Source organism: Ranitomeya variabilis, chromosome 8 (assembly GCF_051348905.1).
Source record: "Ranitomeya variabilis isolate aRanVar5 chromosome 8, aRanVar5.hap1, whole genome shotgun sequence".
NCBI classification, from domain to species: domain Eukaryota; kingdom Metazoa; phylum Chordata; class Amphibia; order Anura; family Dendrobatidae; genus Ranitomeya; species Ranitomeya variabilis.
In genome coordinates, this window is record NC_135239.1 from 57,339,206 (window position 1) to 57,411,294 (window position 72,089).

The window sequence follows — 72,089 nt, forward strand, 5'->3', positions numbered from 1 at the left end:
ACACCAGCACACTCCCTGGTCACTGCACTACAGGCTGGTTTCTTATTCTCCCTTCCATAATTCATAGGCGACACGGCTATAGGTGCCCTGAGACACTACGGTCTCTTTTGTCAAGCTTCAGTACAGTACGGTACGTATCGCACACCCCCTCCCCCATCACTTTTATATTGTTGTCAGTGATGTGCCATTCTATTCTGCATGGTTCTCTCCAGCATACATTCAGTTTGTACTTTTGGACCTGTTAGTATACAGATGCCATTGACTTTCTCTGTTCATGCTATGTATATACTTTGTTTATGTTATTTTGTTTATTTTGGTTGTTTTCACATGTAGTTACTGATGAAGGTCCATGTACGGACCGAAACGTTTGTTGGGTACTACAATAAATTCTTCACTTAAGCATCAAGTTGAGTGCTAGGTTTTTTTCGCTATTATATCAAGGTGTGGGAGCCTACCTAAGCACCTTCCTACCAGTAGTGCACACGCTTCTTTTTTCCTATAATTGCTTCCATAAATGTGACCAGTTTTGGCGTTTTCAGTTTTAAATTTCCTTATATTATTGAGGTCTAAGGGGTAAGGTTTTTCCTTGAGGAGAGTGACATACCAGCTCTGGCTTGTCAAGGTAAGGAGGCTTATTCGCCGTGCAATGCTCCACTGGGAAATTTAATAAGCAAATTGCCTCTTCAGAGAAAAAGATGACTTGAGCTCTATAGTGCCACCTGTTGGAATCAACGATCCTACAAGTCACAATCAACTCTTTAACGAATCTTGCAATATGACTTAGGATAAAAGCCAAATCAGTATCTCAATTCGTAGACACGGTGTTTCGGACTGTTGGCCCTCATCAGTGCGAAGCATGAGACTTGTGACTTGTAGGATCACTACTTCCAACAGGTGGCGCTATAGAGTTAAGTCCTCTTTTTCTCTGAAGAGGCAATTTGCATATTAAATTTCCCAGAGGAGCATTGCACGACGAATAAGCCTCCTTACCTTGACAAGCCAGAGCTGGTATGTCACTCTCCACAAGGAGAAACCTTACCCCTTAGACCTCAGTCCGGAGCCTCTCACCTAGCCTAATCAGTTCTCATGCTTCGCACTGACGAGGGCCAACAGCCCGAAACACTGTGTCTGCGAATTGAGTTACTGATTTGGCTTTTATCCTAAGTCATATTGCAAGACTAGTTAAAGGGTTGATTGTGACTTGTAGGATCGCTACTTCCAACAGGTGGCGCTATAGAATTCAAGTGCTCTTTTTCTCTGAAGCTGCAATTTGCATCTTATATTATTGGATACTTTATTCCTGATGAGGCGCCATCTAATGCAACGGGAAAATGACACCATTTCCATCTTTCATTGCCTGCTGTTTTGATATATGCTTCTATCGTTCTTTTTTGCAAGCTATTGCGCTGCACTACGCATGAAGATTTAAGTTAAGCCCTATGTGTATCTGTGTGATTGTAGCACCACGCTTCATCAGCAGAGTGTATAGACACTATGACATGGTTGTATACGATGTGCGCACAGTAACCAACGGCTTCTACATCGCAAATACGTCATGAAATTATCGCTCCAGCGCCGTGTATTGCAACGTGTGACCGCAGTATACGACGCTGGAGCGATAATTATACGACGCTGCAACGTCACGAATCGTGCCGTCGTAGCGATCAAAATTGCACTGTGTGACAGTACTCTAATGAACGTACTAAAAACTACATAATAACCCACCCAATTTAATCACAGCATCCAGATAAACGGAGGAGAATGCTTTACCACTGACACAAACAAGGATCAGGGGACAGCATGTGTAGATGGAGGATTTGTTCCCACCTGACGTTGGGGGACCCTGGGCTGACAGGAACAGCTGATGGATAAAAGAGATAATGAAAAGACTACAGGACAACAATGGCTGCAGAATAGCAGCTGAAGAAGGATCAGCAGATAAGTATGGCTTCACAATAAAAGCCTGTATACAAACATGGTGGGAAGGACTTATCAGCTAGTTACATTGCTATCAGTATCCTAAGAACGGGATTAAGAACCCCGGACAAAGCTTTCAAGTTGATGGGATCTTTCTCTAGATCTCATGACTGTTAAAGAATGAACAGAAATGCCAAATGTGTCAGTGAGAATCACATTTTGTTTTACTCTGGATTAAAATCAAATGGAGGACATTTTAGGACATTTCCGCCACTTTTTTGTCTTCTCAAAATGGTTCTAAAAGCAGAAATAACTTCTGTACATGTGGACGGAGCCTAAGGTCGGGTTCACATAACATTTTAGCCACTTGTCGGGCCTTCAATACGAAGTTCTAAAAAATGGGATTCTGGTGGATCCACCTATGAGATCATTGACTTTAATGAAGCAGTTGACATCACTTTGTGCTCTGTCTGACCTCCTTTTCTCCTTTGTGGCAGTGTCTACCTTTTGGAAATGGGCACAAAGGCGCGACTGACGGAAAACATTGGACACGTCAGCCAGAGCACCATGTGATTCCATCTGCTTCATTAACGTCAATGACCCTATCGGCGAATATGCTTGAATCCCTTTTTTCAGGTCTTCCAATGGAAGCCTCGATGTGATGGAGCCTTTGACGTGTGGCTAAAATGTGATGTGAACCCTGCCTGAGAAGAACTGACTGTAAAATAGAAGCAAGAACGACCGACGCATGATGAAAATGCAATATTCGCTTGTATATTTAATAGTCATATCAAATTAACAAAACACTGATTATTTTTTATAGTCATTAGTAGGGTTGAGCGAAACGGGTCGATCATTTTCAAAAGTCGCCGACTTTTGGCTAAGTCGGCGTCTCATGAAACCCGATCCGACCCCTGTGCTTGTCGGCCATGCGGTACGCGACTTTCGCGCCAAAGTCGCGTTTCAATGACGCGAAAAGCGCCATTTCTCAGCCAATGAAGGTGAACGCAGAGTGTGGGCAGCGTGATGACATAGATCCTGGTCCCCACCATCTTAGAGAAGGGCATTGCAGTGATTGGCTTGCTGTCTGCGGCGTCACAGGGGCTATAAAGGGGCGTTCCCGCCGACCGCCATCTTACTGCTGCTGATCTGAGCTTAGGGACAGGTTGCTGCCGCTTCATCAGAAGCAGGGAGAGCGTTAGGCAGGGTCCACTAACCACCAAACCGCTTGTGCTGCAGCGATTTCCACTGTCCAACACCACCTTCGGTGTGCAGGAACAGTGGAAGCTATTTTTTTTTTTTTTTCCCCTCAGCGCTGTAGCTCATTGGGCTGCCCTAGAAGGCTCCGTGATAGCTGTATTGCTGTGTGTACGCCACTGTGGAAACCAACTGCTTTTTTCAAAGCACATATCCTCTTGTTCCTTCCTTTCTGCACAGCTATCTTTTTTGTTTGTCCACACTTTTTATTTAATTTGTGCATCAGTCCACTCCTATTGCTGCCTGCCATACCTGGCTTACATTACTGCAGGGAGATAGTAATTGTAGGACAGTTTTTTTTTTTTTTTTGTTTTTTTTTTGTGGGAGATTAAGATTGGCATTTCTGCTACAGTGCCATCCCTGTGTGTGCCATCTCTCACTGAGTGGGCCATAGAAAGCCTATTTATTTTTTCCGTGATTTGTGTTCTAAAATCTACCTCAACACAGAAACACTACATCAATCAGTGGGAGAAAAATATTGGCCTCAGTCAGGGCTTGTGTGCCACTGCTGTGTGTGCGCTATCTCTCATTCAGTGGGCTATAGCAAGCCTATATTTTTTTTTTTTTTTTTTTTTTAATATTATTTGGTTTCAAAAGTCTCCCTGAAAAAAAAAAAAAACCTAAAAAAACAGTGGGAGAGTAATATTGCCCTTTCAGCTTGTGTGCCAGTCTTGACTCCTGGGTGTGCCACCTCTCTCCCTCTCATTCAGTGGGCCATAGAAAGCCTATTTATTTTTTTTTTAAAATATTATTGGGTTTCTAAAGTCTCCCTGAAAAAAACAAAAAATACATAAAAAAACAGTGGGAGAGTAATATTGCCCTTTCAGCTTGTGTGCCAGTCTTGACTCCTGGGTGTGCCACCTCTCTCCCTTTCATTCAGTGGGCCATAGAAAGCCTATTTTTTTTTTTTTAATATTATTTGGTTTCTAATTCTCCCTGAAAAAAAAAAAAAAACCTAAAAAAACAGTGGGAGAGTAATATTGCCCTTTCAGCTTGTGTGCCAGTCTTGACTCCTGGGTGTGCCACCTCTCTCCCTCTCATTCAGTGGGCCATAGAAAGCCTATTTATTTTTTTTTTTAAATATTATTGGGTTTCTAAAGTCTCCCTGAAAAAACAAAAAATACATAAAAAAACAGTGGGAGAGTAATATTGCCCTTTCAGCTTGTGTGCCAGTCTTGACTCCTGGGTGTGCCACCTCTCTCCCTTTCATTCAGTGGGCCATAGAAAGCCTATTTATTTTTTCCGTGATTTGTGTTCTAAATTCTACCTCAACACAAAAACACTACATCAATCAGTGGGAGAAAAATATTGGCCTCAGTAAGGGCTTGTGTGCCACTGCTGTGTGTGCTATCTCTCATTCAGTGGGCTATAGCAAGCCTATTTTTTTTTTTTTTTTTTTTTTTTTAATATTATTTGGTTTCTAAAGTCTCCCTGAAAAAAAAAAAAAACCTAAAAAAACAGTGGGAGAGTAATATTGCCCTTTCAGCTTGTGTGCCAGTCTTGACTCCTGGGTGTGCCACCTCTCTCCCTCTCATTCAGTGGGCCATAGAAAGCCTATTTATTTTTTTTTTTAAATATTATTGGGTTTCTAAAGTCTCCCTGAAAAAACAAAAAATACATAAAAAAACAGTGGGAGAGTAATATTGCCCTTTCAGCTTGTGTGCCAGTCTTGACTCCTGGGTGTGCCACCTCTCTCCCTTTCATTCAGTGGGCCATAGAAAGCCTATTTTTTTTTTTTTTAATATTATTTGGTTTCTAATTCTCCCTGAAAAAAAAAAAAAAACCTAAAAAAACAGTGGGAGAGTAATATTGCCCTTTCAGCTTGTGTGCCAGTCTTGACTCCTGGGTGTGCCACCTCTCTCCCTCTCATTCAGTGGGCCATAGAAAGCCTATTTATTTTTTTTTTTAAATATTATTGGGTTTCTAAAGTCTCCCTGAAAAAACAAAAAATACATAAAAAAACAGTGGGAGAGTAATATTGCCCTTTCAGCTTGTGTGCCAGTCTTGACTCCTGGGTGTGCCACCTCTCTCCCTTTCATTCAGTGGGCCATAGAAAGCCTATTTTTTTTTTTTTTAATATTATTTGGTTTCTAATTCTCCCTGAAAAAAAAAAAAAAACCTAAAAAAACAGTGGGAGAGTAATATTGCCCTTTCAGCTTGTGTGCCAGTCTTGACTCCTGGGTGTGCCACCTCTCTCCCTCTCATTCAGTGGGCCATAGAAAGCCTATTTATTTTTTTTTTTAAATATTATTGGGTTTCTAAAGTCTCCCTGAAAAAACAAAAAATACATAAAAAAACAGTGGGAGAGTAATATTGCCCTTTCAGCTTGTGTGCCAGTCTTGACTCCTGGGTGTGCCACCTCTCTCCCTTTCATTCAGTGGGCCATAGAAAGCCTATTTTTTTTTTTTTTTTAATATTATTTGGTTTCTAATTCTCCCTGAAAAAAAAAAAAAACCTAAAAAAACAGTGGGAGAGTAATATTGCCCTTTCAGCTTGTGTGCCAGTCTTGACTCCTGGGTGTGTCACCTCTCTCCCTCTCATTCAGTGGGCCATAGAAAGCCTATTTATTTTTTTTTTAAAATATTATTGGGTTTCTAAAGTCTCCCTGAAAAAACAAAAAATACATAAAAAAACAGTGGGAGAGTAATATTGCCCTTTCAGCTTGTGTGCCAGTCTTGACTCCTGGGTGTGCCACCTCTCTCCCTCTCATTCAGTGGGCCATAGAAAGCCTTTTTTTTTTTTGGTTTTTTTAATATTATTTGGTTTCTAAAGTCTCCCTGAAAAAAACAAAAAAAACATAAAAAACAGTGGGAGAGTAATATTGCCCTTTCAGCTTGTGCGCCAGTCTTGACTCCTGGTTGTGCCACCTCTCTCTCTCTAATTGTGGGCCATAGAAAGCCTTTTTTTTTTTTTTTTTTAATATTATTTGGTTTCTAAAGTCTCCCTGAGAAAAAAAAATAAATAAATTAGGTGGGAGATTAATATTGACATTAGTGCTTGAGTGACAGTCCTGCGTGTGTGTCATCTCTGTGATTTTGTGCCACAGAAAACAGAGTGTGTAACATTGTGCCTGATTTTCCTTGTGGTCTCACCAACCTGTTAAGGGATATTGAAATCATACTGAAGTTATAGCTCACCGTGTAAGTTGTTTGATAGCAACAAATAAAGTTACTTTGGTTAAGATTTTAAAACAATGAGGAAGTCTGGTGCAAGAGGTCGTCGTGGGCGTTCATTGTCAGCTGGTAATGATGGTAGTGGTAGTGGAGCATCAGGTGGTCGTGGGGATAAAAATATTCCACCTAAGTCTGGAGCTGTGGAGCCAGTTTCGTCGTCAGGCTACACAAGGCCTCGAACGCTCTCTTTTCTGGGAGTAGGAAAACCGCTTTTAAAGGCGGAGCAGCAACAGCAAGTTTTGGCTTACATTGCAGACTCAGCCTCTAGCTCTTTTGCCTCCTCTTCCGAAACTGGTAAATGTAAAAGCAGCGCGTCGCTTGTGGATGTTCACGGTCAGGGACAAGTCGCTTCCTTGTCCTCCTCAGCAAAAACTACAACAAGAGAGAAGGATGCAGCAGGCGACACAACGGGTCACTCCATGGAGCTCTTTACACATACCGTCCCTGGCTTAGAAAGTGAAACATTTAACAGGCCATGCCCATTACAAGTATATTCTGACATGGAGTGCACTGATGCACAGCCACAGCCAGAGTACTATGCTGCTCCTTTGACTCAGACCACCACATTGCCCTCTCAGGGTACAGATCCACAATCAGACCCTGATGAGACTATGTTGCCCCGCCACGAACGCTATACCACCGACCGACACAGTGACACAGACGAAGTTGCACACGAGCTCGAAGAGGAGGTAATAGATGACCCAGTTATTGACCCCGATTGGCAGCCATTGGGGGAACAGGGTGCAGGCGGCAGTAGTTCAGAAGCGGAGGTGGAGGAGGGGCCGCAGCAGGCATCAACATCGCAACAGGTTCCATCTGCCGGGCCCGTATCTGGACCAAAACGCGTGTCAAAGCCAAAACCTGTTGGAGCACAGCGTTGCCATCCGGTTAAAGCTCAGTCTGCAATCCCTGAAAAGGGATCAGAGTCTAGGAAGAGTGCAGTCTGGCATTTTTTTAAACAACATCCAACTGATCAGCGCAAAGTCATCTGTCAAAAATGTTCAACTAGCTTAAGCAGAGGTCAGAATCTGAAAAGTCTAAATACTAGTTGCATGCATAGACACTTAACCACCATGCATTCTCAAGCCTGGACTAACTACCAAACGTCCCTCAAGGTTGTAGCACCCTCGGCCAATGAAGCTAGTCAGCAACGCAACATCCCTTCCGTCACTGTAAGGCCACCATTTTCCGCACCACCGGCAGTATCTGTGCAGGTTTCTTTGCCAGCCAAAAGCAGTCAGGGTCAGGGAATCACCAGTTTTGTAGGAGGAAATATTGCATGTAGGGCACCGGCGGAAACAATACCGTCTCCAACCGTCTCTCAGTCTGCCATGTCCACCGGCACACCCGAAAGTTCCACGATCTACAGCTCTCCAGTCCAGCTCACCCTACATGAGACTCTGGTTAGAAAAAGGAAGTACTTATCCTCGCATCCGCGTACACAGGGTTTTAACGCCCACATAGCTAGACTAATCTCGTTAGAGATGATGCCCTACCGGTTAGTTGAAAGCGAAGCTTTCAAAGCCCTGATGGAGTACGCTGAACCACGATACGAGCTACCCAGTCGACACTTTTTTTCCAGAAAAGCCATCCCAGCCCTGCACCAGCATGTTAAACAGCGCATCGTCCATGCACTCAGGCAATCTGTGAGTACAAAGGTGCACCTGACTACAGATGCATGGACCAGTAGGCATGGCCAGGGACGTTATGTGTCCATCACGGCACACTGGGTGAATGTGGTGGATGCAGGGTCCACAGGCGACATCAATTTAGGGACAGTTGTGCCTAGCCCACGGTCTAGGAAACAGTTGGCTGTAGGCGTTCGCACCCCCTCCTCCTCCTCCTCGTCCTCCTGCAGAAGCTACAGCTCTTCCACAGAACGCAGTCGGCCAACCACTCCATCGGCAGATGACACTGTTGCACACCAGTTGTCCCATTATGGGCCAGCTACTGCCAAGCGTCAGCAGGCTGTATTGGCTATGAAGTGTTTGGGCGACAACAGACACACCGCGGAAGTTCTGTCCGAGTTCTTGCAACAAGAAACGCAGTCGTGGCTGGGCACAGTAGATCTTGAGGCAGGCAAGGTAGTGAGTGATAACGGAAGGAATTTCATGGCTGCCATCTCCCTTTCCCAACTGAAACACATTCCTTGCCTGGCTCACACCTTAAACCTGGTGGTGCAGTGCTTATTGAAAACTTATCCTGGGTTCTCCGACCTGCTCCTCAAAGTGCGTGCACTTTGCTCACATATCCGACGTTCGCCTGTACACGCCAGCCGTATGCAGACCTATCAGCGGTCTTTGAACCTTCCCCAGCATCGCCTAATCATAGACGTTGCAACAAGGTGGAACTCAACACTGCACATGCTTCAGAGACTGTGCGAACAGAGGCGTGCTGTTATTTATTTGTGGGAGGATACACGGGCAGGCAGTAGGATGGCAGACATGGAGTTGTCAGGTGTGCAGTGGTCGAAGATACAAGACATGTGTCAAGTCCTTCAGTGTTTTGAGGAATGCACACGGCTGGTTAGTGCAGACAACGCCGTAATAAGCATGAGCATCCCCCTAATGCGTCTGCTGATGCAAAGTTTGACGCACATAAAGGAGCAGGCGTCTGCACCAGAGGAAGAGGGAAGCCTTGATGACAGTCAGCCATTGTCTGGTCAGGGCAGTGTACAGGACGAGGTAGCGGGCGAAGAGGAGGTGGAGGACGAGGAGGATGATGGGGATGAGTATATTTTTAATGCGGAAACTTTCACGGGGGCACAGGAAATTGGTTGCGTGTCACGGCCGGGTTCTGGTTTTTTGAGGGACACAAGTGACGTAGATTTGCCTGCAACTGCCCCTCAACCAATCACAACCGGAGATTTGACAAGTGGAACTTTGGCCCACATGGCGGATTATGCCTTACGTATCCTACAAAGGGACACACGCATTACGAAAATGATGAACGATGACGATTACTGGTTGGCCTGCCTCCTTGATCCACGCTATAAAGGCAAATTGCAAAATATTATGCCACATGAGAACTTGGAACTAATATTAGCAACCAAACAATCAACTCTTGTTGACCGTTTGCTTCAGGCATTCCCAGCACACAGCGCACGTGATCGTTCTCACACGAGCTCCAGGGGGCAGCAGACTAGGAGTGTTAGGGGTGCACACATCAGAAGTGGCGTTGGACAGAGGGGTTTTCTGACCAGGTTGTGGAGTGATTTTGCTATGACCGCAGACAGGACAGGTACTGCTGCATCAATTGAAAGTGACAGGAGACAACATTTGTCCAGTATGGTTACTAACTATTTTTCATCCCTTATCGATGTTCTCCCTCAACCGTCATTCCCATTTGATTACTGGGCCTCCAAATTAGACACCTGGCCAGAATTGGCAGAATATGCATTGCAGGAGCTTGCTTGCCCGGCAGCAAGTGTCCTATCAGAAAGAGTATTCAGTGCTGCAGGGTCAATATTAACCGAAAAAAGGACTCGTCTGGCTACCCAAAATGTTGACGATCTAACATTCATTAAAATGAACCACAACTGGATTTCAAAATCTTTTGCCCCACCTTGCCCGGCCGACACCTAGCTTTCCTATGAAAAGCTCTTGCCTGTGAATTACTTTTCTAATGTCTAATTTGCTGCTGCAGATTGTACAGCATACGACATGTTTACACCTCCCTAAATGGCCAAACTCCCCACACGGGGCCGTGGTATCGCGACTTGGCGCAAGCACCCGTGAGACTGCTGTTTGTCTGAAGAGGTGGGTGTGCTCGCTTTTGGTTGACGGCATTGCTACTGGGTCCCTCATAGTACAATGTAGTGTCTCTGGCGGTGGTGGTGCGCACCCAACGTCAGACACACCGTTGTAACATGAGTGGCCCTGGGGCGGTCCCGCCGGCCTCAAGAGAGTTCCCCCCTACCCCAGCTCAAACTGGGCTCTACTACGTGCAAAATTATGTCGCACAGCTCCACCAATCTTTAGTCTATTCGCTGACATCATTCAATGTCTGGCACTGACAATACAAATTTGTAGACATCTATGATGCAACTTAAAGTAGTCTGTGTCTGTGTCCTATATTGGCACCATTAAATAGTTACTGCCAAATTACTATGTCAGAAACACAGCAGATGAGCCCACCCCTGTACCTAAGTATGCCATCTTTTTTTTTGTTTTGGTTGTTTTGCGAGACATTAACATCTATTTATATTTTGGGAGTACTGGGACAGACACTCCTTGCACTACTCCTCCACTCAGCACCAAGCTGCCTGCCCGTGTATCCATGTAACCGCTGTAAAACTGCCATGAGCCTATTGTTTGTTATTTTAGGCCTTTGATAGCCTGTCTGCGGTCCCTACTCCTCCACTGACCACCAAGCTGCCTGCCCGTGTATCCATGTAACCGCTGTAAAACTGCCATGAGCCTATTGTTTGTTATTTTAGGCCTTTGAAGCCTTTCTGCGCTCCCTCCTTCCACTAGTCCTCCACTGACCAGACCACTGCTGCCCGTGTACCCCTGGAACCAATTTTAAAGTGCCTACAGCCAGCCCATTTTATTGTGTTAGGCCTTCGAAGCCTGTCTGCGGTCCCTCCTTCCACTAGGCCTCCACTGACCAGACCACTGCTGCCCGTGTACCCCTGGAACCAATTTTAAAGTGCCTACAGCCAGCCCATTTTATTGTGTTAGGCCTTCGAAGCCTGTCTGCGGTCCATACTTCCACTAGTCCTCCACTGACCAGACCACTGCTGCCCGTGTACCCCTGGAACCAATTTTAAAGTGCCTACAGCCAGCCCATTTTATTGTGTTAGGCCTTCGAAGCCTGTCTGCGGTCCCTCCTTCCACTAGGCCTCCACTGACCAGACCACTGCTGCCCGTGTACCCCTGGAACCAATTTTAAAGTGCCTACAGCCAGCCCATTTTATTGTGTTAGGCCTTCGAAGCCTGTCTGCGGTCCATACTTCCACTAGGCCTCCACTGACCAGACCACTGCTGCCCGTGTACCCCTGGAACCAATTTTAAAGTGCCTACAGCCAGCCCATTTTATTGTGTTAGGCCTTCGAAGCCTGTCTGCGGTCCATACTTCCACTAGTCCTCCACTGACCAGACCACTGCTGCCCGTGTACCCCTGGAACCAATTTTAAAGTGCCTACAGCCAGCCCATTTTATTGTGTTAGGCCTTCGAAGCCTGTCTGCGGTCCATACTTTAAATACTCCTCCACTCACCACCAAGCTGCCTGCCCGTGTATCCATGTAACCGCTGTAAAACTGCCATGAGCCTATTGTTTGTTATTTTAGGCCTTTGAAGCCTTTCTGCGCTCCCTCCTTCCACTAGTCCTCCACTGACCAGACCACTGCTGCCCGTGTACCCCTGGAACCAATTTTAAAGTGCCTACAGCCAGCCCATTTTATTGTGTTAGGCCTTCGAAGCCTGTCTGCGGTCCATACTTCCACTAGTCCTCCACTGACCAGACCACTGCTGCCCGTGTACCCCTGGAACCAATTTTAAAGTGCCTACAGTCAGCCCATTTTATTGTGTTAGGCCTTCGAAGCCTGTCTGCGGTCCATACTTCCACTAGGCCTCCACTGACCAGACCACTGCTGCCCGTGTACCCCTGGAACCAATTTTAAAGTGCCTACAGCCAGCCCATTTTATTGTGTTAGGCCTTCGAAGCCTGTCTGCGGTCCATACTTCCACTAGGCCTCCACTGACCAGACCACTGCTGCCCGTGTACCCCTGGAACCAATTTTAAAGTGCCTACAGCCAGCCCATTTTATTGTGTTAGGCCTTCGAAGCCTGTCTGCGGTCCATACTTTAAATACTCCTCCACTCACCACCAAGCTGCCTGCCCGTGTATCCATGTAACCGCTGTAAAACTGCCATGAGCCTATTGTTTGTTATGTTAGGCCTTTGATAGCCTGTCTGCGGTCCTTACTTTAAATACTCCTCCACTCACCACCTAGCTGCCTGTGTATCCATGTAACCGATGTAAAACTGCCATGACTGCCTACTGTTTGTTATTTTAGGCCTTTGATAGCCTGTCTGCGGCCCCTACTTGCAATACTCCTCCACTGACCACAATGCTGCCTGGAGTGCCTGCCTGTGTATCCATGTAACCGATGTAAAACTGCCATGACTGCCTACTGTTTGTTATTTTAGGCCTTTGATAGCCTGTCTGCGGCCCCTACTTGCAATACTCCTCCACTGAGCACAATGCTGCCTGGAGTGCCTGCCTGTGTATCCATGTAACCGATGTAAAACTGCCATGACTGCCTACTGTTTGTTATTTTAGGCCTTTGATAGCCTGTCTGCAGCCCCTACTTGCAATACTCCTCCACTGACCACACCAATGCTGCCCGTGTACCCCTGGAACCTATTTAAAAGTTCATAGAGCCTAGTTATATATTTTATTTACTATTAATAAGGCCATGATGGACTACGCTGTACCACGCTACAAGCTAACCAGTCGACACTTCTTTTGCGAGAAAAGCCATCCCAACCCTCCACCAGCATGTAGAAGACCGCATTGTCCATGCACTCTGGCAATCTGTGAGTACAAAGGTGCACCTGACAACAGACGCATGGACCTGTAGGCATGGCCACGGAAGATTACGTGTCCATTACGGCGCAATGGGTTAATGTGGTGGATGCATGGTCCACAGGGGACAGCCTACTAAGTCTGTCTGCAGTCCCTAATTCAAATTGTCCTCCACTGTCTAAATCGGAACTTCCACCTTCTGGCTTTCGGCCTATAGTATCAGAAATTAAACTGCATTTGGCCTTCAACTTTGGTTAGGGCCTACTAACGGCTTCTGCCCCTCCCTGGTGTTGCCCTCAACTAAATAAAGCTGAGCTTCAACCTTCCGGCTCTCATTATGTGGTTTTAAAAAAAAAAATGGTGGTTAGGGCCTACTAACGGCTTCTGCCCCTCCCTGGTGTTGTCCTCAACTAAATAAAGCTGAGCTTCAACCTTCCGGCTCTCATTATGTGGTTTTAAAAAAAAAAATGGTGGTTAGGGCCTACTAACGGCTTCTGCCCCTCCCTGGTGTTGTCCTCAACTAAATAAAGCTGAGCTTCAACCTTCCGGCTCTCATTATGTGGTTTAAAAAAAAAAAATGGTGGTTAGGGCCTACTAACGGCTTCTGCCCCTCCCTGGTGTTGTCCTCAACTAAATAAAGCTGAGCTTCAACCTTCCGGCTCTCATTAAGTGGTTTTAAAAAAAAAAAAATTGGTGGTTAGGGCCTACTAACGGCTTCTGCCCCTCCCTGGTGTTGTCCTCAACTAAATAAAGCTGAGCTTCAACCTTCCGGCTCTCATTATGTGGTTTAAAAAAAAAAAATGGTGGTTAGGGCCTACTAACGGCTTCTGCCCCTCCCTGGTGTTGTCCTCAACTAAATAAAGCTGAGCTTCAACCTTCCGGCTCTCATTAAGTGGTTTTAAAAAAAAAATGGTGGTTAGGGCCTACTAACGGCTTCTGCCCCTCCCTGGTGTTGTCCTCAACTAAATAAAGCTGAGCTTCAACCTTCCGGCTCTCATTAAGTGGTTTTAAAAAAAAAAAAAATGGTGGTTAGGGCCTACTAACGGCTTCTGCCCCTCCCTGGTGTTGTCCTCAACTAAATAAAGCTGAGCTTCAACCTTCCGGCTCTCATTAAGTGGTTTTAAAAAAAAAAAAAATGGTGGTTAGGGCCTACTAACGGCTTCTGCCCCTCCCTGGTGTTGTCCTCAACTAAATAAAGCTGAGCTTCAACCTTCCGGCTCTCATTATGTGGTTTTAAAAAAAAAATGGTGGTTAGGGCCTACTAACGGCTTCTGCCCCTCCCTGGTGTTGTCCTCAACTAAATAAAGCTGAGCTTCAACCTTCCGGCTCTCATTATGTGGTTTTAAAAAAAAAAATGGTGGTTAGGGCCTACTAACGGCTTCTGCCCCTCCCTGGTGTTGTCCTCAACTAAATAAAGCTGAGCTTCAACCTTCCGGCTCTCATTAAGTGGTTTTTAAAAAAAAATGGTGGTTAGGGCCTACTAACGGCTTCTGCCCCTCCCTGGTGTTGTCCTCAACTAAATAAAGCTGAGCTTCAACCTTCCGGCTCTCATTAAGTGGTTTTAAAAAAAAAAAAATTGGTGGTTAGGGCCTACTAACGGCTTCTGCCCCTCCCTGGTGTTGTCCTCAACTAAATAAAGCTGAGCTTCAACCTTCCGGCTCTCATTATGTGGTTTTAAAAAAAAAATGGTGGTTAGGGCCTACTAACGGCTTCTGCCCCTCCCTGGTGTTGTCCTCAACTAAATAAAGCTGAGCTTCAACCTTCCGGCTCTCATTATGTGGTTTTAAAAAAAAAAATGGTGGTTAGGGCCTACTAACGGCTTCTGCCCCTCCCTGGTGTTGTCCTCAACTAAATAAAGCTGAGCTTCAACCTTCCGGCTCTCATTAAGTGGTTTTTAAAAAAAAATGGTGGTTAGGGCCTACTAACGGCTTCTGCCCCTCCCTGGTGTTGTCCTCAACTAAATAAAGCTGAGCTTCAACCTTCCGGCTCTCATTAAGTGGTTTTAAAAAAAAAAAAATTGGTGGTTAGGGCCTACTAACGGCTTCTGCCCCTCCCTGGTGTTGTCCTCAACTAAATAAAGCTGAGCTTCAACCTTCCGGCTCTCATTATGTGGTTTAAAAAAAAAAAATGGTGGTTAGGGCCTACTAACGGCTTCTGCCCCTCCCTGGTGTTGTCCTCAACTAAATAAAGCTGAGCTTCAACCTTCCGGCTCTCATTAAGTGGTTTTTAAAAAAAAATGGTGGTTAGGGCCTACTAACGGCTTCTGCCCCTCCCTGGTGTTGTCCTCAACTAAATAAAGCTGAGCTTCAACCTTCCGGCTCTCATTATGTGGTTTTAAAAAAAAAATGGTGGTTAGGGCCTACTAACGGCTTCTGCCCCTCCCTGGTGTTGTCCTCAACTAAATAAAGCTGAGCTTCAACCTTCCGGCTCTCATTATGTGGTTTTAAAAAAAAAAATGGTGGTTAGGGCCTACTAACGGCTTCTGCCCCTCCCTGGTGTTGTCCTCAACTAAATAAAGCTGAGCTTCAACCTTCCGGCTCTCATTAAGTGGTTTTTAAAAAAAAATGGTGGTTAGGGCCTACTAACGGCTTCTGCCCCTCCCTGGTGTTGTCCTCAACTAAATAAAGCTGAGCTTCAACCTTCCGGCTCTCATTAAGTGGTTTTAAAAAAAAAAAAAATGGTGGTTAGGGCCTACTAACGGCTTCTGCCCCTCCCTGGTGTTGCCCTCAACTAAATAAAGCTGAGCTTCAACCTTCTGCTCCAAATTACCATTTTAAAAAATGCAATAGGCTTTTCCGGCCTACTAAAGGTGTCTGCCCCTCCCTGGTGTTGTCCTCAACTGAACAAAGCTGAGCTTCCACATTCTGGCTTTCGCCCTATACTATCAGATATTAAACTGCATTTGGCCTACTAGTGTGGTTAGGCCCTTGAAACAGTGTCTGCTGCTCTTGGGTTTGCTACTCCACTGAACAAAGCAATGCCGCCTGTTTAGTCCTGTTACCAATTTTGAACTGCATGTAGCCTACTTTATTCTTTGGCCCTATATCTGTTTCCTCCTCATCCTGCCCATTGCCCAGCCACTGCTAAATGAGTCTGCTGGTACATTGACCTAGACCACTACATTCCCCTTGTACTCTACACAGCCAGAATCTGTCCCTGCTGAAAGTAAGGTTCCCCTTCCCGCATGTTATACCACCTTACACAGGGACAAAGAGGAAGGTGCAGATGAAAGTGCAGGTTCCTTCATCAGGTGGGGGGGCATACTCGTTGGCGACGTCACTGGCACAGGGCCCCTCAGAGTACGCAAAAGTGTCGCTGCTGGTGGGAGGCGCCCCCGCCATGCAAACACACCGCCGTACTTTGAGGGGCCCTGTGCCAGTGGCAATGCGAACGAGTGGGCCCCCCCTGCTTGCTCAGGATCACAGCACTTGCAACTTTTAAATACTTACCTTTCCCTGCAACACCGCCGTGACGTAGTCCGCATTTCCTGGGCCCACGAAAAACTTGAGCCAGCCCTACTCCCCCCACAACTTTCCCCCAATTCCCTATGCCCAACTATTATTATACAGTTAATTAAGATTGGCAAGCTTCAGAAACAAGAATGGATGTTTTTGGCATTAAAATGGGCACTGTAGGTGTTTTCCTGGCCTCCACTCACTGCCGACTATGCTTCCCCATTGACTTGCATTGGGTTTCGTGTTTCGGTCGATCCCCGACTTTTAGCGATAATCGGCCGACTGCACTCGACTCGACTCTGGACAAAATCGGGTTTCCCAAAACCCTACTCGATCTTAAAAAAATGAAAGTCGCTCAACCCTAGTCATTAGGGGGAAAGAAAACACTAATTTTCTTATCAAAAATCCCAATCCTAAAATGGTATTTATGGCAAGGTTCGCATAACAAAGAAAACTATTGTATAAGATCTGCAGAACAAAGGTTAAAAATTATTTTGAGGTAGAAAGTCTTACATGTGGCCAATTTCCAATCTTCTCTACTTGCTTATTTCTTTATTTTCTTCAAAAAATGTATCACCTCATGTCTGTAGTTTCATTACAGGACCCCAACAGAAGCCACCCCGCAGGATCAATCAGACACAGCCAGACAGACAGTTTCCTTGTACTTTATTAAAGTGTAATCAAACATCGGTTAAGTGGAAAATAAATATCTAGATATAATAAGCAGCTCAGTCAGATCGTGTAAATGCAAATTACAAGCTGGTTCCTATCTCCCCGCCAGGGGATTGAACAAGCCACAGCAATTGCCTCATAGGCTGCGATTGTAAATCAGCTAAAATAATGGCTGGGTAATGACCAGTTTGCGGTTTCAAGCAGATAGAATGATAACAAACTGCGTGTGTCTCACCAGCTTTTCATTTAGCATCTCATCATGGAGCGAGAAGCCCAGCTAACAGCTTGCCTGCCTCATTAGCTTGTTGTCTGCAGCTTGTAAATTCACAATGCAGCCAGCAGATTACCTGACAATGTCTCTTGAAAGCAAAAGGAGACAATTCAATCGGAGCCATCAAATCCTGCACCGGGATGCCATACCATTGATATACAGCTATGGTAATCGTCTATGAAATAGAGCAGGGGGGGTGGCGTCGAGTTATGTATGTGCATGTACACATGTCCAGGCAGCTATTGTGTGAAGTCACATGCCTAACATCGGCGATGCATATGTATGCGCCCATACACATAAAATATAGATATAGTGCAAGATATCTCGCGTCCCTCTGTGGCCTACTTGTATATATTTTTCATCTTTTTTTTAAGTTTAATGCTTTATTTTTAATGGATGACAAAATATACAAAAAAAAATACATCTCATAAATATATACAATAAACACATAAAAAAATATGCAAAATCTATTTTATAAATAGAAATAGGATCACCAGCTACCCCTCGTCTATCTACCTCTCCTACGCTACATCGTACACGCTGGTAAACCACAGCCATGTTAAAAGTTTTGTTTTTTGCTGATGTTGATTTAGCCGCTAATTGGTGACAGAAATTGTCAAATATGTGCCAGATTCAGACTGTCGAGGTTCCGTTAAGGAGAGGTGAGAAAATTCTTTCATGGCTTGAACCGCAGCATTAAGACAAAAAAAAAAAAAAGACGATTTAAGTAAATTTTTCCCAGATATTTAATGCCATTCTTTAAAGAACAAGACTAAAAAAAAAAAGAAAAAAGTAAATAAATATAATAATAATAATTATTATTATTATGTTATTATCAATACTGATAATAATAATATTATTAATAATAGTAATAATAATCATAATAATCATAATAATAATAATAATAATGATAATGCATATTATAACAATGGAAATAAGAGTATTAAAAAAATCACCCAGGCGGGGACGCATTGCGTCTCTCTGCTTTATTTAGATTCTGCTTTATTGTGTGTGTTTGTGTAATATGCAGGATAGCAGAGTGTAATTGAACAGTGGCTCTCAACCTATTTAAATAGGAAGACAGATAAAGGCTTATTCCGGATCTCTAGGGGAGGCTCCAGAACCCTGCTTTGACTTCTTCTTTTCTCAAGAGTATAAAATGAGCAGTAATTAGGCTTTGATACTCTGGCAAATGAACAGTAATTAGAATCTGCTACCTCAAGTCCTTAACTCCACTCCTCATAGAATATTCACATCATTATTGAACATTTAGATGAGGCAGCCTCTACTTGCACAAACATGGTCCGTCATATCCCACAGATGGTAGAGGGAAAGAAGAGAGACGATTCATTGGAGCCTCTGGGCCCACAGAGGGGATTTTCTGGTTATTAGAACCCTACTAGATCAGGGCCAATTATAAAGAAAACTGTCAGTCAAGAGAAAATTGCTACATGATTAGTGAAAAGGACAAAATCAGGTGAAAAGTGTGAATCATTCAGGCAGCTTTGATTTGCTAATCAGGGAAAGGGATAGAACAGGAAAGTCCCCAGCTGTATTCCTGGTTTACTCTTTTCATTTTAACCTGACCTTCTTAGCAGTTACTGATATAATCTCTGCAAAGAGACAAAAAAAAAAAGGAAAAGAAATAATATATATCTAGAACAGAAGCTCTTGTAAGCACGAAGCCCCGACGCGCGCCGTGATAAGGAGGTCAGACAGTGTAAATGAGATGGAGGGACCCTGGTTACAATGACTGCTGTATAATCAAAGCCCAAGTCTCGGTAGTTACAAGGGCAGAAGATTTCTAATTATGTTAATAGTTTTTAATAGACTTATTCCCAGAGATAAAAGAAAAAAAAAAAAGAAAAACATCATGTAAAGGCGTCTTCTCCTCTGGAGACAGCCATGTTTGGAATGAGCGAGATGTTTATTTTATTTTTATTCTGTCTTAACTTTTGCCTTTTTTTGTCTTTTCTTTTTTTTTTTATATATGTATTTTTTTTTGCTAAGCTAATTTGAGACTTTCTTTTACAACTTGACAGTGAAGGGTGTGGTGAAACCTTTTGTCAGGACTGACTGCGCCTCTAGTTCTCCCACCGAAAAAAAAAGACAGGTAGAGCAACTTAGACATATAATGAAGAACACAGAGTGGAGATTTTGACAGCTATGGCAGCTGATGCATTGGGCCCATGCTAATTTTTCTACAGAGGCATTGATGGATCCCAAAATCTTGACCACACATCCCATTAGCCTCTGTCTGTGACAGTGGGAGAAGGATATTAAAAATCAGTAAAAGAGCTGAGACAAAACTGACGGAAAGGTGGGAAGCAGTCAAAAGATATGCAATGAAAGAGAAGCTTTTCGGAATATTCCTGATAGATTTCTGGCTTTTGCAAGACTTTATTGAGAGCGAATAATATAATAAGAGTATTTTCTTATTTCGCACAGGATACATTGTCTATAAGGGCTCGTTCAGACAAGCGTATTATACAGGCTTGTGCTGTCTGTGTTAAAATCGGATGGTGCACGTACAGCACTAGGGCCAATGTTATCGAAAAGGGCAATTCAGATTACAGGTTTTTTTTCACGGACCGAATGTCGACGTGAGAAAAATCGCAACCTGCATTACTTTCTTCCGTATGTTGGATGAGACTCATCCATTCAAGTCTATGGGCGCACAAATAAACTCAGATCCCATACTGTACCATACATCATCTGCATTCAATGTTTTGGGATACATTGCCTTTATTAATGTAGGAAACTGTAAGTGTTCTTGTAAATTTTAGTTACCGATGGTGAATGAAAACAGACATACAGGTGACGCACAGGTGGAACACCAAAGGCATAAGGATGAAAATCGTCCCTCTTTTCTGGATGTAAGTCAGACAGTGTTTGGGCTCCTGCACACGACCGTATATTTGGTCCGTGTGGGATCTGATAAAACATCGGATCACACTCGTACCAATGTTATTTTATTGGGCCGTGCACATGTCTGACTTTTTTCCTTATACAGAGCTGGTCCGGGGAAAAATAGCAGCATACCGAATTTGATCCATCATTCGGATCACACTCAGCCATGCAAGACAAAGAGCTTGTGGAAAACATCTGACTGTGCTCGGATGACATCTGAGTACAGTCTGATTTCCACAGACTAAGCATGGAGAAGATGGAGATTTTTTGGTGGCGCAGTGGTTAGCACAGCAGCCTTGCAGCGCTGGAGTCCTGGGTTCTAATCCCACTCAGGACAACATCTGCAAAGAGTTTGTATGTTCTCCCCATGTTTGCGTGGGTTTCCTCTGGGTACTCCGGTTTCCTCCCACATTCTAAAGACATACTGATAGGGAATTTAGATTGTGAGCCCCATCGGGGACAGTGATGATAATGTGTGCAAACTGTAAAGCGCTGCGGAATATGTTAGCGCTATATAAAAATAAAGATTATTATTATTTATTATCTTCTCATCCAGAAGAATTGAATCACACTATGATCAAACTGTAATCAGAGTTTGATCAGCGTGTGATTTGCATAATCGACCAGATTCTCCCAGGTGAGAAACTATGCGGGCCTGTGACCCTAAAGGTACCGTCACACTAAGCGACTTTGCAGCGAGAACGACAGCGATCCATGACGTTGCAGCATCCTGGATAGCGATCTCGTTGTGTTTGACATGCAGCAGCAATCTGGATCCCGCTGTGATATCGCTGGTCGGAGCTAGAAGTCCAGAACTTTATTTCGTCGCTGATCACCCGCTGTCATCGCTGTGTGTGACACCAATCCAGCGATGTGTTCACTTGTAACCAGGGTAAATATCGGGTTACTAAGCGCAGGGCCGCGCTTAGTAACCTGATATTTACCCTGGTTACCATTGTAAAAGTTTTAAAAAAACACTACATACTCACAACTTTCATTGATGAAAAACTTCTAGAGCCTTCTTTTCTTGTTGTATTCTTAGTATTGGGTGTTAAACATGGTCTTAATCTATTAAAAGTTGTATTTTAGGATCTATATACCCTCTGCTGCTACTACTTAATAATTACATAGGCCAAACTACTTACCAAAATGATGCAAATGGCCCCAATTACATTCTTACACTAGTACTATTCTAATAGGAGCTAATACAGAATTCTCAGCAATGGCGACTACACTGGAGTCGTGCTTTTCAGCTTCATTCAATGTATACATCCAACCACTGGTGGAGCTATTAACAGCTGGTCGGTGAGGTGCTGAGTGTAGGACTTCCACCAGCCCGATATTGATGACATATCCCAAGGTGAAGTCATAGAGATGAACAAATTAATTTGCAGGACCCAGTCCAGTGGCCAGGTTAGTATTACGTAGCTACTGAACAAGAGCTTTGCAAACTGCCTCGCACATGCTGGCACCTTCAGCTCTTCTATTGATTAGCCATCCTAGCGTCTCATCATTGCGGCATGGCATTCACAGGACATCGCGCCATCACATAAAAAGGAGTCAACACCACCGGATCACAGGCTTCCTGTTCAACAGTCATGGAATACTGACCTGGCCACTGGACCAGAGTCCCCTGAATCGATTTGCTCATCTATAGGAGGTCATCAACATTTAATGGTCTGACAACCCCTTTAATAAGTATAGGATGGCAATGGAATTGAATATTACTGTATATGAGGCCATACAGCGGTTAAAAGAAGTTACATGTCCATACTGCGGGTGGGTCTGTTGCGAAGCTCCCCATGCTCTACTCTGAGAGTATGGAGCAAAAGATGATGCTGTAAGGCCGAGCGTACAGTTGCTTCAGGAAAACAACCTCCAGCATTTTCCTGAAGCGTCTTCACATAGAAAACCCCTTAAAGCGGTTTTCCTGTTTTTGGAAAACCCCTAGGCCCTGGAGGCAGTTTTTTGAAAAACAAACTGCACTTTACTTATCATTCCCGGGTCTAGCAATGAGTCTCCTCGTTGATTCTGGTTTCTGTTATTGTCTTCAGTAGGGTTGAGCGACCTTTACTTTTATAGGATCGGGTCGGGTTTCACGAGACCCGACTTTTTCAAAAGTCGGGTCGAGTGAAATCGGCCGATCCTATAAAAAAGTCGGGGTCGGGGTCGGCCGAAACTCGAAACCCAATGCAGTGCATTGGGTTTCCAATGGTTCCCAGGGTCTGAAGGAGCGGAAACTCTCCTTCAGGCCCTGGGATCCATATTTAAGTGTAAAATAAAGAATTAAAATAAAAAATATCGCTATACTTACCCTCTGACGGGCCCTGGTACTAACCGGGAACCTTCCTTCCTTAGAATCAGCCTTCCAGGACCTTGCGGTGACGTCGCGGCTTGTGATTGGTCGCGCGGCCGCCCATGTGACCGCTCGCGTGACCAATCACAAGCCGCGACGTCACCGTGACGTCACCGAAGGTCCTGGAAGGGCTGATTCTTAGGAAGGAAGGCTGCCGGAAAGAAGCAGGGCGTGTCCGAGGGTGAGTATATACCTAATAGGAATATACTCACCCTCGGCTTCGTTCCGGCAGCCTTCCTTCCTAAGAATCAGCCCTTCCAGGACCTTCGGTGACGTCACGGTGACGTTGCGGCTTGTGATTGGTCGCGCGAGCGGTCACATGGGCGGCCGCGCAACCAATCACAAGCCGCGACGTCGCCGCGACGTCACCGCGACGTCACCGCAAGGTCCTGGAAGGCTGATTCTAAGGAAGGAAGGTTCCCGGTTAGTACCAGGGCCCGTCAGAGGGTAAGTATAGCGATATTTTTTATTTTAATTCTTTATTTTACACTTAAATCTGAATTCCGATACCAATTCCCGATATCTTAAACATATCGGGAATCGGTATCGGAATTCCGATTCCAGATTCAGAAGATCGCCGACTTCATGGCCGACCCCACACAGGGGTCGGGTCGGGTTTCATGAAACCCGACTTTGCCAAAAGTCGGCGACTTCTGAAAATTGCCGACCCGTTTCGCTCAACCCTAGTCTTCAGCACTGACACCACATTGACAGCTCTACAGTGAATAACTGAACTCGTCAGCTCTGTTTAAGTTGACGGCATGAGCTGATCAGAACTGCTGAGCTCTATTATTGGGTTCTGTAGACAATAACAGACACTGGAAGTAGTGGCTAAGGCTGCTTTCACACTAGCGTTGGTACGGGGCCATCGCGCTGCGTCGGCCTGACGTACCGACGCATACTGTAAAAAAAATGCCCGACGTGGGCAGCGGAAGCAGTCTTAGGACGCTTCCGCTGCCCCATTGCAAGGTCCGGGGAGGAGGGGGCAGAGTTTCGGCCACGCATGCGCGGTCGAAAATGTCGGTCTCGACGCACAAAAAAAGTTACATGTAATGTTTTTTTTTGTGGCGGCGGTCCGCCAAAACACGACGCTACCATCGCACGACGGTTGCGACGTGTCGCAATGCGTCGCTAATAAAAGTCTATGGAGAAAAAACGCAGCCTGCGGGCAACTTTGCAAGATGCGTTTTTTCTCCACAACGACGCATTGCGACGTGCAGTGCCTGAAGCTAGTGTGAAAGTAGCCTTAGTCTTAGCACTAGACCTGGTGAGGGTCCAGACTGCAGGCGAGGAAAACTGGTTTAAAACTATAAAATGCATGGGGCCCATATTAAATAAAACACCAAACTCTCACATGTTCAAAAGATGTCAGCGCTGCATCTCCCGATGCTTGTGTGACGTTGTTATGTTACATGAGCACTGCAGCCCATTAAAGGGGTCCTGTTGCATTTACCAAGGACTTGCCCAAGTAGAGGACATTGCCTTTAAGATGGCGGTCTGTTGCACAGTATAGCTTATGAACATTGAGATATTCGTTGCTGCCAATTTTTTCGAAAACTCAATGACCGTAGAAATTAGAACAGGAAATGTTGCACCCGGATCTCTCGATAAGGCGGCCCCAGGATTTGGGCTTGTAAACCCTAACGAGAGTAAGGGACAAAATGGGAAATCAATCAGAGCAAATTCTACATGTGGCAATCATAGCGAATTATCAAACTAAGCTGATCTGATCAACAAAGCTGTGTCTGTATATTATTTTGCTGGAATACCTGCATTTTTTAGGCATTCTTTTGTCATACAAGTAAGCATTTAATTCAGATAAAATTTTATTACAGATCAAATACATATAATAAAAATTAATTGCGCTATTTTTTGGTTTAGACCGTTATGGTTACAAAACAGGATACCAAATATGTTTGTTTTTTATGAATTTTTGACATTTTTATATAAAAATTGTATTGCAAATGTATATACGGTGTGTAATTGTGTTTCATCTTTATTTTAAAATGCTCCTAAAAAGTCCATGACTGACATTGAGTTGAGATATATGTGCACATACTAATTCAAAATGCTTATACCAAACAGAAAGCGGTAACAATAACCACAAAAAAAGAGTATAATCCTTAAATTAACATTTTATTAAATATTAACAAAAAAATCACCAACAATAAAACAGAACTACTGGACACCACTAGTCATAGGGAGCACTGTAACCAGCACGCAGCCAATGGCATCGTAAACACTACTGCTCAATATCTCTCAAATATTAATGTGCAAAGTACAGACGTACTAGCCTGTTCACATAGCTAGGTTTAAATAGCAGCATTTCCATACCTATAAAGTGCATAGTGCATTATGTCCATAATGGACCATTAGGAATGCATAAACCAAACATGGAAGAGAGATATAAAATACTTACAAAAATATAAAGCAGGCACAATGCTGGTGACAAGTGGTCCCCGCCGCCCCAATGCACGTTTCTTCAAAACTTCTTCAGGAGGCGTGCGTTCGGGAGGGGGTTCCGGTTATTTAAACAGATTTGAACCAAACAGAAAGATAATTAAACAGCTGGATCGCATCCATTGATGAAGGCAAGTGCAGCGGCGTCACACACAGCACACCCACATCCACTGATGTAAAATAATATAGCGACATCCAACACACACCCACATGAGCTCTACATGAATGGCGCATGCGCCGCCTCCATGACACCCAAAAGGACCTTCACCCAAGCGGCCGTGGAACGCAACAAGCGAACACCGTCATGGAGACGGTAGTTGTTATGACCCCAATGGCAGAGGGTCTCAGAATTTATTACCAAGTCTGCAAACACAAAAAAACAGCTCATAGGGCAGTGGTAACTAGGCTGACCGTATACCTGAACCTAACACCACAAATAGCAGCAGCCGGGGAACGTACCTATGTTGGTTCTAGACGTCTCGCGCCAGCCGGAGAACTAACTAACCCTAGAAGGGAAAAGATAGACCTTTCTTGCCTCCAGAGAAAAGACCCCAAAAGTTGGATACAAGCCCCCAACAAATAATAACGGTGAGGTAAGAAGAAAAGACAAACGTAAGGATGAACTAGGTTTTTAGCAAAGAGAGGCCCACTGACTAATAGCAGAATATAGGAAGATGACTTATATGGTCAGCAAAAACCCTATCAAAATTTCCACGCTGGATATTCAAGAACCCCCGAACCGTCTAACGGCACGGGGGGAGAATATCAGCCCCCTAGAGCTTCCAGCTATATCAGGAATCACATTTGGTACAAGCTGGACAGAAATAAGAGCAAATGCAAATAACCAAAAAATGAGGAAGCAGGACTTAGCTTATTTTGCAAGAACCAGGACCAGCAGACAGGAGCAAACAGAAAGGAACTGATTACAACGATGCCAGGCACCAGACTGAAAATCCAGGAAGCTTAAATAGCAACACCCCTGGACTAACGAGCCAGGTGGGTACCAAGCTAGAGAAAGAAGCTCAAAGTGTCATGTCGCTAGTGACCACAAGAGGGAGCCAAAAAGTCCAATTCACAACAGTACCCCCCCTGAAGGAGGGGTCACTGAACCCTCACCAAGACCACCAGGACGATCAGGATGAGCAGCGTGAAAGGCACGAACTAAATCGGCCGCATGAACATCAGAGGCGACCACCCAGGAATTATCCTCCTGACCATAGCCCTTCCACTTGACCAGATACTGAAGCCTCCGTCTGGAGAGACGAGAGTCCAAGATCTTCTCCACCACGTACTCCAACTCACCCTCAACCAACACCGGAGCAGGAGGCTCAACAGAAGGAACCACAGGCACAACGTAGCGCCGCAACAAAGACCTATGGAACACGTTGTGAATGGCAAACGACACCGGAAGATCCAAGCGAAAGGACACTGAATTAAGGATTTCCAAAATCTTATAAGGACCGATGAAGCGAGGCTTAAATTTAGGAGAGGAGACCTTCATAGGAACAAACCGAGAAGACAGCCACACCAAATCCCCAACACGAAGTCGGGGACCCACACCGCGGCGGCGGTTGGCAAAACGCTGAGCCTTCTCCTGTGACAACTTTAGGTTGTCCACCACATGATTCCAGATCCGCTGCAACCTATCCACCACAGAATCTACCCCAGGACAGTCAGAGGGCTCAACATGTCCCGAGGAAAAACGAGGATGAAAACCAGAGTTGCAGAAAAATGGCGAAACCAAAGTAGCGGAACTAGCCCGATTATTAAGGGCAAACTCAGCCAATGGCAAGAAGGTCACCCAATCATCCTGATCTGCAGAAACAAAACACCTCAAATAAGCATCTAGAGTCTGATTTGTTCGCTCTGTTTGGCCATTAGTCTGAGGATGAAAGGCAGACGAAAATGATAAATCAATGCCCATCTTAGCACAAAAGGATCGCCAGAACCTGGAAACAAACTGGGATCCTCTATCAGACACGATATTCTCAGGAATGCCGTGCAAGCGAACCACATTCTGAAAGAATAAAGGAACCAGATCGGAAGAGGAAGGCAGCTTAGGCAAAGACACCAAATGGACCATCTTGGAAAAGCGATCACATACCACCCAGATGACAGACATGCCCTGAGACACCGGAAGATCTGAAATGAAATCCATGGAAATGTGTGTCCAAGGCCTCTTCGGGACAGGTAAAGGCAAGAGCAACCCGCTGGCATGAGAACAGCAAGGCTTAGCTCGAGCACAAGTCCCACAGGACTGCACAAATGACCGCACATCCCGTGACAAGGAAGGCCACCAAAAGGACCTAGCCACCAAATCTCTGGTGCCAAAAATTCCCGGATGCCCTGCCAACACCGAGGAATGAACCTCGGAAATGACTCTGCTGGTCCATTTATCAGGAACAAACAGTCTGTCAGGTGGACAAGAGTCAGGTCTACCAGCCTGAAATCTCTGTAACACACGTCGCAAATCCGGAGAAATGGCTGACAAGATTACTCCCTCTTTAAGAATACCAGCTGGCTCTGAAACTCCAGGAGAGTCAGGCACAAAGCTCCTTGAAAGAGCATCAGCCTTCACATTCTTTGAACCTGGTAGGTACGAGACCACAAAGTCAAAACGGGAGAAAAACAATGACCAACGGGCCTGTCTAGGATTCAGGCGTTTAGCAGACTCGAGATACATCAGATTCTTGTGATCCGTCAAGACCACCACACGATGCTTAGCACCCTCGAGCCAATGACGCCACTCCTCAAATGCCCACTTCATGGCCAACAACTCCCGATTGCCAACATCATAGTTCCGCTCAGCAGGCGAAAACTTCCTAGAAAAAAAAGCACATGGTCTCATTACAGAGCAACCAGGGCCTCTCTGCGACAAAACGGCCCCTGCCCCGATCTCAGAAGCATCCACTTCAACCTGAAAGGGAAGTGAGACATCAGGCTGGCACAAAACAGGCGCCGAAGTAAACCGGCACTTCAGCTCTTGGAAAGCTTCCACGGCTGCAGGAGCCCAGTTAGCAACATCAGAACCTTTCTTGGTCATATCCGTCAAAGGTTTAACAACGCTAGAAAAGTTAGCGATAAAACGACGGTAGAAGTTAGCAAAACCCAAGAACTTCTGAAGACTCTTAACTGACGTGGGTTGAGTCCAATCATGAATAGCTCGGACCTTGACTGGGTCCATCTCCACCGCAGAAGGGGAAAAAATAAAACCCAAAAAGGGAACCTTCTGTACTCCAAAGAGACACTTTGAGCCCTTAACGAACAAAGCATTCTCACGCAAAACCTGAAACACCGTCCTGACCTGCTTAACATGGGAGTCCCGATCATCAGAAAAAAACAGAATATCATCCAGATAAACAATCATAAATTTATCCAGATACTTCCGGAAGATATCATGCATAAAGGACTGAAAAACTGAAGGAGCATTAGAGAGCCCAAAAGGCATCACCAAGTACTCAAAATGACCTTCGGGCGTATTAAATGCAGTTTTCCATTCATCTCCTTGCTTAATGCGCACAAGGTTGTACGCACCATGAAGATCTATCTTGGTGAACCACTTGGCACCCTTAATCCGGGCAAAGAAGTCTGACAACAGAGGCAAAGGATACTGAAATTTAACAGTGATTTTATTCCGAAGCCGATAGTCTATACAAGGTCTCAAAGATCCGTCCTTCTTGGCCACAAAAAAGAATCCCGCACCAAGAGGGGAAGAGGGTGGACGGATATGCCCCTTCTCCAGAGACTCCTTGATATACGAACGCATTGCAGTATGCTCAGGTACAGACAGATTAAATAATCTTCCCTTAGGAAATTTACTACCTGGAATCAAATCTATAGCGCAGTCACAATCCCTATGAGGAGGAAGAGCACTGGACCTGGACTCGCTGAAAACATCCTGATAATCAGACAAATACTCAGGAACTTCCGAAGGAGTAGAGGAAGCAATAGACACCGGCGGGGAATCACCATGAATTCCCTGACAGCCCCAACTTGACACTGACATTGCCTTCCAATCCAAAACTGGATTATGGGTCTGTAACCATGGCAGACCCAAAACGACCAAATCATGCATTTTATGCAGAACAAGAAAACGAATCACCTCCCGATGTTCAGGAGTCATGCACATGGTTACCTGTGTCCAAAACTGCGGCTTATTTTCCGCCAATGGCGTAGCATCAATACCTCTAAGAGGAATAGGATTTACCAATGGCTCAAGTACAAAACCACAGCGCTTGGCAAACGACAGATCCATAAGACTCAGGGCAGCACCTGAATCCACAAATGCCATAGCAGGGTAGGAAGACAATGAGCAAATTAAAGTCACAGACAAAATAAATTTAGGTTGCAGATTACCAATGGCGACAGGACTAACAACCCTTGTTAGGCGTTTAGAGCATGCTGATATAACATGTGTAGAATCACCACAGTAAAAACACAACCCATTCAGACGTCTATGATCTTTCCGTTCATTTCTAGTCTGAATTCTACCACATTGCATTAAATCAGGTGTTTGTTCAGACAACACCACCAGAGGATTAGCGGCTTTGCGCTCCCGCAAACGCCGGTCAATCTGAATAGCCAGCGCCATGGAATCATTTAGACTTGTAGGAATGGAGAAACCCACCATCACATTCTTAATGGCTTCAGAAAGGCCATTTCTGAAATTTGCGGCCAGAGCACACTCATTCCACTGAGTAAGCACGGACCATTTCCGAAATTTTTGGCAATACACTTCAGCTTCATCCTGGCCCTGAGAGATAGCCAGCAAGGCTTTTTCTGCCTGAATTTCAAGATTGGGTTCCTCGTAAAGCAACCCGAGCGCCAGAAAAAACGCATCAATATTTGCCAATGCCGGATCTCCTGGCGCTAACGAGAAAGCCCAATCCTGAGGGTCGCCCCGCAAGAAAGAGATAACAATTTTAACTTGCTGAGCTGAGTCTCCAGACGAACGGGGTCTCAGAGATAGAAACAATTTACAATTATTCCTGAAATTCCTAAACTTAAATTGGTCTCCAGAAAACAGTTCAGGAATAGGTATTTTAGGTTCTGACATAGGACTACTGGTAACAAAATCTTGAATACCCTGCACACGAGCAGCAAGCTGATCCACACTAGTAATCAAGGTCTGGACATTCATGTCTGCAGCAAGCTCAAGCCACTCTGAGGTAAAGGGGAGGAAGAAAGAAGAAAAAAAAAAAACTCAGAATTTCCTTTCTTATTATCCCACTTCTGCAATGCATTAAACATTCACCTTTGGCCTGGCATACTGTTATGACCCCAATGGCAGAGGGTCTCAGAATTTATTACCAAGTCTGCAAACACAAAAAAACTGCTCATAGGGCAGTGGTAACTAGGCTGACCGTATACCTGAACCTAACACCACAAATAGCAGCAGCCGGGGAACGTACCTACGTTGGTTCTAGACGTCTCGTGCCAGCCGGAGAACTAACTAACCCTAGAAGGGAAAAGATAGACCTTTCATGCCTCCAGAGAAAAGACCCCAAAAGTTGGATACAAGTCCCCAACAAATAATAACGGTGAGGTAAGAAGAAAAGACAAACGTAAGGATGAACTAGGTTTTTAGCAAAGAGAGGCCCACTGACTAATAGCAGAATATAGGAAGATGACTTATACGGTCAGCAAAAACCCTATCAAAATTTCCACGCTGGATATTCAAGAACCCCCAAACCGTCTAACGGCACGGGGGGAGAATATCAGCCCCCTAGAGCTTCCAGCTATATCAGGAATCACATTTGGTACAAGCTGGACAGAAATAAGAGCAAATGCAAATAACCAAAAAATAAGGAAGCAGGACGTAGCTTATTTTGCAAGAACCAGGACCAGCAGACAGGAGCAAACAGAAAGGAACTGATTACAACGATGCCAGGCACCAGACTGAAAATCCAGGAAGCTTAAATAGCAACACCCCTGGACTAACGAGCCAGGTGGGTACCAAGCTAGAGAAAGAAGCTCAAAGTGTCATGTCGCTAGTGACCACAAGAGGGAGCCAAAAAGTCCAATTCACAACAGGTAGTCACATGCCGCGCGACGAGCGCCGCCCTTGCAAAGGCCCGGAGCCAGGGAAGCCGCGCATGGGCACTGAGAGCCAGGGGAAAAACAGGCACGTATGAATAATCTATAGAGCTGTGCGTATCATGTGATTGCACATGCACGTACTACAGAATAAGCAAATTTATTTTAACACACAACTGTTTTATGTTTTCTGATCAAATTTACCTCCAGCTTCAGGGGACCGCTATGGGGGCCACCTGTGCTCTGTCCTATGCTAATTTATTTCTGGGAGCCTGGGAGAGGGGGATCTTCCTTAGCGATCCAGTGGAGCACAATGACAAGGTGCACCACTGGATCCGCTACATTGATGATGTTTTTTTATATGGGAAGGAACAACTGAACAAGTTGATGAGTTTATGCGTAAACTCAATATAAACAATCTCAACATTAAGCTTACCTTCTCCCATGGCTGCCAAGTTAACTTTTGGGACTTGGATGTTTGTGTCTCCTCTCAAGGGTTGATTGAGACTAATGTCTATCGAAAGCCGACTGCAACTAACACATTGCTACACGCAAGTTCATCTCATCACCAATCTACTATCAATGGGATCCCTATTGGGCAACATTTGCGGATTAAGCGGTTCTGCTCTAGTCAAGAGAAATTTCAAAGCCAGGCTCAAGATTTGTATCACCGTTTTAGGGAACGGGTTATAGCCATAGACAAATTCGCAGAGGCTACAAAAGAGCCTGTTCGACTCCTCGTAATGAGCTCCTTTATCAAACTACATCCAAGAAGCATGATTATAATGCACAGGTGAGATTGATTACTCCGTTTAATTGCCAATGGAATGCCTTTACCCAAATAATTAATAAGCATTGGAGTATTTTGCGTTTAAATTTTGGTTTAAATGCTGCTATTTAAACCTAGCTATGTGAACAGGCTAGTACGTCTGTACTTTGCACATTAATATTTGAGAGATATTGAGCAGTAGTGTTTACAATGCCATTGGCTGCCTGCTGGTTACAGTGCTCCCTATGACTAGTGGTGTCCAGTAGTTCTATTTTATTGTTGGTGATTTTTTTGTTAATATTTAATAAAATGTTAATGTAAGGATTATACTGTTTTTTTGTGGTTATTGTTACCGCTTTCTGTTTGGTATATGCATTTGAGTTTGTGTCCTATCCTAATTCATTTGGGGCATTTGTTTGGTGTTAATAATTCAAAATGCTTAAGTAGAAGGAAGCCATTAGGTATGACACTTTAGACAGAGAAAATACGTTTATAGATATCAGTATTACCTGTGGCTCACTGTTAGTGTTTCTGCCTCCCAGAGTTTTGAGACCAATTAGAAACAACTTATTCAGGAAATCTGAAAAATAAATTAATATAAAAAACTTCCCCTGAACATTGTCAAAGGTCCCCTCCTCCAAAATCCTTTGTCATACTAGAATATACATGGGAGCTAAGAGAAAACTCCTTTAGCATTTTTCGTTTCTTAATGTCATGTACGAGAAGCTATTTGCTACACAAAATGTGCAGCAGTTAACTCTGGCCAGGTGCTAAAGCCTGTCCTGAACTTTTTAAAGTCCACTACGGCACAACCCCTTCTCAATCAGCATATTTGCCCCTAGTAAAATAGCAACACTTATACTTACCTATGGTGCGGGGACACCGTTTCAAGGATGTTGGCTCTTGCTCGCCCGGGGCTTGCATCACATTATGTCAAGCAAGCCCTGCATCCAATCAGCACTGGCTTCATTCTCCCTTTCTTCGGATGAGTCAGACATCAAGAGGAAGTCAGAGCTGCGGCTGGGACGGTGCACAGAAGGTGAGTATAAGGGTTGTTATTTCACTAGAGGTGAACATGCTGACTGAGGAAAGGTCGTTCGAGTAGTGGACAACCCTTTTAAATAAAATCTATTGGCAAATAACTTGTCTATGCAACTCTCAGTATTGGATTCCTAAGGTTGCGTTCAGACATTGTGCCCATGGTATGCTTTTGCCTGTGATTTTTTCCGCAGAATTTTTTTTAAAATTGTGGCAATTGGTTGAATTTTTTTGACAAATATGCACTATTTGTGGCAATATTTGAAAATTGTGTCCCAGTCTTGGCCTATCCTACAGCATAATTTTTCTTCAGGACTAAAATGCTGCTTTATGAACTGGTCCATGTATCTGAGTTATGAGCAGTCACCTGGGAAAATGAACACCTGGAGACAGCCAACACCTCCCAGTCTCAGACTGGACAGACAAGCTGTCAATCAACACACTGACAACTCATCAAGCCCCTACACCAGACTGGATGACTGAGCTGTCAGTAACTGCACCCCAGACACACTGAGGGGTGGAACTCTGACACAAATAATGGCTAAGCGGCGGACATGGCACATCAAAGCATTATTTGGATGGTCTTTAAATTCAATGAATGCCAAGTAATGTTTAACTTTCCTGCAGTGGTGCTCTGCGGAAACCTAACATTTTCAGCTGGTATTTCCTAAAGGGGTTTTCCTATATAACAATATCATTGACTCATCCTTATTCCCTCCACTCAGCTTCCTTCCCAGTCCTCTGGTCCTCTTCTAAATACCTCCAGTCCTCTTCTAGGTGTCTGGGGCCCTATAGCGTCTAAACAGTGGTCTTTAACGCCTCCAGCACTACAGTGGGTACAGAAAGTATTCAGACCCCTTTACATTTTTCACTCTGTTTCATTACAGCCATTTGGTAAATTCAGAAAAGTTATTTTTTTTCACATTAATGTACACTTTGCACCCCATCTTGACTGAAAAAAACCCCAGAAATGTAGAAATTTGCTCCAAGCAACCTTTCACATGTTACCATTTTTTATCTTTTGATATTGTTTAATGTATTGAGCTGCGTCTTGCCTGTTCATAATACAGGATTTTTGGCTGTTGATTGGCACCGGTGGTCCTTTGTTTCTGTCCTTGTGCACCTTACTACCACTCTTTTGTGTTTTGTATTCCTTGTTTTTAATAAAATTATACCTTTTTTAACCGTGAAACTCCCTCCTTCTCCTTATTCATCAGTTGCTATGGAGTTGGTTATTTCCCTGCTTCTGGGCTTTTCTTGCACAATCTGAGTGCAATTTCTCTGCAGCTAGAATTCAACCTGGTATTGCTTCCACTATGTGGCCCTTGTAACATTGGGATGTCAAGAGGTCTTGTCAGCTCAAGAGGAGGAGAAGATCAGTTTGAAGACAGAAAAGAAGTGGAGGCACCTAGAAGAGAACCAGAGGATTGGGCTTGGGAGATATTAATATTATGGTTTTTTTTATTTTATATCCCTTCCATGGCCCTTTAGAATCCAGAATAATGACGACCAGATGGCTGCCATTTTGATGGATTTTCCGGAAACGAATTGCAAAAAATGTGCAAATAAACCCATACGTATGAGTAGCCTTAGACTTATTAACTTCTGAAACTAATGCAATAAATATGTAGATACTGCATAAATACATGAGTATGTCTCCTGTAAAATAGCATTGTTCTCTTCCACGTGTGAGTATCCCTTGTGTGATCTGTCTCCCTGACATAACTAATAAACTCCGAGTTTGCTTTACCCGAGAATCCAGGTGTATGAATATTGTATTAGGAATATTTTATCTTGTGTAAATTAGGCTAACATTTTTGACACCCAATCCTTAAGAATAAATGACCTACTCTTTGGACAAATAGGTATTCTACTCGGAATGCACTAAACAACAGTCAATGCACCAGCTTTAGAACACAGTTGACAAATAGTACTGCATGGCGCCTTGAAATGGAGAGGTTACCTTGACAGACACCAAGTACAATTATCACACTATGATGAAAGAGCTTCCTGGAGTATGTATTGCACACAGTTAATTACTGTCCTTTCTCTACTGGCTTTTAATGTGAAGAAAAACATGCAATGACAAGTGTGGAAAAGAGCAAGCACTAAATTACTGTCAGAAAAATAAACGTAGTAGCACACTGCAGTGCAGTGATTTACGGGGGCAATTAGTCACCACCCCAAGGAGTTGCTGAGGACAGCACAGCCGCAGCATTGTCACCAAAAGAACCGCCTCTCGCCTCCCAGACAACTTTCTAAAAAAGAAGAGGCCTATTTGCCACAAAAGAAGACTACACCAACAATACTGCATAATCTTTGATACAATTAGTTATCAAAAACAGAAAAAGGAAAAGTAAAACTGGGTAGAAATGGTTTCAATTTATTTCGAATTGTTGAGAAATTTGGATTTTATTCATGTTCTGCCTGTTATAAGAAATAATGTGTTTTGGAAAAAACTCTATGTGTGCTCATATAGAACCAATAAGAAAGACTGGGAGATATGACCTAAATATATAAAGATATGTTTTATTAGAAAAACATCAATTATAATAAAGAGTAATGTATATAAAATGGTTAGTGTAAAAGGCTTGTGTGAACAACATTATAGAGGGCCCTAAAATGTCAACAGATAAGGGGAAAGATCTATTATGGCAGATAAAATAGCAATATAATGCTACAGAAAAGTAAGCAAAAATATATAGAAGTGTCAGATGGCATAAATAGACACTTTCCTGAAGTAGTCAGGGTTCATAAAAACCTTTATATTGTTATAAATATTGGTTCATAAAGTAACATATATAATCAACTGGAATATATTATACCTTAGTCCAGAGTATGTAATAGAGGTCTAAATAGTAGGTTAGGATCCAATATGGATATATATATATATATATATATATATATATATATATATATATATATATATATATATATATATATATATATATATCAGGTGATAATAACGATCAATTCAAAGACCCATTATCATCAACACCCAAGGGGGAAACGAGTGTTTCTAGGAAAGCTTTCACAATAATCCACTAGTGTAAGTGCACCTTTGGGTTGTCCTCACAGTTCATTCAGAAATAAAATAAATCTGTGTTACTTGGAAGAACCTTAAATGGAATCTGAGCCCTGTATAACTCCATCCATTTCACTGATTGGCAGCTTTCTGTGTACTCTATATTGACAAAAAGCTGCCAATCAGTTTTGGGGGCGGGGGTTGGACCAGGAGGCACGGGAAAACTAGTCCTTGTAACAACTCTGCTGGCATCACGGCATGGCCTCGCATCTCTCACACTATCTTACCCACTGCTCCAGGTCATGATGTGGTTTCTGTTTCATGCCAGCTCCATGTTCTGTGTCTCTGCTCTCTGCATGCTTCATGGCTGTGTGTATAGGGGGGCGGCGCCTGAACTCTCTGGTTCTTATAGGAATCAGGTGCATCTGTCTAATCTGTTCCTGACCAATTGCCAGGAGGCCTCCAGTATTTAGTGCAGCTCCACCCAGTGGTCTGGGCCTGTGCAATGTGTTAGCTCAGTTAGTGTTTAGCTGCTGAGTTTGCCAGGCCTTGCTCTGAGTTACTCCCTCTCTGGAGGCTTTTCTCTGTGCTATTGCCTCGATCTTGTTGTCCGCCCTCCAGGAGGCAGAATATCCTGGTCCCTGTGTCTTTGTCCTTGTGTCTTGTCTTGTTCCATTTCCTTGTCAGAACTTAGTCTTATCTCAGGTCTCCTTGTCTGTGGCTTCCTTCCCTGCTGTGTCTTTCCTCGTGTTCTCAGTCTGCTTACACTCCGCACTCTTGCGGCTCTGCCTGCTCTGTACCTTTGTGGCTTTACCTCTGCTCCGCACTCTTGCGGTTCTGCTCCTTTCTACTCTGCTTATCTTCTGCTGCTGCACTTATCCCTTGCTGCAGCTCCTCTCCACATTCCTTGTGGCTCCGCTCTGCTTTGCTGCAGAAACCTCTCGCTGCAGCTCCTCTCCGTATTCCTTGCGGTTCTGCTCTGCTTAGCTTTTGTTGCTACACTATCTCTGGCTGCTCTACCATTCCTATCTGCAGCCTTGCGGTTCTCTTCCTGTGTGAACAGGTCCCTACCTGTTCCTTCATACCTCATTCCTTTCTGCTTGTTTCCTTTCCTGCTCCTCCTGTGTGAACAGGTCCCTACCTGTTCCTCCACACTACATAACCGTACCTGCACCTCCAGTGTGAACAGGTCCCTACCTGTTCCTTCATACACCACATCAACCAGTCTTGTGTTCTCTGCCGTGCCTTCCAATCCAGTGTTCCTGCCAGTCCTGCCGTGCCTTCCAGTCCTGTGTTTCCTGCCATCCTAGTCAGTCCTGTGTTTCCTGCCGTCCCAGCTAGTCCTGTGTTCCTGCCAGCCCTGTGTTCTCTGCCGTCTCTGCCAGCCCTGTGTTCTCTGCCGTGTCTCTGCCTGCCCTGTGTTCTCTGCCGTGTCTCTGCCAGCCCTGTGTCTCAGCCGTGCCAGCCTACTCGTCTGAGTTTCAGCCGTGCTCTTCTGCCAGTCCTGCCTGATGCCCGCACCAATCCTGGTGTTCCTGTCTCCCAAGTGGGATCAGCAGCCACAGCCAGACACTACCCTGGAGTAGCACCTGGCAGCTGCCTGCTACACAAGCCTGACCTCACCATCAGAGGCTCCAGTGAAAACCCAGGCACCTGTCATAGTCACGCCCCTTCCAGGGTAGTCTGGTTTGTGGCTCAGTGGGGCCACAAACCCCCCGAGCTCTCACCCACCAGTCAGGGCATGAGCGTGACAGTCCTCTAGTGATAATCCCCTGCTTATAAAACTTTGATTGCATAAAAACAGAAAAACACAGCGTAGTAAATGATTAATTGCTGGAATCGGGTTTTCTGCACCAATATCAAAGTGTTCTCGCATTACATAGCCGAAGCATGCTGACAGATTACTTTTAATATGGTCACACATAAAGGTCTAACATTGATCAAAAAAGGTAATTTGAACTAAAATGATAGTTCGGGTAGAATTTAGATAACCAATCACAGATCAGCATCAACAAGAAAGAAGCCAGTCCTCATTGGAATTCCAGCTGATAGCTGTTAGTTGACCAAAGAACTTTCTATAAAAACCACTCCGGTCTGGGCCATGCCTGGTATCATTGAGCATGTACGGCCAGGTGGAATGACTGTAATGACCAATACGGACTAAAATGAGTTGGACGTGTCAACAGTTGTTCATCCGTCAGCCTACTTCTATCTAATGTGCATGGAAATGTTGAAGGTTCTAAATTCGGACAATGAAGGTTCTAAAATGAACACTGAAATCCAGTTGCATTTTTAATATTAACTTATCTAGAGATGAAGCCATGTTAAATGTCCAAACTTTCTATATTATCCTCTATTACGGTAACTTATCTAGAGATGAAGTGATGTTAAAAGTCCATTACTGTACATGTCAAATCAAGTTTTCGATATTAGCCGCTATTGTAAAGTACGTAGACACAAAGATTTGCTGCCACAGACAACTTGCAGTGGAATTTATTACTTATAGTCAAGGCATCGCAAACAGCTATAAACGATTCTATTTTACTTAGTATTCTTGCCTTGATCACAAGTATCTTTATTTCCTTATACTATTGATTTTGGTTCTCAAGAGTCCGATATCGACCTTTATCGCAGTGACTTATTGATCTTGATCAATCATGTAACTGCCAGTAATCTTGTAAATTAGTAATAATCTCTGCTGCCATTTGCGGAGATCACTCGGTGCTCTTTATCCTCATTCTGTTAGGACTTTGGAAAAATTGTAGTCGCCATTTCTACATCTCTTTATTACTTTGAGACTAATTCTATGCAGAAGTAAATATTCCGTTGCCTTGTGGCAAAAGGGAATGAACATTTTCAAGAATGTAAATGTTAAACATGCTTCAAATAAGCAAGCGTGCCATTGAAAATGTTACGAAAGGTCACCTCATCCAAATATACAGTGCAGGTGTTAATGGTACTGTATGGTGGAAGAAGCCTTATTATTGAAGACGCAGTGATCCTGATAACATATTCATAGACACCTTGCATGTAGCTCATCCGCACGCTCTTTGCTTTCAAGACAGAAACCGAACGTCATCTCCATATTATTTTAAAAATAATGCATAAAAATATATTCTTACATAGTGGCGTTAGGGTATTCTGATTCACCATAGTTCATAAAATCCACTGCAATCTTCTTTAACCTTTTAAAGACCAGAGAATTTTTCATGTTTGCGCTCTAATTTTTCCCCTACCTTTTTCCAAGAGCCATAATTTTTTGTATTTTTTTTCCATCGACATTGACGTTTGAAGGCTTGATTTTTTTGCAGATCAAGCTGTACTTTTCAATGACACCATTTATTTTGCCATACAATGTACTGAAAAACAGGGAAAGTGGGTTGAAATAGTGAAAAAAAAATGCACTTGCACAATTGTTTTGGGGATTTTATGGCATTTACTGTATGGTAAAAATTGCAAACATGATTGTCAAGGTCGGTGCAGTTATGGGGACACAAAAAATGCATTTTGTTTTGCTATTTAAATGATTAAAAAAAATTCAGAAATAACAAAAAAAAAATGTTTGCTTCATATCACAATTTCCTGGACCTTGTTATTTTTTGTTGTTGATGGAGCTGATATTTTTTTTTGCATGGTGGACTAATGTTTCTATAGATATCAGTTTTGGGTACTTATGACATTTTGGTTGTTTTGACCTTTTTTTTCTTTATGGTATTTTGATTGATTCTAATAGTTTGATAGATTGGACTCCTGAGCCGCCTCTACACATGCGGACCCCTTCCCCAGACATTAGTTCACATCCTAATGTGGGAAATTAATCCAAATAGACCACATATGGAAATGCTCAAATATTAAAAATAACTTACTGAATTGTTACATACATATCTTCTGATCCCTATAGTTGTTGGGGTAATTCAATATATTTTTATGCCAAGGATTGGTGCATTTTAATAGGGGACCCAGACCTCAACATTGCTGGCAGTCAGTGTGAACGCTATCATGTTAGCTATGAACTAGATTCCAACCTAGCAATGACTCTTTAGAAATTAGGGATATTGGCAGCTATGGTAACAAACAGTATAGCCGTCTCCCATCTGATTTGAATGGAACACAACATCTCTATCACATATTGCCGAATATTGTATAGGGATTATGAAGCCGCCCTTCTTATTACCGAGCATCTTGTCATTCCAACTGGATCTTTGAGCTTGTGTTAATATCAAATACTTACTGCCTGCAGGAGCTCTGAAGCATTGCATATTGAACACTTGCCAACACTAAATATGCTAGATAAATAAAAGAGTGGAAAGTAATTGTAACCTCACTTACCCAAGTCCCCTGGTTCACTATGTAATATTGTAATGTAGAAAGTGCATTATCCCAGCATTATTACATTTTATACACAAAAGCGATAGCCCGTCCTCTGAGGATTTAGCCTATATTTAGGCTATGCATAAACGCATGAACATTTGCTTAATATATCATTAGAAAAATACTGCATTATAAAGATACTTTAGCAATCACATTGATAAAAAAATAATTGTACCTTAAAGTTAATTACAACTTGGCCCTTACTGTGTGCTTTCTAGTTTTTAATATGTGACAACAGAGATCACACACAATTGTATGTGTTACTTATTTTAGTTACTTATCTACTTATATTTATTTTATTTTATTATTTTGTTTTTTTCCTTTAATATTTAAAAACAATGTGACATTTGTTAATGTTAGAAAACACATTGAAGGAATGTCTACCTTGGAGAAGATTTTCCAACTGAAATATACCAGAATTGTGTCTCAATTTGGACCAGAAATCTTTAAGTCTATCTTCAAATTTGTTACATGTTTTAGACACTTTTTGCACCCTGTAGATAGGTGTAGAAGAATATAGAAAAGGGAGCATGACTAACAGGAGTCTTATAATGTGACAGATTTAGTAATGCTGTGCACTATTATTTTGGTGCAAAATATTGGTGTAAAATCAAGAGGTGGTACAAGGGAAACTGATTAATATTTCTATGAAGATGTGCCAGATTTAGTGTAATGCGGGTGTTTGGATCCAACACACAGAGGCACGAGGTGGAAACAGTCAGGGACGATTATAGTTCTATTTACATACAGTAACTTCAAGTGACTTTGATGTTCTGTTCTAACGTTCATGTTCTGTTCACAAGGGTGGTGCGCTCAGTAAGGTGTTCACAATGGTGGTGCGCTCAGTAAGGTGTTCACAATGGTGGTGCGCTCAGTCAGGTGTTCACAATGGTGGTGCGCTCAGTAAGGTGTTCACAATGGTGGTGCGCTCAGTAAGGTGTTCACAACGGTGGTGCGCTCAGTAAGGTGTTCACAACGGTGGTGCGCTCAGTAAGGTGTTCACAACAGTGGTGCGCTCAGTCAGGTGTTCACAATGGTGGTGCGCTCAGGCAGGTGTTCACAACGGTGGTGCGCTCAGTCAGGTGTTCACAATGGTGGTGCGCTCAGTCTGGAAAGCCACCAGCAAAGTTCTTTCTCTACAAATCTGGCCCTAGAAGGGATCACCAGATTTTCCCGCTAGGCTGCAAGTCTCTCTCTGACGTAGTCTGTCATAGCCTATTGAGCCTCCCACACACCAACTGGCCCCCTCCCAACCTGAGACCCTAATCCCGATACCATAGAGGATAGCTGGAAGTGACGAGCCTGGTCACACGCACTGTTCTTTCGCTGTCGCAGGCATGTCTGCCTGTCGCAGTCTCCTCACGGGTCTCCTCACGGGAGACTGTCAACAGAAGTCTCTTAGGATTGGAACGAAGTGGACTAGGCCTCGGCTCTTGACGGACCATGTCTGGTCTCTTGAGCTTTACTGGTGTAAGGCATGAATCCTGGTCCCGACTAGCACAAGAGATACTCAGAGTCCTCCTGTGCAGAATCTGCCCTTGTCAGGCCTTGTCGCAAACTTTCCGCTGAGGCCAGTTACGCTGGCCTCAGCGACATCCCTGTAGTGCGACTGCTCCACTCTCTCCTCTGGTGCCAAATTTGCATGTGGTTTGGAGCGCAGGGCTTTTTTTCTTTCAAGGAGGTCCTTCCTGTCTGTCACCTGATCAGGTCCAGCACACAAAGTTGCTCCCCCTGAAAATCTTCCAGCACCATTTGGTTCCACTTGATTTTGCTTGGCCAGCAGATGGAAGTCTCTCCTCATTAATTGCACATCCTGGAAGGGCTCTTCAGGGATTTCACTGCTTCTTATTACATCAGCACTGCAATAAATTTAATGCATTTACAGACTGTCTGGTCTTCGTTTATACAGACTAAATTTAGGATACTAAGAACAAGTCTTCCCCAATGTTATTTCTCATCTAAAATACTGTGATTTATGTCTTAAAGGGAACCTGTCACCCCGGTTTTTCACTCGGAGATAAAAATACCGCTACATAGGGCATGAGCTGTGCTTTACAAAAGTGTTTTTTTTCTACCCTGATTCCCCACCTAAGCTGCCGAAATTACTTACCAAATTTGCCGTTTTCGCTTGTCAATCATGCTGGTCTGGTCATAGGGGCGTGGTGACAAAGCTGTTTCTTCCCCCAGATCTTGCTTAGGTTTCCGTTGGTGGCGAAGTGGTTTGCAACTGCGCAGGTGGCGAAAAACAGCGCGCTCTGCGCTATATCCCTGGTGATCGGTGGGGGCGGCCATCTTCCTGTGGCCGCGCGTGCGCAGTTGGAGCGCTCTGCTGCCCGAGGCTTCAGGAAAATGGCTGCGGGATGCCGCGCGTGCGCAGATGGGGATCGCGGCGGCCATTTTCCTGAAGCAGAGTTCGCATCTCGGCTTTAGGAAAATGGCCGCCGCGATCTCCATCTGCGCACGCGCGGCAGCCCGCGGCCATTTTCCTGAAGCCCCGGGCAGCAGAGCGCTCCAACTGCGCACGCGCGGCCACAGGAAGATGGCCGCCCCCACCGATCACCAGGGATATAGCGCAGAGCGCGCTGTTTTTCGTCACCTGCGCAGTCGCAAACCACTTCGCCACCAACGGAAACCTAAGCAAGATCTGGGGGAAGAAACAGCTTTGTCACCACGCCCCTATGACCAGACCAGCATGATTGACAAGCGAAAACGGCAAATTTGGTAAGTAATTTCGGCAGCTTAGGTGGGGAATCAGGGTAGAAAAAAAACACTTTTGTAAAGTACAGCTCATGCCCTATGTAGCGGTATTTTTATCTCCGAGTGAAAAACCGGGGTGACAGGTTCCCTTTAAAGCGATTTTGTCAGAAGTATTAAATCTCCTAAGCTGTCCATATGGACACACAGGTCATAGAAAATGTAATAAAATTATATCTTGATATCTGTGATCCGATGTTTTATTCCACAGAAATTCAGATTTTTCTCAATATGTAAAGAGCTGATACATTGGATCTCCCCAAAAACCTGTCTGCATAGATTATTTTAAATGTAATGATGCGTTACCAGTGTGAGACATGTAATGACAGACAGTCTGCTCTCCTGATCAACATATCTCACACTGGTACTGCCTCCTTTCATTTAAAATGTGTTGTGGAGGAAGATATTGAACTGATCCCAGGGAGATTAAGTAAAGCTCAGTATGTTCTTTTACGCAAACATTTGGCCTATGGGTTAAAGGTAGTTTATAGGGAACAACCCCTTTAGTAAATGCTAATAGCAGAATGCCTATTGCTCTGAGACAGGGCTGTGCTGTAATACTCCGCATAGACATAGAATGAAATGATAAAATTCTGTCTATCTACAGCTATCTCTGTGAGGAGCTTGGGGCCCAACTATTTACACACTAAATTTAATAATAAAACAGTAGCAGGCATACATTGAAAAATAATACATTAAAACAGAATGTAGAAGTGGATAGTAGAAGGCAATGCTAAGTCCTGCATCTGCCACTAAAATGGACCTAGGATATTTAAAGTGGCCATTTAAAGACTAGTAAAAAACAATCCTACCTTAATTTTGGTTGCTTAATAAATGGTCAGAAATCTCGGTAATTTGGTTTGTGGTTTGTGGACTTTTCTATGTCTTACAATTGAGCTGAATAGTGGAGTGACAAGAATACTGAAGAACTAAATGAATCTACCCTAGCTGCAATGGCAGCCACTCATCCATTTGAATTTGCACCCTGGAATATATTTCCCCTAAAGTTACGCATTGATATTAGAACTCTTTTGACTCTACCTGCCCTCCTACCATGGAAGCTCGGCTTGTCAGAGCATTTCTGGGTTGTCTATAAGAGAGACCCTATCGGACTCCATTCAAAGTGGCTAATTTCCACATCAAACAAAAGGATTGGCACTAGAAGGGTAACAAGCTGTACCAATGTCTACCCTGGCAACATCTATAGGGGTTGGAAGTAGAGACGTCCCTGAAAATAAGACAGGATTTTATATTATTTTTGCTCCGAAAGATGGGCTAGGGTTTATTATCAGGGGTTGTCTTATTTTTTTCCATGAACAACAATCCGCATTTATTCTTAAACAAAACAAAAATCGTCATTTATTCAAATATAATCATGTAATCACACACACTGCACACATACATCTATATACACACTGAACATACACATCTATATACACACTGCACACATACATCTATATACACACGGAACATACACATCTATATACACACTGCACACATACATCTATATACACACACTGCACATACACATCTATATACACACACTGCACATACACATCTATATACACACAGTGCACATACACTTCTATATACACACACTGCACACATACATCTATATACACACTGAACATACACATCTATATACACACTGCACACATACATCTATATACACACACTGCACATACACATCTATATACACACACTGCACACATACATCTATATACACACACTGCACATACACATCTATATACACACAGTGCACATACACATCTATATACACACACTGCACACATACATCTATATACACACACTGCACATACACATCTATATACACACACTGCACACATACATCTATATACACACACTGCACATATACATCTATATACACACACTGCACATACACATCTATATACACACACTGCACATACACATCTATATACACACACTGCACATACACATCTATATACACACACTGCACATACACATCTATACACACACTGCACATACACATCTATATACACACACTGCACATATACATCTATATACACACACTGCACATACACATCTATATACACACACTGCACACATACATCTATATACACACACTGCACATATACATCTATATACACACACTGCACATACACATCTATATACACACACTGCACATACACATCTATATACACACACTGCACATACACATCTATATACACACACTGCACACATACATCTATATACACACACTGCACATATACATCTATATACACACACTGCACATACACATCTATACACACACACTGCACATACACATCTATATATACACACACTGCACACATACATCTATATACACAGTGCACATACACATCTATATACACACACTGCACATACACATCTATATACACAGTGCACATACACATCTATATACACACACTGCACATACACATCTATATACACACACTGCACATACACATCTATATACACACACTGCACATACACATCTATATATACACACACTGCACACATACATCTATATACACACACTGCACATATACATCTATATACACACACTGCACATACACATCTATATACACACACTGCACACATACATCTATATACACACACTGCACATATACATCTATATACACACACTGCACATACACATCTATATACACACACTGCACATACACATCTATATACACACACTGCACATACACATCTATACACACACACTGCACATACACATCTATATACACACACTGCACATACACATCTATATATACACACACTGCACACATACATCTATATACACAGTGCACATACACATCTATATATACACACACTGCACACATACATCTATATACACAGTACACATACACATCTATATACACACACTGCACATACACATCTATATACACAGTGCACATACACATCTATATACACACACTGCACATACACATCTATATACACACACTGCACATACACATCTATATACACACACTGCACATACACATCTATATATACACACACTGCACACATACATCTATATACACAGTGCACATACACATCTATATACACACACTGCACATACACATCTATATACACAGTGCACATACACATCTATATACACACACTGCACATACACATCTATAAACACACACTGCACATATACATCTATATACACACTGCACATACACATCTATATACACACACAGTGCACATACACATCTATATACACACACTGCACACATACATCTATATACACACACTGCACATACACATCTATATACACACACTGCACATACACATCTATATACACACTGCACATACACATCTATATACACACACTGCACATACACATCTATATATACACACACTGCACACATACATCTATATACACACACTGCACATACACATCTATATACACACACTGCACATACACATCTATATACACACTGCACATACACATCTATATACACACACTGCACATACACATCTATATACACACACTGCACACATACATCTATATACACACACTGCACATACACATCTATATACACACACTGCACATGCACATCTATATACACACACTGCACATACACATCTATACACACACACTGCACATACACATCTATATACACACACTGCACATACACATCTATATATACACACACTGCACACATACATCTATATACACAGTACACATACACATCTATATACACACACTGCACATACACATCTATATACACAGTGCACATACACATCTATATACACACACTGCACATACACATCTATATACACACACTGCACATACACATCTATATACACACACTGCACATACACATCTATATATACACACACTGCACACATACATCTATATACACAGTGCACATACACATCTATATACACACACTGCACATACACATCTATATACACAGTGCACATACACATCTATATACACACACTGCACATACACATCTATAAACACACACTGCACATATACATCTATATACACACTGCACATACACATCTATATACACACACAGTGCACATACACATCTATATACACACACTGCACACATACATCTATATACACACACTGCACATACACATCTATATACACACACTGCACATACACATCTATATACACACTGCACATACACATCTATATACACACACTGCACATACACATCTATATATACACACACTGCATACATACATCTATATACACACACTGCACATACACATCTATATACACACACTGCACATACACATCTATATACACACACTGCACATACACATCTATATATACACACACAGTGCACATACACATCTGTATACACACACTGCACATACACATCTATATACACACACTGCACATACACATCTATATATACACACATAGTGCACATACACATCTATATACACACAGTGCACATACACATCTATATACACACACTGCACATACACATCTATATACACACTGCACATACACATCTATATATACACACACAGTGCACATACACATCTATATACACACACTGCACATACACATCTATATACACACACTGCATATACACATCTATATACACACAGTGCACATACACATCTTTATACACACAGTGCGCATACACATCTATATACACACATACACACATATAAACACTGGAAGCCCTAAGTGGGGGCTCTGAACAATTACCCAGTTTCCCCCACCTCCTCCTAACGCCGACCCCAGACTGTAGCTAGGGCTTATATTTGGAGTAGGACTTATATTTCAAACCTACTCCAAGGGCTTATTTTCAAGGTAGGTCTTATTTTTTGGGAAACATGGTATTAAATGGTCTGCCCATCCTCCTAAAATCTGCTGGCTTCTGTAATCTAATCTAATGCAATTTATAATCTAATGTTTATAGGGCCTTAAAGGAAATGTATGTCTCTGCCAACTGCATCCTGCGATAAAAAGAACTATAACTGAAGGTTTTAATATTTGCTTTTGTGATGACTAAATTGACTTAAGATTGTTGTTTTAAAACGTGATTGACCTGATGGAGCAACGCTTTGTAACCCCAAACCTATTTACTACACTTTCACTGCACAATTCAATACCTTTATCAATTTATTAAATATGACCTAGATAAATGGATGGATTTCCTCCAAAATAACGCTGACATTCCGCAATGACAGGTATAATGATTATGATTGTTGTACTGAGTCTATTGTTGTATTAAGTAAAATCGCATTAATGGATTCAATGTCGCATTAAAACAAAGCCTGAAATCTTTAACATGCATCAAATTAACGTCCTCATGGGAAATATTAGCAATGTAAATCTGGATATGAAAGCTAAGACAATAGGAGCTTTTTTTTGTAACATTTTATTGGGGACATGTTATAGAAATAATTATGAAGAACTTGAGAATTAGACTGGCCTATTGCGGTGCAGAACCCGAGCTTGTAAAGTTTTTCTTTTTTTTTTAATGTTATTATTATTCTGCAAAAAGAACAAATGCAAATATATAAGGCCATGAATCAATCTGGATAATAGGGAAAGCTGAATGCAATAAATAATACAGTAACAACCCTAAACTAATGAGCTGTTGCTAAGGTACATTTCACAGGCTTATCCTCTATATAAAAACTCACTAATAATCCCTTGGTGTAATCAGATGATAAAGCTTTGCCATAAGGCAACACCTGCGCAATTAAAACTGCAGATTCTTTTGCACATTTCATTAATTTCAGGATTTTGTAAAGACAATGACTACACTAATAATCTAGTCTACTTGACTCCATGTCTGCTGGAAACAGGGTGTCTAATTAAGTAAAGGTAATTAATTAGTGGTAAACGGAGCTAATCAGGCTCTGTTAACATTCATTCCTTAGATGAGGACAATGTGGACACCTAGTGTATTACAACCTTTCAGACTTGTGCAAATACTTCAGCAGCTGTAGACGTTTGTTCTGATGTTGTGTTGTTTATGATTTTACTCCGAAGAATTGTATAAAAGTTGCCAGATGCACTCTCATTATAAAATAATATTTACTATTAAGACTCGCACGCCGCGTAAACAATCTAATAGAATAATTCAGGAACACCGCTGATTGGCTCCCCTGCAGGAAATGTATCTACAGTAGAACAAGTCCCAAGATCAAATACGTGTCCCAAAAGTTTGTCTCAAATGTTTCAAGCCTGAAATAGTGTGACCTTAAAGGGAACCTGTTAGGTCTCCCCTGCCCTACTACCTACCATGTGCCACTGAAGCTGGGAAGCGTGCACGCTATGCGCATGACCAGAAGTGCAGAAGATGACACATGCACATCTTCTGCACTTTTGGCCATGTGTAGTCCGACTCTAAAGCCAAGAAGTGGACAACCGGCATTAGAGATACAATGACGTGCCTGAAGAAAGACGCACGCATGCGCGACGTTTGCAGAGAGCTGGTGATGATGATGGTTTTTGCAAATCATGTAAAAAGGAATAACCAATCTAGGTAATCTAAGGCCCAATCGAGTAGTCAAAGGGCTAATTTTCATGAGAAAAACGGAGTTCATCTACCCTTTTTTTCAACATGTGTTTGGATGACTAACAGGATAAAGGGCTGGTTAGGCAGGGAATTTGCTCATGCGCAGTGGATACCTGATGCCTATAGGCACCTGTCTACAATGAGAATGCACTCACGGTCGTGTTACTGGAGGCAGAATTTCAATCAGTCCTCGTGGCGCCAGCGCAATAGCCCAGTATGAGGGATCCCTCAAGCTGCGCCCATATGACCGGGGGGCGGAGATTTATTCACGCTTCCCGGCGCATGTGCAATGAAGATATTCAAGGGACACAACTGACCAGCACAGCTGTGCCCTTCATATCCCGACCTCTAGTGTCTGGGATTTACACGCACATGCGCAGTACACCATTCAGGGGACATGTGTTCCTTATTGAGAGTATAACACCAACCAGGAAGCTGATTTTTGACCACAGGTGTATGCTGAGGTATATATTCTGGGGGGGGGGGGGACTCATCCACAGGCCATCAATCCTCTGCCATGCGCCAATATATTGATCTCTCCTGATGAACCCGGTCATGGGCGAAACGCGTCGAGAGTGATTCTGGCATCATCTTGTGTACCTGGAGCACCACATTGAAACAGATAAGCAATTAATTTTGACTTTGTTTTTCCTTTAATAAGGCTTGTTCTTTTATGTCAGCTGTTATATATGGTGCTCATATACATTTATCTTTTTAGCAGACAGAGTAGCTATGTATCCTGCCCTTTGTATATAACCCCAGGGAAAATCCCATTAAATATGCTATGTACTTTGTCCTTTGTGTATAATGCCAGTGGTAACCCCCATTAAAAATACTGGGTATAGCAGTTGCTGTGTATGTTATGTACATTATTATTATACATATTATTGTGTGTGTCTGACATATATACTCCTGCCCTCCTGCTTTTGTGAGATTTATTTCTCCATTATATCTAATACCTTTATTAGTGACTTTGAACATTGCCAGCAGCAGATACAGGCCAAACTGGCCCTCTGTTTCTTACTATACATCTAGGGGCTGTAATAGGAGTTTAGGGGCAGTCAACGCACAAGCGGGGGTGCCATTTCTTGCCATCTTAGGGTGCCAACATCTGCAAATAGGTAGGTGCACAGCAAGGCTGGCATATAGGGTCAGCGCACCCACTTCTTCACATAGGCTGAGTATGACTGGTTACTATCTTAAGCACCGTTATTGAAGACACTGAAATGTTATGATAAGCTGTCCATGAATTTAGGCAGCATTATATTGCATTTTTTGGGGGGGTACCCTGGGCAAATTGTTATACCGCTTCCATTGAGGCGTTGTGCTGTGTTGTGCACGTGTGACAAAAACAATTTTTGTTTGCTCAGATTTAATAATAAAGTAGGTTGAAAGCTGTAAAACATGTGGACTCTGGATTCATTGAGCATTTGTCAAGTATTTGCTACCTAATGTGCAGCGGAAATTTTCCACAAAGTTGGAACATGCCCTTAGGAGTATTGGGAGAAAAAGGTAAAGGAACAACAATTTCAGACCAACAGTAAAAATACATTATATTCTTAACCAGAAAAGAAATGGTAGAAATGGGTCCTATTGTGAATTTACCATTGCGACACAACGTGAACCTGACAGCTGATACATGCTGTCAGGTTCCCTTTAATTGTTATTTTTATGCTTCAGCTCCACAAATTATTATGGAAGATAATACCTATAAAATTTTATGATGCATACAGAGATCCAACATTAATGTCTGCATTAGGATTCATTATGGTTAATTTGCCATTTATATGTTTTGTGGTGATTTGTTAAAATCAATGCTTAAAATATGTTATTAAAAATGTTCTTTCCAAACACAACAAAATGAGTGTAATATTGAGACATAATTAATCTTGTGCCTGTGACACGTTCTCCCTCTGTAGTGGGAGCTGACTTTGATACTCAGGATCAATTAGGAATGACTTTGTGATATCACACCTTGAATACCAGGTGCAAATTTTAAGGCAGAACTTGGTAATAATGATCAGCAGTTTATCATAAATCCTATGCACCATGATGCCTGTAACCCTGGAAACTAGGAACCTATATGAATAACACGATTGAAAAGCCATAAATCCAAAATTAATATATTTTCTAATATGGGTTATCAGAATTGCAAACATAAAGGCACATTGAAATTTAGTTCTTCGCTCATAGATCTGACTAGGGCTGCCATCAGGGCATTATTGCCCTTACTGGAGTATGGGGCCTAATGAGCAGATGGGGCCCGCAGTGGGCCCACTCTCCTCTGCTCAGCGGGCCCCAGTGGCAGGATTCTGCTGACTAAGTAACTGCCTGTGCATCCTCAGTCACGGGCAGTTAAAATTTGTTGCCGTGCGAGAGATTCCTCCTCCACGGCAACAGTTAACAGCTGCCAGCCAATCACAGGCCTGCAGCTGACATCAGCGGGCACGTCGTTGGCGTATGACGTCACTGTCATACGCTGGAATGAAGGTCCACACCTCAGCTGAATTGTAGGGGAGGACACCACTAGATTGTGGCCATGTAAGGAGAATCTTTTTTATTTTTTGTAAAGCTGCGGTATGAGGGCTGTATTATACACTATGGGGGTGCATTATACTATGGGGTGCATTATACTACTATGGGGCTGCATTATACACTATAGGGTGCATTATACTATGGGACTGCATTATACTACTATGGGGGGTGCCTTATACTATGGGGGTGCTTTATACTATGAGGGTGCATTATACTACTATGGGGGTGCATTATATTATGGGGTGAATGATACCACTATGGCACTGCATTATACTATGGGGCTGCATTATACTATTATATATGACTATGGGATCCATTATACTATTATGGATGACTATAATAGGTAATGTGGAGAGACATGGGGGCAGTATGGAGAGACATGAGATGGAATGGGTAGACACGTAGGGTCCAGAATGGGAGGACACATGGGGTCAAGAATAAGGGATATTATTACTGTAGGGGGCTAATTAAAGGATATTATTTTTGAGGATACTATTTTCAATGTGGGGAGGAGAGGTCCTGTTACTGTGCATGGCTATGTGGTCCCTTTTTTCTTCATCTGGCATAGTATAGAAGTTGGGTAAAAATTGGGGACTGTGCTCTAGATAACTGTTATTTTCTGCAGAGACTAGTCCTGGCTGGAAGAAGTGATGGCGGTCTGAACTGGATGAAGAAGAAAAGCAAAGAAGAAAGACTTCAAGTAGAGATGTCAACGGTGAGTCAGTGTGTTACCTGTACTCTTACACTATATACTGTACAGTATACTATATATAGAACTACTGTGCATAATGTCACTAGTGTTCGCTGTATTTCCTGTACACTGACACTGTATACAGAGCTCCTGTGTATAATGTCACTAGTGATCACTGTGCTACCTATACACTGACAATAAAATACAGAGCTCCTGTATATTTTGTCACTGGGGATCCCTGTATTACCTGTACACTCTGATACTATACACAGAGTTCCTGTGTATAATGTCACTGGTGACCACTGCATTACCTGTACATGAACACTGTATGCTAAGTACCAATCTCCTGTGTATAATGGCATTAGTATTGTGTTTTTCTTTTATTGATGATCAGTATTGTAGTATTCGGTCACTGTGTGATGGCAATATGTGATCTGGTCATGTGTGGCAGTATTTGTTCTTTGTGTGTGCTATTATTGGGTCACTGTGGTGGTAATATGTGGTCTGGTCATGGTGTGGTGATATTTGTCCCTTGTATGTAATATTATTGGTCATTTTATAAATTGAAAAATACATAAAAACATACCTAAAATTCTATTGGATATTTTAACAAATGTTTAAAAAATTACAGCAGAGTAGGACCCGGCCAAAAGAGTCTACCTTGTTATGGTGGTGGATTACAAAATCTAGGAGAGCTTCCTGCACGTGCCCTGTAATCTATGTCTCGGCAATAGTGCAGGGAGAGGGAGGAGATGAGCTGTGACATCACCTTTTGTGAATGGTGGATTTGTTATCTACCGTAAACAGATCTATTTTTTGTTATCAAAATTCTGCCTGAGATTATAATGAAATGGCTACTAATAAGTGATCCCTACAGAATGGCAAGTAGTCGCCTAGTATTGTGAAAATTGCAGGATTTCAGATTGTTTTTCAATATAAATAGTGACATTGAAAGTCTAAAAAATATTAATATCAAGCATTTTAAAACATACATTTACCATAGAAACTTGAATTAAACAATAGGTCATTTTTCTGATAACACATTCCCTTTAAAGGGAATCTAACAGCTGTTTTTTGCTATGTAATCTGAGCGCAGCATAATGTTGGGGCATAGACCCTGATTCCAGTGATGTCACTTTCTAGACTGTGTTTTGTTGTTTCAATGAGTTTTATCAGCAGGAGATTATCACTAGAGGACTAGGTTTCTTGTGCCCCCTGGTCCAACCACATCCCCATCACTATACAATGCACACAGAAAGCAGCCAATCAGTGGTGTAGGCGGGGTTATACAGTGCCGAGCAATAGAGAACTGCTAGATCTGCAGCAGAGAAAACTGGTTCAATCACAACTGCTGCACCCAATAAACTAAATGATACATCGCCGGAATCACAGTCTCTGTCTCTTCATCGTGCTGCTGTCAGATTACATAGCCAAAACCTGCTGACAACTTCCCTTAAAATTGCTTCTATATTTTCTCTAGTTTTTGTTAAAAAAAGACTAATAAATGTTTAACTTTTTATCTTTCAATATTAGATTTTTTGGTGAGTGGCGAATAAATATGTATACGATTAATGCATAGAAAAACCTGTACAATAACTTTACTTTTAAAAAGTTAAGTTATTGGTTCTCTGAAAAAGCTTTTTTTTCTGTAAACAAAGTGGCAACGACATTGGGAGTTTTGAATAATGTCTGCCAGATAAAGAATGTGAACACAGACGTAGGACCAAAGGATCTAAATATTGGGCAAAGCTGGTGATCGACACAAGATTTTTGCCAATAGATTCTGATTCTGCCAATAGGTACTTCAAAAATGACATTGATTTACATTTTCCAGGAGAAACAATGATTATATGAGGACTTTAGTGGTATTTCAACTGCTTAGCTCTCTCCCTCGAAATAAAATGAAATGCCTGTTCTGCCAAATATATGAGGTCAGATTAAAATATAGCTTTGCCCTAACTACTGTAGCTGATTTATATCTATGTCTAGGTTGGAGTCACGGACACCCCAGGTCAACATTGTTTGTACGTTCCTCTCATTTCCATCCTTCAGCAGTTTTCTTTGGTTCTCACCATTCTTAATTCTATTCTGCTTTCTGAATAAGTAATTTGTGCACAAAATGCTCTTTTGATGAAAGCTGTTTTCTTACAAAGAAAACAGAACAAAGATTTGGTTTGTTTTCCATGTCTAGGTTCAATGCCAGAAAAGAAAGCTTTCCCCATGATTATATTACCGAGGATACAGAGAGCTCTTACAGCTACTGACTCGAATCCTGTCCATAATCCACCAGATTATTGCTGGGGAGCACAGATTTGATCTGTGACCTCAGTGGCCATGCCAGATACTGACCCTGTGCTCTTGAGAACAGCAGTTGGTGGTGAGCTCTTTCCATGGCTATATATCAAGTCAGCATGTGCCTACTGTGCGAGTTTTTCCTTGCCCTGAGTATCAAAAAATATTTTTAATGTATCTGCATCAGTTTTCTATTGTAATTTCAAGTAATGCTTTTATGAAACAATTAATATATTTGCTACTATATTTTTTCAAAACATATACGGTCACCAAAGACTCGTAACTTAACAGCTCTCACACAACATTTTTGTAAGTATATTTTTTTTAGTGCAAGACCATATTTAGGTACAGGGGTGTTATGGTCTGGTGATGTAGGAGCGCCATGCGACTAGCTCTGAGCAGGTGGTAACTATACAGACCACAGTTCCTGATCTTAACACAGACTCTAGCAGTAGCCGTGGGATGTTCCTGTCACTCCCTGGACACCTTGTCACAGCCGGAGAACTAGCTACCCCTAAAGGTAGAAACAGGAAAGCTATCTTGCCTCAGAGAAAATCCCCAAAGGATAGGACAGCCCCCCACAAATAATGACTGTGAGAGGAGAAGGAAATGACATACGTAGTATGAAACAAGATTTAGCAAAGGAGGCCACTTCTAGCTAGATAGAATTAGTACAGGACAGAACACTGTGCGGTCAGTAATAAAAACTAGAATAAGTCCACCACAGAGAAATGCAAAAATCTCCACACCTGACTAAAGGTGTGGAGGGCAAACTCTGCTGCCCAGAGCTTCCAACTTAGCGGAATAGGTTCATACTGATAAGCTGGACAAATGAGCAAAACATAGAAAGTGCTGAACAACAAAGTCCACAACAAGTGAACTGCAAAAGGACAAGCAAGGACTTAGCTTTGCTGAACTGGTCAGAGTGTCAGGGAAATCCAAAGAGCCGTGACTCCAGGCTGGAACAATTGACAACTGGCATTGAATGAGAGAACAGGCCAGACTAATATAGCCGAGCCAGAAAGACGATCAGTGAAAACAGCTGTTGATGCTAAATCCCAGAAGCAGCCATACCACTCAAAACCACAGGAGGGAGCCCAAGAGCAGAATTCACAAAAATGCCACTTACAACCACTGGAGGGAGCCCAAGAGCGGAATTCACAACACAGGGGCATAATGATTATGGTGACAGATTGTGCGACCACAACCGAGCCCATATGAGGGGGCAGCCTGCCTACATCAGTGTCTATTTCAACTGAATGTGCATCCGAGGACACACATTCAGCTGAAGTGCATTGCGGCACAGAGACCCGCCAGCACTCTGCACTGCAAAACATGCTGCCGTCCTATCAGAGGCCAGCAGCTGACGTCAACATGCCCATCAAAGGGCATTATTCCTGGAAAGAGCTCAGGAAAGGGGACATTATTGCAGAAAGGGCAAGGATGGTCTGACATTATTATAGGAAGGGACATCATACCAGGAAGAGGCCCAAGATGGGAGACATTATTATTGGGAAGGGTTCATAATGGGAAACATACCAGGAAGAGGACCAGGATGGGAGACATTATTATTGGAAAGGGTTGATAATGGGAAACATTATACCAGGAAGAGGACCAGGATGGGATACATTATTATTGGAAAGGGTTCATAATGGGAAACATTATACCAGGAAGAGGACCAGGATGGGAGACATTATTATTGGAAAGGGTTCATAATGGGAAACATTATACCAGGAACGGGACCTGGATGGGAGACATTATTATTGGAAAGGGTTGATAATGGGAAACATTATACCAGGAAGAGGACCAGGATGGGAGACATTATTATTGGAAAGGGTTCATAATGGGAAACATTATACCAGGAAGAGGACCAGGATGGGAGACATTATTATTGGAAAGGGTTCATAATGGGAAACATTATACCAGGAAGAGGACCAGGATGGGAGACATTATTATTGGAAAGGGTTGATAATGGGAAACATTATACCAGGAAGAGGACCAGGATGGGAGACATTATTATTGGAAAGGGTTGATAATGGGAAACATTATACCAGGAAGAGGACCAGGATGGGATACATTATTATTGGAAAGGGTTCATAATGGGAAACATTATACCAGGAAGAGGACCAGGATGGGAGACATTATTATTGGAAAGGGTTCATAATGGGAAACATTATACCAGGAAGAGGACCAGGATGGGAGACATTATTATTGGAAAGGGTTGATAATGGGAAACATTATACCAGGAAGAGGACCAGGATGGGAGACATTATTATTGGAAAGGGTTCATAATGGGAAACATTATACCAGGAAGAGGACAAGGATGGGAGACATTATTATTGGAAAGGGTTCATAATGGGAAACATTATACCAGGAACGGGACCTGGATGGGAGACATTATTATTGGAAAGGGTTGATAATGGGAAACATTATACCAGGAAGAGGACCAGGATGGGAGACATTATTATTGGAAAGGGTTCATAATGGGAAACATTATACCAGGAACGGGACCTGGATAGGGGAAATCATTACTGGAAGGATGGGATCCATACATCTAACCAACATACAGATGGGGACTCAGGTCCAAAATTTTCACCAGGGCCCGTCGGACTCTAGTTACACCACTGTTTAAGTGCATTCATAAAGAAGTCCTTTGTTTTCCATACCACCAATGAATGCCATTTCAGCATATGTTTATGTGCAATATATTAGGAATACCATTGTATTAACAATCAAATTGGGGTTATTATTGTTTACCCACATGTGATATACAGTTAGTCTTAAAAAAACAAAATAGAAATAAATCGGATGCAGTAGGCTAACATATGCCATACTTTCCTTATAGGCTAAGGAGGACATCTTTGACATGGAAAAATGATTTTTACTTTTGTTTGCGTAGTGTTTCATCAGTGATTTTCTTTTCTGAGAAAATTTAAAAAAATGAATCGCAAAGCTTCTCCTTCCTGTACATTACAATGTTAAAAATGGACAACATATGTATAGCAAACGGATATCCATGTGTGTGGTCAGTGATTTTTCATGGATCCATGCACTTTCATGACTCTGATCAAAAATGGACATTTCTCAGATTTTTTTTGTTTGCAGGCACACCGTCCACAAAAGAACAGACAATGTGAACAGCTCCATAGATTATATTGGGCCGGTGTAAAGACAAGGATAGAACACAAACAGATATCTGAATGAGACCTAACACTGAAAGAAGGGAGAGAGGAGCAGAAAGAATCATCAGTACCAGGAGCAGGAGCAGGAGCTCTGGCAGACATTGTAACATTTTTGCAAAATCAATCCGCATATAAAGGACTTACTGACACACTGCAGAAACAGAATATTGTTAATGAAGACTTTTTATAAATTGCTTAAAGGCTAATTACTAGTGATGAGCGAATATACTCGTTGCTCGGGTTTTCCCGAGTACGCTCGGGTGTCCTCCGAGTATTTATGACAGCTCGGAGATTTAGTTTTCCTTGCTCCAGCTGGATGATTTACGGCTGCTAGCCAGCCTGAGTACATGTGGGGGTTGCCTGGTTGCTAGGGAATCCCCACATGTAGTCAAGCTGGCTAATAGCTGTAAATCATCCAACTAAAATCTAACTAAATCTCCGCGCAGTCATAAATACTCGGAGGCCAACCCAAGCAACGAGTATACTCGCTTATCACTACTAATTATTAGTAGTATGATGAGCGAATATACTCATTGCTCGGGTGGTCTCCGAGTATTTGTTTGTGTTTTCGGAAATTTACTTTTCATCACCTCAGCTGAATGATATACAGCTATTAGCTGGCTTGATTACATGTGGGGATTCCCTAGAAAACAGGCAACCCCCACATGTACTCAGCCTGGCTAGTAGCTGTAAATCATTCAGCTGAGGCAATGAAAACTAAATCTCCGAACACTAACAAATTAATTAAAAAAATTTCACATGTGTAAAAAAAAAATAAAAAAAAAATTCCTAAATAAAGAAAAAAAAATATTATTCCCATAAATACATTTCTTTATCTAAATGAAAAAAAAAATCAAACAATAAAAGTACACATATTTAGTATCGCCGCGTCCGTAACGACCCCACCTATAAAACTATATCACTAGTTAACCCCTTCAGTGAACACCGTAAAAAAAAAAAACGAGGCAAAAAACAACACTTTATTATCATACCGCCAAACAAAAAGTAGAATAACACACGATCAAAAAGACGGATATAAATAACCATGGTACCGCTGAAAACGTCATCTTGTCCTGCAAAAAACGAGCCACCATACAGTATCATCAGCAAAAAAATAAAAAAGTTATAGTCCTCAGAATAAAGCGATGCCAAAATAATTATTTTTTCTATAAAATAGTTTTTATCGTATAAAAGCGCCAAAACATAAAAAAATGATATAATTGAGGTATCGCTGTAATCGTACTGACCCGAAGAATAAAACTGCTTTATCAATTTTACCAAACGTGGAATGGTATAAACGCCTCCCCCAAAAGAAATTCATGAATAGCTGGTTTTTGGTCATTCTGCCTCACAAAAATCGGAATAAAAAGCGATCAAAAAATCTTCCGTGACCCAAACATGCTACCAATAAAAACGTCAACTTGTCCCGCAAAAAACAAAACTTCACATGACTCTGTGGACTCAAATATGGAAAAATTATAGCTCTCAAAATGTGGTAACGCAAAAAATATTTTTTGCAATAAAAAACGTCTTTCAGGGTGTGACGGCTGCCAATCATAAAAATCTGCTAAAAAACCCGCTATAAAAGTAAATCAAACCCCCCCCATCATCGCCCGCTTAATTAGGGAAAAATTAAAATTTTTAAAAATGTATTTATTTCCATTTTCCCATTAGGGCTAGGGTTAGGGCTAGGGTTAGGGCTAGGGTTAGGGCTAACGTTAGGGTTAGGGCTAGGGTTAGGGCTAGGGTTAGGGCTAGGGTTAGGGCTAGGGCTAGGGTTAGGGCTAGGGCTGGGGCTAGGGTTAGGGCTAGGGTTAGGGTTGGGGCTAGGGTTGGGGCTAGGGTTAAGGCTACAGTTAGGGTTGGGGCTAAAGTTAGGGTTGGGGTTTGAATTACATTTACGGTTGGGAATAGAGTTGGGATTAGGGTTAGGGGTGTGTCTGGGTTAGAGGTGTGGTTAGGGTTACCGTTGGGATTAGGGTTAGGGGTGTGTTTGGATTAGGGTTTCAGTTATAATTGGGGGGTTTCCACTGTTTAGGCACATCAGGGGCTCTCCAAACGTGACATGGTGTCTGATCTCAATTTCAGCCAATTCTGCGTTGAAAAAGTAAAACAGTGCTCCTTCCCTTCCGAGCTCTCCCGTGCGCCCAAACAGGGGTTTACTCCAACATAGGGGGTATCAGCGTACTCAGGACACATTGGACAACAACTTTTGGGGTCCAATTTCTCCTGTTACCCTCGGGAAAATACAAAACTGGGGGCTAAAAAATAATTTTTGTGGGAAAAAAGTTTTGTTTTATTTTTATGGCTCTGCATTATAAACTTCTGTGAAGCACTTGGTGGGTCAAAGTGCTCACCACACCTCTAGGTAAGTTCCTTAGGGGGTCTACTTTCCAAAATGGTGTCACTTGTGGGGTTTCAATGTTTAGGCACATCAGTGGCTCTCCAAACGCAACATGGCGTCCCATCTCAATTCCTGTCAATTTTGCAGTGAAAAGTCAAACGGCGCTCCTTCCCTTCCGAGCTCTACCATGCACCCAAACAGTGGTTTACCCCGACATATGGGGTATCAGCATACTCAGGACAAATTGTACAACAACTTTTGGGGTCCAATTTCTTCTCTTACCCTTGGGAAAATAAAAAATTTGGGGCGAAAAGATAATTTTTGTGAAAAAATATGATTTTTTATTTTTACGGTTCTGCATTATAAACTTCTGTGAAGCACTTGGTGGGTCAAAGTGCTCACCACATCTCTAGATAAGTTCCTTAGGGGGTCTACTTTCCAAAATGGTGTCACTTGTAGGGGGTTTCAATGTTTAGGCACATCAGGGGCTCTCCAAACGCAACATGGCGTCACATCTCAATTCCAGTCAATTTTGCATTGAAAAGTCAAATGGCACTCCTTCGCTTCCGAGCTCTGTCATGCGCCCAAACAGTGGTTTACCCCCACATATGGGGTATCAGCGTACTCAGGACAAATTGTACAACATCGTTTGGGGTCCATTTTCTCCTGTTACCCTTGGTAAAATAAAACAAATTGGAGCTGAAGTAAATTTTGTGTGAAAAAAAGTTAAATGTTCATTTTTATTTAAACATTCCAAAAATTCCTGTGAAACATCTGAAGGGTTAATAAACTTCTTGAATGTGGTTTTGAGCACCTTGAGAGGTGCAGTTTTTAGAATGGTGTCACACTTGGGTATTTTCTATCATATAGACCCCTCAAAATGACTTCAAATGAGATGTGGTCCCTAAAAAAAATGGTGTTGTAAAAATGAGAAATTGCTAGTCAACTTTTAACCCTTATAACTCCCTAACAAAAAAAAATTTTGGTTCCAAAATTGTGCTGATGTAAAGTAGACATGTGGGAAATGTTACTTATTAAGTATTTTGTGTGACATATCACTGTGATTTAATTGCATAAAAATTAAAAGTTGGAAAATTGTGAAATTTTCAAAATTTTTGCCAAATTTCCATTTTTTTCACAAATAAACACAGGTAATATCAAATAAATTTTACCACTATCATGAAGTACAATATGTCACGAGAAAACAGTGTCAGAACCACTAGGATCCGTTGAAGTGTTCCAGAGTTATAACCTCATAAAGGGACAGTAGTCAGAATTGTAAAAATTGGCCCGGTCATTAACGTGCAAACCACCCTTGGGGGTGAAGGGGTTAATTATGCCTTGGTTATATAGCGCCATCATATTCTGCAACCCTTTACAGACATTATCATCACTGTCCCCATTGGGGCTCACAATATAAATTCCCTATCAGTATGTATTTGGAGTGTTGGAGGAAACTGGAGAACCCGAAGAAAACCACATAAACACAGGAGAACATACAAACTCCATGCAGATGTTGTCATTGGTGGGACGTGAAACCAGGACCCCAGCGCTGTAAAGCAACAGTTCTAACCACTGAACCACCATGCTGCCCACTGCACAGTGCTAACCACTGAGCCACCAAGGTGAATGTGATTTATTGAGTATTTCATTTTCATCTCCATGAGGAGGGATAAAACATCTTTATCTTACTTTTCAGCTGATAATAGTTATTTGGGGTCCTTCATGTTCTGGCAACAGAGGTCATACCCTTACCTTAATTTTATTAGATGTTTAATTAAAGTTAAAAAAGGATTGTTGTTAGGTAACTCCTTAAATTAATTGTGAATTGGACAAGCAATTATACGATAGAAATGTAGCCCGTACACTTACAAATATTTGTAACTTTGGAATGGGAAAAAAAAGGTAAACTTAGAATAATATTTCCAAAATAGTAAATTCATTCATTTTGTAAAATAGAATAAATCAAAAATGGCAAAATCAAAAGTAGTGATTCTATTAAAAAATCCGTAAAATCGATTATTCGGTAAGTAACGATATAAAAAAAAATATGTCAATTAATAAATTGTATCAGTCTACTTAAGGTGTAATCATAAAATTACTACTATTATTTCTTACTACTATGAATAATAAGAACAATAATAATATTATAGTCTTTCGGTGATTTTATATATTCCTTTTGAATAATTTTTGGATAATATCGGTATTCTGGTAAAAAACAGTTTCCTTGATGTGCCATTAATTAGTTTCTTAATTATTTGTTTAGTCTGTTAGTGTAGAACACTTAATTTTACTTTCTTTGCTTATTTTCTCTCCTTTGGGATTTTTTGACAGAATGTGAGTACATAATTTAATGAATTATTAAATCATACAAAATATAATATTATCTCCTAATAGCCATGGCATTAAAAAAAAAAGTATGTTGTCTGTTCTAAAATTTAATTATTTCACAATTAAACAAAGAGAAAACGCTTTATCCCACCAAGTGAAAGATTTTGTTTTACTCCCGAGACGATGTTCTAACAGATAACGGGTCTTTCCCTTGATACGCATTATTAGAGTATATTGAAAGACAAGCACTTGTGCTGTCATTGGCCTTGTTCAATCTGAACGTGTTTATTTTTGCAGCTCTCCTGGGAAAGGGTGTCACTGAGGCATCACTACTGAGCCGCTCATGTTGATAAGCTAAGCATATGCTCTGGTTTATTCATTTGCACAACTTGACATGTTACAATGAAATTAAACAATGAAATAATAAGTTGACATGTCATTTTCTTAAAATGTTCAGCTCTAAGGCTACTTTGCATATATCGTTAATGCATTATTTCCTGCATTTATCTCTTTAATTGTGTGATTTTTTAAAATAATTGTCGAAGAAATAATGAACGAATCGGGCCACCATCTAGTAAATACATAAGTGCTTATGATACAGCTATGGCAAAAATTAAGAGACCACCACATCAAAACCCTGTCATGGGCAGCCAAATCTCCAGACCTGAACCCCATTGAAAACCTCTGGAATGTAATCAAGAGGATGATGGATGGTCACAAGCCATCAAACAAAGAAGAACTGCTTAAATTTTTGCGCCAGGAGCAGACTGGTGGAAACCATGCCAAGACGCATGAAAGGTGAGATTAAAAATCATGGTTATTCCACAAAATATTGATTTCTGAACTCTTCCTGAGTTAAAACATTAGTATTGTTGTTTCTAAATGATTATGAACTTGTTTTCTTTGCATTATTTGAGGTCTGAAAGCACTGGTTGTTTTTTTTTTTTTTTTTTACCCTTTATCTTTGTCAGAAAAAAATACAAAATTATTGCTTGGAAATTCGGAGACAAGTTGGCAGAAGTTTATAGACTAAAAGAACAATTTACATTTTACTCAAAAATATACCTATAAAGACAAAAATCAGACAAACTGAACATTTTGCAGTGGTCTCTTAATTTTTGCCAGAGCTGTATATCTAGAAATAAGCAAAATACAAGTCCTCAAACAGCTGCCTACAGACCCTCTTTGAATGCACAGAAATCTTCAAAGTCCTAAAAAAATCCATCCAAGTAGGGATTAAGTAGTAAAGGGCATAGGAGCTGCAGCTGCAGTTTCTCACTCTCTGTGACTGTGAGACTGCATTAAAAGACATCTGATTGGCTTAGAACTCGGAGACCAGTGCTAGCATCACAACGGGAAGTAAGGCTAAACCTAGTATTTCTGTTGTCTAAGAAAAATATAAAATGATGCCTCCTACCCCAAAAAACAAAATAGCACTATACAGTGCAAAGTCAAAAATTTATAACATTTAAAGCATAAAAGGAGTATAAGGATATTTTTTTATTTCTTAGCAATTTTGAAGGCATTTTACAGTTTTGAAAAATGGTGGCCAGCAGCTGTGCGGAAGCGAATTTAAAAAGAAAAAAAAGAAAATAAAAAATAGATAAATAAATCGACATTTTTGTGTTAATCTATGGAGGAACAATATACTTCAAGCATAAGTTAACATTAGCAACTATGAAACAGTATTTTTTTGCAATCAAATACAAGTTTAATAATTAAACTGTTTCCTAATTTTACATTTAATGTTTTCCTGTAGTGCAAACATGCAAACAAAAAAATGTATAAATTGTGCCCTCCACCAATGGCATACATTTATTTATACTAAATATATACATATATATGCTAAATATATATATGCTCTAGGTTCAGGCACAATGCCACAATGAAGAATTCCACTTCTAACATGCAATTCCGAAAAATCCAGAACAATGCAAAACATCAGCACAAATGCCGCAGTATCACTGGATCATCAATCTTCTGCCGTCTATAAGAATAAAAATGATAAAGGTCAGCTCAGTATCCCAAGATGAAGTATGTAAGCTAGTACACAGATCTCTGATCTTCATTAATAGCAGTAACAACAAAGAATATGCACAATTCCCCACTGGAGAATGCAAAATCCGCTCTATGAAATCCACACTAAGGGCTGTCCCACACGTCCAGATAATTCCGGTACCGGAAAAAATCGGTACCGGAGTTATCCGTGTCCGTGTGCCCGTGAGCTCACGTAGGCCATACGTGCGGCACACGTATGCCGCCCGTGTGCCGAGTGGGTACCACACGGAGCGTGTGGTACCCACGCTTGTGGTACACTGCATCGTGCTGAAGCCGCGATTCATATCTTCTGTGCAGCAGTGTTTGCTGCATAGAAGATATGAATAATAGTGTTTAAAAGAAAGATCTATCTGTCCGCCGCCCTCCCACCCCCTGTGCGCCCCCCCGCTGTTCTGAAAATACTCACCCGCTTCCCTCGTTGGCTGTCGATGCTTCCTGTGCTGGCTGCCCCTTCTACTGTATGCGGTCACGTGGGGCCGCTCATTTACAGTCATGAATAGGCGGCTCCACCCCTATGGAAGGTGGAGCCACATATTCATGACTCTAATCGGCGGCCCCACGTGACCGCATACAGTAGAAGGCGCGGCCAGCACAGGAAGCATCGACAGCCAACGAGGGAGGCGGGTGAGTATTTTCAGAACAGCGGGGGGGCGCACAGGGGGTGGGAGGGCGGCGGACAGATAGATCTTTCTTTTAAACACTATTATTCATATCTTCTATGCAGCAAACGCTGCTGCAGAGAACATATGAATTGCGGCTTCAGCACCATGTGGGGGAGACAGCACTTACTGTAGCGCTGTCTCCTGCACGCCACACGGACTGCACACGGAGAAGGTCCGTGTGTGGTCCGTGTTTTACACGGACCCATTGACTTTAATGGGTCCTTGTAATACGTGCGCTCCCACGAACACTGACATGTCTCCGTGTTTGGCACATGGAGACACGGTCCGCAAAAAATCAATGGCATCTGCACAGATGCATTGATTTTAAAGGGTCTACGTGTGTCAGTGTCTCCGGTACGTGAGGAAACTGTCACCTCACGTACCGGAGCCACTGACGTGTGAAACCGGCTTTAGAAGAAGCAGCAACCACAATGGATCTATTGATCCTAAAAGCGGTGTGGTAGATTGGCACACTTGGATGCACCCGGAGGTAGACATGGGTACACTGTGTCTTGAAGGACTTCCTTTGGTTTATTGTAGGCAGCATAAACCCAGGTGTGGTAAAGAAAATACAGCCAGGGGTGTAACTACCACAGTGGCATCGGTCACCACTGCGACCGGGCCCGACGGGTCAGGGGCCCCGCAGGTCAGAGGCACACCGACACCAGCTAAAGCTTCAACCCACAATACATGCTACTGGGACGCATTTTATACTCCTATGGGGCTGCTACATTTTAGACTCCTATGAGGCTGCTACATTTTAGACTCCTATGAGGCTGCTGCATTTTATACTCCTATGGGGCTGCTGTATTTTATACTCCTATGGGGCTGCTGTATTTTATACTCCTATGGGGCTGCTGCATTTTATACTCCTATGGGGCTGCTGCATTTTATACTCCTATGGGTCTGCTGCATTTTATACTCCTATGGGGCTGCTGCATTTTAGACTCCTATGAGGCTGCTGCATTTTATACTGCTATTGGGCTGCTGCATTTTATACTCCTATGGGGCTGCTGCATTTTATACTCCTATGGGGCTGCTGCATTTTAGACTCCTATGAGGCTGCTGCATTTTATACTCCTATGGGGCTGCTGCATTTTAGACTCCTATGCGGCTGTTGCATTTTATACTCCTATGAGGCTGCTGCATTTTATACTCCTATGGGGCTGCTGCATTTTATACTCCTATGGGGCTGCTGCATTTTATACTGCTATTGGGCTGCTGCATTTTAGACTCCTATGAGGCTGCTGCATTTTATACTCCTATGGGGCTGCTGCATTGTATACTCCTATGGGGCTGCCACATTTTATACTCCTATGAGGCTGCTGCATTTTATACTCCTATGGGGCTGCCGCATTTTATACTCCTATGGGGCTGCTGCATTGTATACTCCTATGAGGCTGCTGCATTTTATACTCCTATGGGGCTGCTGCATTGTATACTCCTATGAGGCTGCTGCATTTTATACTGCTATGGGGCTGCTGCATTTTATACTGCTATTGGGCTGCTGCATTTTATACTGCTATTGGGCTGCTGCATTTTATACTCCTATGAGGCTGCTGCATTTTATACTCCTATGGGGCTGCCGCATTTTATACTCCTATGGGGCTGCTGCATTTTATACTCCTATGGGGCTGCCGCATTTTATACTCCTATGGAGCTGCTGCATTGTATACTCCTATGAGGCTGCTGCATTTTATACTCCTATGGGGCTGCTGCATTGTATACTCCTATGAGGCTGCTGCATTTTATACTGCTATGGGGCTGCTGCATTTTATACTCCAATGAGGCTGCTGCATTTTATACTCCTATTGGGCTGCTGCATTTTATACTGCTATGGGGATGCTGCATTTCATACTGCTTTGAGGCTGCTGCATTTTATACTCCTATGGGGCTGCTGCATTTTATACTCCTATGGGGCTGCTGCATTTCATACTGCTTTGAGGCTGCTGCATTTTATATTCCTATGGGGCTGCTGCATTATACTATATATGATTATGGGGTGCATTATACCACTATGGAGGACTGTCAGGGTGCATTATACTTAATAAGATGACTACGTGGGTGCATAATACGTTATAGGAGGACTATGAGGTGCCTTTTACTACTATGAAGTACTATGGGGTGCATTAAACTTTATCGAGGACTATGGGCTGTGCATTATACTTTATGGATGACTATGGAGGTGCATTTGATTATACTACATTGACGACTATGAACTGTGCAGTATATTATATAGAAGACTGTGGGGGTGCATTATATTAAATGGAGGGCTATTGGGGTGCATTATACTTCTTATATGGATCTCCATGACTTCTGTGTAAGCCCCTCATGAGTATAATGGTTTATTTTCTTTTATACATTACAGAATAACGGCAGAACGGGGGACGAATATATACCAGGATGGGGCACCGGATAAGGGACATATAACAGAATGGGCAATATATATACCAGAATGGGGTCAGGATAAGGCACATATATATCAGGATGGAGGGTGCATATATATAATATAATCAGGATGACAGGGGGCCCAGTCCAAGTCTTGCACCAGGGCCCATCATACTTTAGTTTCTCCAATGACTGTATGTATATGTATATATAATATATATTCATACACAATTTTTTCAGGATGGGGGGCCCAGTCCAAATCTTGCACCGGGGCCCATCAGACTCTAGTTACACCACTGAAAACAGACCTTTGGGCAAAACAGGAAAACAAAACAAAATGGTGGCAGAACAAACACAGTCTTTCTGTGAGCGAGGTTCCTCCTGCTGACGGCTGACAAAACACACACAGTTAATTTTCCCAAGTCCATGCAGCACGCTCCTGCAGCGCTCCTTCTCCAGGCCACACGCTGAACACTGAAAGTTTTTCCCTTCAGCCATTTAAGCCCAGATCATGTGACTCCTCCATCACATGACTGACCACATGACTGTGACCTCACCAAGGTCCTGTCAGCACACAGTGGTGCTAGCTGTGTAGGGGGAGATATGGGGGGACACTCTCCCACCCGCTCTTTGAATGTCCCCCTAAAAAACAGCCAATAACATAACTTAACCCTTGTGACACTTATTGTGCTGGAGGAAATAAAACTCTGGATTTGATATCACTGACGCCATTAGTCGTAGTGAAACATATCTCCCCTCTATTACATTACCAGTGACTCTGTCACAGCGGCTATACGCATACTGTACGGCCATGTTACATGGAGTTTCCAGAGCACTAACAAATGATCAGTGATTTAAAAAATTTTTTTTTCCATTTATACATATGTATATATATATTTTATCAGGGAGATCCTGACAGATGGCAAAGGAAAAAAATCTTCTCTGCCTGGTAGAGAGCATTATTATTGCCCCATCAGCAAAAAAACCTAACATTTACCGAATGTGATATTTTCAATTATAATTTTTTTCATCGCGGGATTGAGCAAGATAAACAATAGATCAACAATTGTTTTATCATTGTACTTCTTCAAACATACTGGCCAGGTACAATTAAGATGCAGTAGTTGCAGGAAAAAGGGGAAAAAAGTCTAAAGTAAAGCGATGTTACATAATTTAAACCTTACTTTGGATTTTTTTCCTGCAGCTATATTTTATACTTTGAACCTATGATACCATTAGGCATATGTAGAACTTTACTTTGGACTTTTTTGAAACCGTTAATCAGTAACATGAAGGCCCATAATAAAAATAATAATTCACAGAAGAAAAGGTCCTCCAACAACTACTGAAGTTTAAATGAATGAATTTTATTGATACAAATATAAATAAAAAGATGTAAAATACAGAAATGCCAAATACCCAGATAGAAAAAGAAAACACTGAACCAAAAGTGTCCGGGATAAAGTGTAAATGATTAGTATCATACACCGCTGCACGTAAAGACTAGGCTCTGATGTGGCTCAATGCTCCAGTTATTATATCAATATCTCCATGTGCTATCCAACATGGGATATAGTGTATCTGTACCTACCCTATAACCGAGTAAGAAGCTAGCTGAGGGTTAAGATCATAACCTGGATTATTAGAATTAATTGGAGTAGAATATGATGTAGCAATAAGTAAAACAAAGGTTAGATATGCCTATATCAGTCTTAAAATGGATTCCTGAGCAAAGAGTCAAAAAGTGCAATGTGCATCAGACAACTAAATTACTATAACAGGTAAATGCTGGAAGGTGTTGCAGGTTTCCCTAAATGTGCGCTGCACACCAAATAAGATTCAATACATTATAGAGAGTATCTGCTCAGAGAGTGAAATGGGTTTCCATACTCACGATAATAAGACACTATAGCAAGCAGACCTTACCTATGTCAATCCATATGACATAAAAACTCAGAGCATTTTTGGAAATAAATGTTCACCTGATAAGCTAAATGGTAACTATACCCAGCAAAGTTACCCAGAACCATGGATCAAGTCAGTGTCACCCCTTTGACGCATGTTTTGGCCAATGTTCCTCAGAACGGGTGTGTGTCTATATATATATAGGATTGATTGTCTCTATTCTTGTTCCTAATTGGACTGACCGTCTTTATATATATATATATATATATATATATATATATATATATATATATATATATATATATATATATATATGCATATATACAGTTAAGTCCATATATATTTGGACAGAGACAACATTTTTCAAATTTTGGTTATAGACATTACCACAATGAATTTTTAACAAAACAATTCAGATGCAGTTGAGGTTCAGACTTTCAGCTTTCATTTGAGGGTATCCACATTAAAATTGGATGAAGGGTTTAGGAGTTTCAGCTCCTTAACATGTGCTACCCTGTTTTTAAAGGGACCAAAAGTAATTGGACAGATTAAATAATTTTAAATAAAATGTTCATTTCTAGTACTTGGTTGAAAATCCATTGTTGGCAATGACTGCCTGAAGTCTTGAACTCATGGACATCACCAGACGCTCTGTTTCCTCCTTTTTGATGCTCTGCCAGGCCTTCACTGCAGTGGTTTTCAGTTGCTGTTTGTTTGTGGGCCTTTCTGTCTGAAGTTTAGTCTATAACAAGTGAAATGCATGCTCAATTGGGTTGAGATCATGTGACTGACTTGGCCATTCAAGAATATTCCACTTCTTTGCTTTAATAAACTCCTGGGTTGCTATGGTTTTATGTTTTGGGTCATTGTCCATCTGTAGTATGAAACGACGACCAATCAGTTTGGCTGCATTTGGCTGGATCTGAGCAAACAGTATGGCTCTGAATACCTCAGAATTTATTTGGCTGCTTCTGTCCTGTGTCACATCATCAATAAACACTAGTGACCCAGTGCCACTGGCAGCCATGCATGCCCAAGCCATCACACTGCCTCCGCCGTGTTTTACAGATGAGGTGGTATGCTTTAGATCATGAGGTATACCACACCTTCGCCATACTTTTCTCTTTCCATCATTCTGGTAGAGGTTGATCTTGGTTTCATCTGTCCAAAGAATGTTCTTCCAGAACTGTGCTGGCTTTTTTAGATTTTTTTTTAGCAAAGTCCAGTCTAGCCTTTTTATTCTTGATGCTTATGAGTGGCTTTCACCGTGCAGTGAAGCTACCAGTGCTTTCTTTCTCAGGATGTACCAAACTGTAGATTTTGCCACTCCTAATATTGTAGCAATTTCTCTGATGGTTTTTTTTCTGTTTTTGCAGCTTAAAGATGGCTTGTTTCACCTGCATGGAGAGTTCCTTTGACTGCATGTTTACTTCACAGCAAAACCTTCCAAATGCAAGCACCACACCTCAAATCAACTCCAGGCCTTTTATCTGCTTAACTGAGAATGACATAATGAAGGGATTGCCCACACCTGTCCATGAAATAGCCTTGGAGTCAATTGTCCAATTACTTTAGGTCCCTTTAAAAACAGGGTGGCACATGTTAAGGAGCTGAAACTCCTAAACCCTTCATCCAATTTTAATGTGGATACCCTCAAATGAAAGCTGAAAGTCTGAATTTCAACTGCATCTGAATTGTTTTGTTTAAAATTCATTGTGGTAATGTCTATAACCAAAATTAAAAAATGTTGTCTCTGTCCAAATATATATGGACTTAACTGTATATATATATATATATATACTAGACTGTGGCCCGATTCTAACGCATCGGGTATTCTAGAATATGCATCATGTCCCCGTAGTATATGGACAATGATGATTCCAGAATTCGCGGCAGACTGTGCCCGTCGCTGATTGGTCGAGGCAACCTTTATGACATCATCGTCGCCATGGCAACCATTATGACATCTACGTCGATACTGTGCCCGTCGCTGATTGGTCGAGGCCTGGCGGCCTCGACCAATCAGAGACGCGGGATTTCCAGGACAGACAGACAGACAGACAGAAAGACAGACAGACAGACAGAAAGACAGACAGACAGACAGACGGAAAAACCCTTAGACAATTATATATATATATATATATATATATATATATATATATATATATATATAATTAATGTATTTTA